A 72,089-nucleotide genomic window follows, 5' to 3' on the forward strand; every position below is an offset into this window, starting at 1 on the left:
CTAGATCGGATCTTCCGCGATTTGAATCGCCGCGAGTACGACTCCGTCAACCGCGTTCTTGTAACGCTTCCGCTTAGCGATCTTCAAGGGTATGAAGATGCACTCCCTCTCTCTTGTTGCTAGCATCTCCTAGATTGATCTTTGTGACACGTAGGGAAATTTTGAATTATTGCTACGTTCCCAACAGCATGGGGAAGCAGAGACGCCCACGTCCAATCAACCGCCACGCGTCGACCAAGGCCGCAGGCTGTTGGGGCCCACGGCGCTCCGCACTTGCCATTTGGCTTCGCCTCGAAGCCAAGCCCGAGCGCGCCTTGGGCCCGGGGGCTACTGTCGGTGTTCTGGGAATGGGGGTCCCCAGACTTGCCTGCCTGCGGCCCATGGCGTGGCTCTGCGAGCGGGCCCGTACGGCCCATCTTCACCAACAAGCTTTCAAGACCCTCGCGAGAGGCCAAGCCTCACAAGGCGGACGACACAGGACCTCCTCGGGAGTGGCCTCACCAGGCTGGCTCGCGAGGGGCAGAGAGATCAAGGCAAGGCAAACCTCACGAGGTTCTCGTGATGTGAGCCATGACGACCAAGACCAGGTGGGCGCCAGGCGGGCGCCAGCGCGCGCAGTGTCCTTGTTTCCACTTTGGTGCTAAGGAGGCAAGCACAGGCGAGGAGTTCCGAGGCATTAGGCAAAGGTTTCCCTATCGGTGCAACGAGACCAAGACCAGCAGGACGGCAAGACGGAGGTCACCGTGGAGCCCAAGACAGCGTCACCACCAGAGCCTTTGGCAGGCGAAGACTGCTTTTGTCAGGATAAGCCATACTAGCGGTCCCCTTTCAAATTGGCCGTTGTGGAATCCCTTCCTGCTCAATATTTGGGAAGAGGACCAGGGCCTCTATAAATAGGACTAGCCACCACCGTAGGAGGCAACTCATTCGGAGGTAACTCATTCAGAGGCAGATCGATCTCACCTTGAGGGATCCTCTCCTCAGGAGGCTGTTCTTCCCCTTGTACTATTCATCCCTAGCCCAAGAGGCAATCCACCACCACCACACGGGAGTAGGGTATTACACCACAACGGTGGCCCGAACCAGTATAAATCATGTGTCCCTTGTGTTGCGAGTTCGTCGAGCTAGCCTAGAGGTCGCGAAGCGTGCGAGGGCGTGATCTGTGAGGGAGAGATCTTCGCGCGCACCCCAGAGTTCGAACCTTAAGGGTTTTGCCGGAACCCGAGATCCGACATGTGCAGCGAGCGGCCTCACTGATCTCATCGGCAGGATCCGCCTCTCCGATGAGCCCGCGCCCGACGTGGGAGCAGCCAGCTCAGAGAGCTGCCTCGTCGACCTCCTTGGCAAGCTCCACATCGCCAACGAGCCCTCCTCCGACCTAGAGTCGGTCGGCTCCACCGACCCGATGCTTGTCGACTCCGACGCGGCATCCCTTGACGCCTTCCCCATCCAACGTGGTGATCATCGACGACCCGCTCCCTCGAGCGGACAGCGGCGGCAGCACCGTAACGGAGGTGCTCGTCATCAGCCACGATGGAGCATCTGGCGGAGCCGCTCAGGACCCGCTGCAGGCGGCATTGCGGGACCTGTCCGCGCCCATCGTGGGCGGCGCCAACACCGAGACGCTAGAAGCCTGCCGCGTCTCCCTCGTCGAGAGTGCCAAGAAGTTGGCTACCATGGGACGCCTCTCCGAGGCCTACTAGCGCGAGATCGACCGCGCCGTCGGCGGCACGCCGATTGCTGGCGAGCCCAGCCGCATGGGCACGGTCCGACAATGCGGCGCCGCCATCGCCAGCATATTCGGGGTGGACCGCCTTGTCTATGCCACGCCCATGGATGACATACGTGTTGCCCAGGCGGCAGCAGACGAGTTGGACCACCTGCAGGGTGACGAGCGTCGCTGCATGACAGAGCGCGTTCAACAGCTCATCGACGCGGTTGCCGCGCAGCAAGAAGCCAGCGGCCGCGTGGTGGAACCCGACGCACATGCCGAGAATCCTCCCCCCCCCCCCCCCGACCGAGACCAAGGCGCGACCTCCCGGATGCCGACAGGTGGCGCCCGCGACAGACGAGACCGGGAGCCGGCGGCTAGCTGTAGCCACACACGCCTCACCATCGAGCGCGACCGAGATGGCCGCCCACGACCAATGGAATGACGGGACGATCGTCCGCCTCCTCCTCCTCCTCGTAGGCAGAGGCGTGCCTCCTCGCCGCCTGTTGAGCACCCGACTCGGTGACCGACTAGGCCGCCGTCAAGGAGTCGGAGAGAATGATGCCCGCCATCAGATCGACCGCCTAGCTCGATCCCTGGCGCTAGAAGAAGAAGATGCGATCGGCCCGCCTTGTTTCGGCCCCCACATTCGCGACAAGCCCTTCCCCAAAGGGTTCTCGCTCCCATGAGATACGCCCAAGTACAACGGCTCCATGAAGCCGGAAGATTGGCTGGTTGACTACTCCACCGCGGTTAACATAGCAAACGGCAACAAGCGCATTGCCATGAAGTACGTGCCCCTCATGCTTCAGGGCACGGCCCCGACATGGCTGAATAGCCTCAAGCCCCACAGCGTCAATAGTTGGATAGACTTCACCGAAGTTTTCATCCGCAACTTCACCAGCACCTACAAGCGGCCGCCCAAGCCCCGCCAGCTTTCTCCATGCATCCAAGGTCCCACCTGTAAGTGCATCTAGTGCCCCTTAGTGATTTTGGTGTATTGAAGACTTATAGGTTAAGGGAGTGATGCATTTGTGAGTGTACACAGGTCTATAAGTCTATGAGGATTTTGATATTTACAGAGAAAGTTGACCCCTAAAAATGAAGTTCTTCGACTGAAGACTTTGGATTTCTGTCTGAAGACTTTGAAAGTGAAGAAATTGATGTAACCTTGAAGACTTGGTATTCATTCGAGGAACATGAAGCGTGAAGACTTTTGTTTTCGTAGTTTCATTTTCTCTTTCTTGAGTCATAGGAAACACCGTACTGTTAAAGGGGGTCAAGGAAATACTAAGGAAAAATTTCCATGTGATGCTCAACTCAAAATCCTACAGCTACCAATATCTTAGAGTGAAGCCATTGGAAATCATATACAGTTCAGTCATATTCTTCAGTGACAGAGACGAAGTTCTTCTGGTCTCTGAGGAATTTGTTCTGACTGAGGAGTTAGGAATTCGCCAGTGCGGATTGCCTACACAGTGAGGAACATGATAGCCCTGAGGAATTAGACACTCAAAATTCCGACCGTTGCTGTGCTACGTGCCAGCTGTCCCAGAATATCTACCCACCTAACGGTCATATGATTGAAGGGCATTTATGTCTTATCATGTCGGGCTGCTCCATAGGCTATAAATAGCCGCCCCCTACAACCACTAGCTGGTTGGCTGCTCCGAGAGAAACTGACACTTGTCATTTGAGAGCATCCCATCCTCCGAGGACTTTGAGTGAAAATCATCGAGTGAGGAAAAACCCAAACCCAAAACACCTACAAATCCAAAGTGATTGAGCATCACTGAAGATATTGATCCTGCATGGATCCGACACTTGTTACCTTTGAAGACTGTGCTTCCTCCAGACGGTTGGGCGTCATGGTCTAGAGCATCAAAGAGGAAATTGTGGATCGCTGAGTGACTGAGTTTGTGAAGGTTCGGAAGTCACCTGAAGACTTACCACGAGTGATTGGGCGAGGTCTATGTGACCTTAGATCAAGGGGAATATGGTGAGGACTAAGTGTCCTGGACTGCGTGTTCAGGACTGGGTGTCCGGGACTGTGTGTCCTCAGGTTTATATACCTAGCCGCCCTAACCAGACGTACAACTGAGACAGCAGTTGGAACTGGTCTACCAAATCATTGTCTTCACCAAGCCAACTGGTTCTATTTCCTCAACTCTTTCATTTCCTCATAACTGTGTTGTGCATTTGTTCATATCTGTGTTTGAAGACTTTGACTGAAGACTTTCTCAATTTCCTCAGTTCAATTTCTTTAGTCTGTTTGTCATCATCCTGTGCTATCCTGTGTTTATGCTTTCTGTACTCTGTGCTTGTCTTCATTTCATCATGATGACCATGCTTGTGTCATGTTATGTTTACTTCTGAGTACTTATTCCGCTGCTAGTAGTTCTTCGCTAAGGAATTTAGTCACCCACAAATTCCTCAGTGAAGAATTCATAAAAATCGCCTATTCACCCCCCTCTAGTCGATATAACGCACTTTCACCACCGAGTCCACCCGCGACTACTTGACGCGGTGGGCCGAGCTGTGCAACTCCTGCGAAGAGGTGCACGAGGTGCAAGCCATAGAGTACTTCACAACCGGGTGCAGAGAAGGCACCTTGCTCAAGCATCGACTCCTCTGCGACGAGCCGACCACACTCGACAAACTGCTGATCATAGCAGACAAATACGCCACTGCCGACTCCTCCGTGAAGTCGGAGCTCCACGTGGACGCATCCGGGAAGGTGCTCCCTCCGGCTCCTCGGACGCCGGCTGGTGACAACAGTCGGCGCCAGCAATAGAACGACAACAAGCGCAAGGCCCCGCAGCCGGCTTCCCCCAGCCGGCAGGTGGCGACAGTTGAGGATCAACAGTCGGAGGGACAACCCGGCCCCAAGCATCAGAAGGGCGGCAAGCCTGCTTGGCTGCCCGCCTTCTCCTATGAGCAAAACCTCGATGCTCCCTACAAGTTCCACAGCGGCGCGAAGCCGTCCAACCACACTACCCGGAAGTGCCACTGGCTCACCTGAATCTCCAAGGGAGAAGGACTGCTGCCTCCTCCGCCTGCTGTCCCATCACTGCCTCCTCCTTAGCAGCCGGCGGCCCGTCCAGCAGTCGGCACCATCCAGGACGAGTTCCCTAAAGAACATGGAGCCTACGTCGTCTTCACCAGTGTGGCCGACGACAAGCATAGCCGGCGTCAGCATCACCGCGAGGTGAATGCCGTCGCTTCAGATGCCCCAGAGTTCATGCACTGGTCCGAGAAGCCCATCGGCTGGAGCCGAGCTGACCACCCGGAGGTGATGCCTTCTCCGGGTTCCTATGCCTTGGTGTTGGATGCCACCTTTGCAACAAAGAGGCGAGCTGCTCGTTTCTCCCGGGTTCTGATAGACGGCGGTAGCAGCATCAACATCCTTTACCGTGACACCATGGAGAAGTTGTGCATCAAAGAGAAGCAGCTGCAGCCTAGTCGGACTGTCTTCCTTGGCACTGTACCTGGCCTTTCCTGCTCACCAATCGGCAAGATCAAGATAGATGTTCTCTTCGGAGACAAAGATCATTTCTGCTGAGAGGCGATTTGGTTTGAGGTGGTTGATCTAGAAAGCCCTTATCACGCACTGCTTGGCCGGCCTGCCCTGGCCAAGTTCATGGCGGTGCCACATTATGCCTACCTCAAGATGAAGATGCCGGGAACCAAGGGCATGATCACTGTAGCTGGAGACTACAAGAAATCGGCCGTCTGTGCCGTAGCTAGCAGTCGGTTGGCCGAGTCCCTTGTGATTGCTGCCGAGAAGAGGCTCCTTGACCGGATTGTGGCCATGGCCAGCAAGCAGCCGGACCTGTCACCAGATCCCAAGGAGTCGGAGACCCAGGGCTCCTTCCAGCCGGCCAAAGAAACCAAGAAGATTACCTTGGACCCGAACCACCCACAGAAGTTTGCTGTCATAGGTGCTCACCTCGACAGAAAATAGGAAGGCGAGCTCGTCGATTTCCTCCGTGAGAATCGGGACATTTTCGCATGCTCTCCCAAAGACATGCCGGGTGTTTCGACGGATTTCGCCGAGCACAAGCTACACGTCAGAGCAGATGCAAAACCAGTCAAGCGACCCCTCTGCCGCCTGTCAGAGGAGAAGAGAAGAATTGTTGGTGAAGAGATAGCCCGGCTTCTAGCAGCCGGCTTCATTATGGAAGTGTTCTTGCCAGAGTGGCTTGCCAACCCAGTCCTTGTACTGAAGAAGAACAACAAATGGCGCATGTGAATTGACTATACCAGCCTCAACAAAGCTTGCCCCAAAGATCCGTTTGCCTTGCCTCAGATTGACCAAGTGATAGACTCCACAGCTGGATGCGAGCTGCTGAGTTTTTTGGATGCTTACTCTGGGTACCACCAGATCAAGTTGAACCCGGCCGACCGCCTGAAGACCGCCTTCATCACACCATTCGGAGCCTTCTGCTACCTGACCATGACATTCGGCTTGAGAAATGCCGGTGCCACATTTCAGCGTTGCATGCAGAAGTGCCTCCTCAAGCAGCTCGGCAGAAATGCCCACGTCTATGTAGACGATGTCGTGGTGAAGACGGAGAAGCACATTATCCTCTTGGGAGATCTCAAGGAAACTTTTGATAATATGCGCCGTGTCCAAATCCAGCTCAACCCAGAGAAATGTGTATTTGGAGTACCAGCCGGCCAGCTCCTTGGCTTCCTGGTCTAAGAGCGCGGCATTGAGTGCAACCCCATGAAGATCAAAGCCATCGAGAGGATGGAGAGACCCACCCGACTGCGAGACGTCCACAAATTTACCGGCTGCTTCGCATCCATCAGCCGCTTCATCAGTCGGTTGGGCGAGAAGGCTCTTCCCCTATACCAGCTCATGAAGAAAACCAGTCACTTTGAGTGGAATGACAAGGCGGATGAGGCTTTTCTCCGGCTCAAGAAGATGTTGACCACGCCGCCTGTTCTGGCCGCTCCGACTGCTAGGGAGCCCATGCATCTCTACATCGCCGCCACCAGTTGGGTGGTCAGCACAGTCATCGTGGTAGAGCGCCAAGAAAACGGCAAACTGCTGCCGGTCCAGAGGCCTGTGTATTACTTGAGGCGGTGCTGTCAGCCTCCAAGCAGAACTACCCCCATTACCAGAAGATGTGCTACGGCGTGCACTTCACCGCCAAGAAACTCAAGCCATACTTTCAAGAGCACCCCATCATGGTTGTCTGCACGGCCCCCCTTGCCGAGATCATAGGCAGCAGAGATGCATTAGGCCGAGTGGCCAAATGGGCCATCGAGTTGCCCCCTACACCATCTTCTACCAGCCACGTACTGCATCAAATCCCAAGCACTGGCTGACTTCCTCGTTGACTCGGCCGAGACCCAGTGCCTGCCGCCAGCTCCGGACTCCACTCATTGGCGGATGCACTTTGATGGCTCGAAGATGAGAACCGGTTTGGGAGCCGACGTCGTCCTCACCTCTCCCAAAGGCGACAAGCTCAGATACACATTGCAAATTCATTTTTCCGCGTCCAACAACATGGCCGAGTACGAGGTGCTAGTACACGGGCTCCGGCTGGCCAAACAGATCGGCATCCGCCAAATCCTGTGCTACGGCGACTCAGACTTGGTGGTCCAACAGTCGTCTGGCGACTGGGATGCCAAGGATGCAAATATGGCGAGCTACCGCTTCCTCGTCTAGCAGATCAACGAATATTTTGAAGGGTGCGAGTTGCTTCACGTCCACGGAATGACAACGAGCAAGCTGATGCCCTGACACGGATCGGCTCCACCCCCAAGCAATACCAGCCGGCATCTCCCTTTAGTGCCTCCTAAAGCCATCTATCAAACATTCACATGAATCAGAGTCCATCTTCGTGCCGGCTGCTCCTGAAACAGTCGGATCTGATTCGGGGGCTTGAGCAGTCGGCTCGGGGACTTCGGCAGGCGGCTCAGGGACTGCCGCAGTCACACCCGGCCCAGGGACTTCAGAACCCGGCCCGGGGGCTTCGACAGTCGGCCCGGGGAATTCGGCAGGCAGCTCGGGAACTGCAGCAGTCGCACCTGGCCCGAGGGCTACAGCAGTTGGCCCGGGGACTTCAACGACACAACGAGTGGCGGCCAACTCCACCCCGCCGCCTCCCAGCCCAGCTGCCCTAGTACCAGTGGCCGTGATGATAGTGGAGGAAGTCGCTGCACCATCATGGGCGCAGCCCATCCTCAACTTCCTGGTGAGCGGAGAGCTACCAGCCGATGAGATCTCGGCCCGACAGGTGCAATGCCGGGCAGGAGCATACACGATAGTAAACAGAGAACTCGTCAGGCGCAGCGTCACTGGTGTGTTCCAGCGCTGCGTAGAGCCAGAGAAGGGCAAAGCAATCCTCAGAGACATCCACCAAGGCGAGTGCGGCCAGCACGCGGCCTCCAGATCCCTTGTCGCCAAAGCCTTCCACCACGGTTTCTTCTGGCCGGCTGCTCTAGAAGACGCCAAGGATCTGGTCAAGAAATGCAAGGGGTGCTAGAAATTCAGCTCCAAGCAACATCTGCCGGCTTCCGCACTCAAGACCACCCCCCTTGCCTGGCCTTGCACCGTCTGGGGGCTGGACATGGTGGGCCCATTCAAGACAGCACGCGGCGGCATGACTCATCTGCTTGTCGCCGTGGACAAATTCACCAAGTGGATTGAAGCAAACACTACAAAAAAAAGACACATCCGCGACATTTTGGGTCGAATGGATTTTTTTTGTCATACTTATGACACTTCTATGACAATAATTGTGACAAAACCCGGTATCATCATAGATGTGGTGGGGTCCTACTTCTATGACAGAAAATGGGCTTTTCGTCCTGGGCGGGCCGGAGACGCAGCTACATGACATTCTTTGTCCCGTCCATGACGGAAAAATCGTGGTAGAAGCTAGGGCGAGGAAAATATCGGGGAGTTCCCGGTTACGGTGGCTGGTCGGGGGTCGAGCGATGCGTGTTTCTCTCGTACGTACGCGCGTGTGTGTGAGGCATTGGGATCTAACTGAACCTGAGCGAGGCGTTGGGCTCTAACTGAACCCGAGCGATTGCATTGCAGGCTACGCGTTACTGAACCCGAGCAATCGATCGATCCCTTGCTGTTAACTGAACCCGAGTGATTCCTTCGCTACTGCTGCTAACTGAAGCCGATCGAACACTGCTACCTCCTTCCCTAGATGAACAGTGAGCATTGTTGACGGGGGTTGGATGAACAGTTCCCGGTGGGGGGTTGGATGAACAGGACCCGTGGTAGTAGAGGCCGTTGCCGCTGGATGAACAGTACCCCGATCGATCGAGCCGGTGGATGAACAGGACCCCGTGGAGGGCTGGATGAACAGGACCCCGTGGAGGGCTGGTTGAACAGTAGCCAGTGGAGGTCTGGTTGAACAGTAGCCGGTGGAGGGCTGGATGAACAGTAGCCCGTGGAGGGGTGGTTGAACAAGACCCCGTGGAGAGGGCTGGTTGAATAGTAGCCGGTGGAGGCTGGATGAACAGGAGCCCGTGGATGAACAGTCGCAGGTGGAGGCTGGAGGAGGTCGACGCTGGATGAACAGTACCCCGTGGAGGCAGTCGACGGTGGAGATGAACAATAGCCCGTGGAGTCCCGTTTTGCGGTACGCCACACCCCTCCCGATGAACAGGACCCCCATTTCGACCATAGCACTCCAACACAAGTCCGTTTCCTCCGTTTTGCGGTACGCCAGACCCCTCCTGATGAACAGGATTCCGTTTCCACCGTTGCCGGTCGAACACAAGGCCGTTCCTCCGTTCTGCGGTACGCCAGGCCTCGTTTCCATTGCCTGTTCCGTCCAAGCCAGTTGGCTCCCGATGAACACGACGACGACGCAGTTTCTCCGTTCCGACCCAGCCACAGCCATGTACACGAGCCCTGGCCGTACGTACGCGCGAGTAGGCGTTCGAGACCCCGCCCGTTTGTACGTACATGGTCGTATTTACTTTCTTGCAACATGGCTGTTGTACGTACGTGTACATGCTACGTGCGCGCCTCTACTACGACACGTGCCCTTCCTTACACGGCCACGGTTCATCGCTGCAGCCTGCAGACAGACCGATCATATGTACGTACACGTTCGTGACCAGAATGACAACGCGGCGTACGCTTCGACCAGGTGGGTCCCGACTGTCAGGCACTTCCTTGCGTGCGAAGATGTAGCTGGTGGGTCCCAGCAGTCAGGGGGAAACATTTTTTCACGAAATACGGTGGCCCGTCTGGTGGGTCCCTGCTGTCAGGTGGAGGAATCATTATTTTGCGCGTAATAAGGAGGCACTTCCTTGCTGCGGCCGTGGACCCAGCTGTGAGCCTCTCCACATACAGTACTCTTCCGATGGAAGTTGTTCCTTGACCATGTTAACCACGCCGCGCCGAGAGCACCATGGCGGTGGATGACGACGAGGCCTAAGAAGGGGACGACGAGGAGCCGGGGAAGACGCGGCGGTGGAAGCCCACGCGGAGAGGAGTACGAGGGTTCACTGGTTCGGCTGCGGTGTGAGGCTGCCATCGCCGCAGTGCCTGGCCAGCGGTGGGAGTAGTAGGGGGCGGTGAGGGCTCTGCGGCAGCATAGCCGGCCACGGGAGGCAGGAGCAGGCGGCACGACCGGCGCTGCTCCGGGCGGCTGGAGCAAGAAGACCAGAGGTTGAAGAAGCACTACAGCCGTTGGATGGAAATCATACGGTCACTGGAGCTAGAATCATTCATATTGACTAACTTGAGAAAGCCCTCCGTCCCCGTCAACTTAGTAGGCCCACAAGTCAGCCTCCCACTATGCTGGGTCCCAGCTAGTAGGGGGAGTATTCATTTTTTTGCGCGCAATAAGGAGGCACTTCCTTGCGTGCGAAGATATAGCTGGTGGGTCCGAGCTGTCAGCGGGGGGAACGTATTTTTCACGAAATACAGAGGCCCTTCCGGTGGGTCCCAGATGTCAGGTGGAGGAATCATTATTTTGCACGTAATAAGGAGGCATTTCCTTGTGTGCGGCCGTGGACCCAGCTGTCAGCCTCTCCACGTACAGTCCACTTCCGATGGATGTCGTTTGATGACCACGTTGACCACGCCGCGCCGAGAGCACCAGGGCGGTGGACGACGGCGAAGCCTACGAAGGGAACGACACAGAGTAGGGGGAAGACACGGCAGTGGCTGCCCACGCGGTGGGGAGTACACGGGTTGACTGGTTCGGCTACCGTCGCCGGAGAATAACAGCAGGTGTGGGTGAGTAGAGGGATGGCTAGGCCAGCGATGGGAGTATGGTGGGGCGGTGAGGCCTGCGTGGCAGCACAGCCGGCCATGGGAGGAGGGAGCAGGCAGTCCCGCCGGCGCTTGTTTGAGTGGCTGGAGCAGGAAGAACAAAGATTGAAGAAGCACGACGGCTGTTGGATGGACATCCAACAGTCACTGCTTGTGCGTCAACCTTTTTTTAGGAAAGCCTCAAATCTGTGGGAAACAGCATACAACCCATCTGCCATTATTTCTAATAATTTACAGCCCATTTGCTAATTCTTAAGGTTTTTTTAGAGCCCATATTCTTTTTGTTAGCATTACAGCCCATATTGTGGCCACGGTTAAAAATTATACGAAAATTTGCAAATTTCGGTGCGGTCCAAACCTTTTTAATCCCGAAATTTCGAGTCACATTCAAACTGATTTTAAAAATAAATGTATATCAATATAAAATCCAACAAATTGTCCACGCATAAAAATCAATGCAATTTAAAATCTCTAAATGAAAAAAAAGAAATTTGAAACTAATTGCCGGTTTGATGTGTTTTAAAAATGTACATCCCATTTCTCATTACTGATAGGCCATTTTCTCGGCCAGCCGAATGAAGCTCTCCTCGTCTTGAAAGTTTGCAGCCCAATAGGCCTGACAAAGTGACTTACTTGACAAATCACAAAAAACTACTAGGCTGGTCTGTGGTAAACATAAAAGAAAAGGCTGTCTAGACAGAACAGAGTGCCCCGCACAGCCCAGTTGACACCTTGCTTCCCTCTCAAAAACAAATTAGATAAATGCCACTCCAATTATGGCGATTCATAAAAATGCCACTGCAATTTTCAAACTTTAAAAAATGCCACTGCAATTTTTGCAAACTTTGAAAAACGCCACTGCAATTTGCAAACTTTGAAAAACGCCACTCCAGACTTCAAAAAATGCCACTGGAAATGGCATGAAATGGTATTTTTCAAAGTTTGGAAATTGCAGTGGCATTTCTCGGAATCGCCAGATTTGGAGTGGCATTTATCAAATTAACCCAAAACAAAAATAACTAGGCGAGCTGCTGGGTCCTTGGTGTCAGCCGCTCGTTGTGCAATTCTCCCGTTTATTGACTACATTGACAATGGCATGGGACCCAGATGTCAGAAATCCATTAGGAGGAGCCATTTTTTATTGGCTTGAAATAAGGAGGCACTTGCTTGCGTACTGCCATAACTTTGGTGGGTCCCCGCTGTCATCCTCTCCACGTACAATCATCTCCTGATTGTGTACGCGTCAACCTGGTAGGCCCACAAGTCAGCCTCTAAACCCGAGGCGGACAAATACAACCCATTTAAAAAAATAACAGCCCATTCCATACGTTCAAACGGAAAGTTCAACATTCAGAGCAAAGTAACAGGTCTGATCCAGATATAGAGTACTGAACTTCCACGTTGACAACCATCATAGCCAAGTTAACTCTCTACTCCCACTAATACAAAAGTCTGAAGGTAACTAGCATTATTAACTTATGACAGTATAAAAAATTGCAACCATGTACCTTCAAGGTAAATATCATTTCGAACTCGAGGGGACCTAAAAATTGCTATCCCAATCTTGATAAACGGTCAAACATAAAAACTTGATCGAACGAATCAAGAGAACAACCGGAGGAGGATGTGCCCACTCTTGACCTTTCCTCTTGACACTGTACAAAAAAATTGACTTATCTCATGAAAGTGAGGTATGTAATCTATAAGCATTAACAGTGCAAAAATCTGAAGGTAGTAACAAGATTCATCGTTGGTATACTGGCTGTGCAACAGCATTAGATTGCCTTAGCTGAAAAATCTTTAATACATCCACAATCAACAGCTAACCCTGAAATAATCCATTGACATTAAATGGCATTGCTTAAATTTATCGGTGGCATTAGACTGAGTGCGGCATTAGTTAAATGTGGCATCACTTTAGCAGTAGCATTGCTTGACTTGACTGCTGGCGTTATACTGACAGCAAAAAAGTGGCAATAAGAGCATGGGAGGCCCATTCAGACAGTGGGCGCACCCGTACGATGTACCTCCACGGACACATAGAGTGGTGAGGGAGGTATGGTTGCCCAGAGCAACAAATATCCAGGCAGCATACGTCCCATTTTTTCTCTTTAGCCACCTTTTTCCAATGTGAGAACAACAAACTGATCGACCTGGTCATTCTCTATTGTGTTGTCATGCCTTTCTACCCTTCTTCAACCAAGAGACACGAGACTCGTTCCTTAGCTACTGATTTTCCCCTTTCCAACCTAGATGCGGGTTCGATGCCTACTCTCTTGGACAGTAGAGTCTCCCTTCCTTTCCTTATTCAACCCAGACATGGATTAGTCTGGATGAAGTAGGGTTTCCTTTAATAGTGCAAACTAAGGTTTTCGTCTGCGTGACCAGCAGAGCAGAGGATAGCAAATTGGGAAGATGGTGGAGGAAAAAGATCCACATGCAGTGACGTGGCAGATGGGCCAATAGAACAAGGGTATGGTTCGAAAAGAGGTAGCATACCTGAGGGTCGGCGGGAAGTGGCTTTGCTCGTGGTCGTCGTCCTCCGCACACACTACGGCAGCAAGCTTGGGGACGAAGGCCATCCCGCGCGGGCGCTAGGTCTGAGAGGACAGCCTTATCGTCAGTGTGTGACCTCGCTCGCCGACGAGCAGTGTCTCAACGCTGCACGTCCTTTTCTTCCCCGGCGGATCTGTGACCACCGGTGAGGAGGGAGAGAGACGTCGTCTTTTTTAAATATGGAGAGAGGGATGATAGTGTGAGAAGCAAGTGGGCAGCCCTTAGCAAGAAAGCGCTGAAGCTCTAGCATATATATCTTTTTTATACTACTAGTACTAGAGGTGGAGTAGTGGTAGAGTAGTTTATATTTTCTCTGCATACAGTACCAGTTAGTCGTGCTTCAAAACTGAACGGCACGCCATTAAAAAAATAAAGTCGAGAAATAATGCGACACTTCAGACCAACGCGGCCAGATCGCATTTTGCACGACAAATGACACACCATGTTTTGTTGACATGTGGTCCCGTTCCAACATGTCAGTGAGACGACGGTGAGTCCTTTTGTACAATTTCCGAACAGACGTCTATGTAGGCCGGGGCGCCTCTTCGTGTATCGTGGCAACCGTCCACCGCCTCTTCGCCTTCCCCTCTCAATTTGGAACTGCTGTCGCACGCTCTTCCTCCCTCCTCCATTTTCCTTCACCCTTCCTTCTGCCATTGTTCAATCGTCTTCTCCATGGAGGGAACAAGACAGAAATGACCCCGTTATTCTTGCCCCGATATGAAAGATGACGTGGTGGAGGAACTCATCGATCGGTGCGACGTCATCACCTCGGCTAGCATGGTAGGTTCGTTCAAGACCATTCTCGACTCAACTAATAACATCATTACAAGGAACCCAAGGGTCCAGGAGCGGTTTGATCTCCCTTATCTTCTTCGCTATAAGCCTGTTCGCATGGCCGCAGATGACAGAGGCCTCGCCTTGTGCAAGTTGATGCCACTTGATAAGGATACGTGTGATGTCAAGATGCCATCCTTTAAGGGTAAGGCCTGGGCTGGCGCAAATGGAGATTGGGTTGTTTATATTGGGTACAATTGTGAGTGGGAACTTGTGAATGTGTACACCCGTCAGCGGATTCCACTTCCAAAAATCTCAGAGTGCCCTGAGGTTGAGCACATAGATGATCTGCGTACGTTCAAATACGATCATGGTGGCTGTCGTCTATGGAAGATAGCAATTTGTCGAGTTCCCAACCACTCTTGGAATTACAAGAACTATGAAGTTGTTGCTATCTTCGACAAGCTTGTTGCCATCGTTACTGATTCCATGGTTCGTCCATGGATATTGCTCAAAAATCAGTTTCTGTACATGGATGAGTACTGTGATGCAATTGAATACGAGGATCTTGTGTTTGCTGCCACCACTTGTGGCACTGTTTTTGCATGGGATCCTCAGAGTTTCGGTACGTTTGTCTTCCACCGTAATTATAATTGTTTCATCCACATGCATGCGGGTTAGCAAGTTTCCCTTTACTAATTAACCTTCTTGAGTTTCCAAGGTCCTGTGAACATTCCACCACCTATACTTGAAATTTTTTATAACCAAGGGGGAGATGATGATGGTGATGATCACGAGCATGAGGACGAGCAGAACTTATATACTCAGTGGCGCATGGCAACTAATTCCAATGGATCACCTCCTCTTGTCTGTATACAGTGCACTGAGATTGTTACTACTGAGGGAGCACGTGTTGTCTCCCACGGTCGCCCTCTCCGGACCTATTCCAACACCTGTTGCAGGGTATTCGGGATGGATACTAGTGTGCTAGCACCAACACCTTCTCCCTGGTTCAGTATTGATAGTCTTGGAGAAAACTCGCTCTTCCTTGGACCAAACTATCCAATGATGGTGAAAGGCGATCCAGCTGCTGTTGACACAATGTTACTACCATTTATGAGAAGCAACTATATCTATACCTCGGACATTGCGGTGGTTCCCTACCCTGGTCCTGATATATGCCACTTCAGCCTGGATGATCAGTCCTGCGTTGCTCTCGATATTGACAATAGCTGGCCCTTCCCAGAGCACCTATGGTTCAAAGCAAGTGTTTCCAACACCGAGGATTGGTTGAGTTGAACTTCATTTTATTGCTTGTTATTTGTTGTGTGATGAAAACTTCAGTTTTTACTAGAATGTTTTGTTGGAAATAATCTATATTCCGACATGTATCCTCGTTGTCGTTGTGTGTTGATGACTTTTTGTAAGTAATGAATGGTACATTTGCAAATGCATGTCATAGACTCAATTTATGAATGGTTTTCGAGTCACTTCTTGGAGTGTGAGTACCGTAGTAGTATATCTAGCATCCGGTTAGTATATGAAGTTGCCACATCACATAGAGCCAACCTAATATTGGAGTATGCTAGCCCTCCACCGGCGCGCCGCTTCAAATGGCGGACGAAGTGAGAGGTCGCGCCACCATGTGTCCAGATCTGAGATGCCACGTGTACGAGATGAATGACTCCAAGTTCGACCACCGTCATGCTAGGTGCGAGCCGAGGAACACTGTTGGAGAGACCCCCCTCATAATTTTCCTACATTGGTCGTTTGATTCATAGGATAGAATGGTATAGGATTTTTTTCCTATGTAATCATGTTTTAATTGGCAATCTATCATCCACTCCAACTTTTGTTTCACTTCCTTTGTTCCTACGAAGAGAGTACTTGCTCTAAATGATCTGCCGCTGCAAGAGCCGCCTATATTAATTAACCATGCTTTAAAAAGGTGGACCAGATTTGGCTATAGTAGTACTGTACTAGGTTAGTAGGTGACCTTGCGCTTGGCTCTTCTCCTCTTCCAGAAGTCAAACAATAATGATGGTACTACAGTAGTACTTCTGGCAATCTGACACCAAATGAACTGCTGCATGTCCACTGCTTGTAAGCAAAAGTTTCTCCTCGTGCTGCGAGCCACCACGCACGCGTTGGCAAGGGAGGAGGCATAGTAAGCAAGCTTCTCATCGTTCTGCGAGTTGACGGGACACATCAAAGTTACGTATTTATTAGTACTCTCTTCAAAAAGGACCGACCATGTCCATGGCTACCATCCCGTGCTCTGTCATTGAGTACGTGCACTATTCACGTGCCATCGAGGAGAAAAAATATTGCATAGTACTAGGTACCATCGAAGTGCACGACTCACTTACGCACTGCATATCTCCATTTTCTTGCATGACACGCCACCTTGATGCTAGATGTCCCGTGTGTCATGGAGGCATATAGTATGATTTTTAAAATGGAGGCATATAGATGTCCCGCGTGTCAGCAAAAGGATGAACAAAGCTCATGTGTTAAATGAAAGAGTGGAAGAACATAGATTCCCGACAACCGAGAAGGAGCAACAACCTCACGGTGGAGCGTCTGCACTCATAATTTTTTATATTGTTCAGCGATATAAAATCAACCAAATCTCTCCAGGTTCCTATACCATTCTATAGTATGAGAATAACTTTGAACGTAAGCCATTGATTCACTCTATCCAATGGTCATAGTTGGAAAATACAAACAAAACCAAGCATTGGATCAACACTTTTAGCACTTAGATTGTTGTCGCCCGCCCACCTAGCCCACCTATATATCCGCTCACGTGTGATGACCACAGGAGCTATCGACTCAGATTGTATGTTAAAAAAATAAAAGGTCGATAACTAATGCGGCACCTCGGGCCAACACGGCCATATCGCATTTTGCATGAGAAATTACACACCATGTTTCGTTGACATGTGGTCCCGTTCAAACATGGCAGTGAGACGACGGCGAGTCCTTTTGTACAATTTCCGAACGGACGTGTAGGCCGGGGCGCCTCTTCATGTACCGTGGCAAACTGGCAACCGTCCACCGACTCTTCGCCTTTCCCTCTCGATTTGGAACTGCTGTCGCACGCTCTTCCTCCCTCCTCCATTTACCTTCACCCTTCCTTCTGCCATTGTTCGATCGTCTTCTCCATGGAGGGAACAGGCCGGAAACGACCACGTTATTCTTGGCCCAATCTGAAAGATGACGTGGTGGAGGAACTCATTGATCGGTGCGACGTCATCACCTCGGCTAGCATGGCAGGTTCGCTCAAGACCATTCTCGACTCAACTAATAACATCATTACAAGGAACCCAAGGGTCCAGGAGCGGTTTGATCTCCCCTATCTTCTTCGCCGTGACCCTGCTGACTGGCGCGGGGACGATGGAAGCCTCACCTTGTGCAAGTTGATGCCGCTTGATAATGATACGTATGATGTTAAGATGCCATCGCTTGAGGGCAAGGCTTGGGCAGGGGCAAATGGAGATTGGGTTGTTTATATTGGGTACAACTGCGAGTGGGAACTTGTGAATGTGTGCACTCGTCACTGGGTTCCACTTCCAAAAATCTCAGACTGCCCAGAGGTTCAGCACACCGGTATTCTACGCACGTTCAAATACGATCATAGTGACTGTCTTCTATGGAAGATAGCAATTTGTCGAGTTCCCAACCGCTCTTGGCATTACAGGAACTATGGAGGTGTTTCTATCTTCGACAAGCTTGTTGCCGTCCTTCATGGTTCGACTGGATGGATATTGCTCAAAAATCAGTTTTCTATACACGGATGTGTACTATGATGCAATTCAATACGAGGGTCTTGTGTTTGCTGCCACCACTCGTGGCACTGTTTTTGCATGGGATCCTCGTAGTTTCGGTACATTTGTCTGCCACCGTAATTATAATTGTTTCATACACATGCATGCGAGTTAGCAAGTTTCCCTTTACTAGTTAACCTTCTTCTTGTGTTTCCAAGGTCCTGTGAACATTCCACCACCTATACCTGAAAATTTTTATAACCAAGGTGGAGATGACGATGGTGATGATCTCGAGCATGAGGACGAGGAGGGCCCATATACTCAGTGGCGCCTGGCAACTTATTTCGATGGATCACCCCTTCTTGTCTGTATACAGCCCACTGCTGATGTTACTAATAAGGAAGCAGGTGTTGTATCCCATGGTCACACTCTCCGGACCTATTCCAACACCCGTTGCATGGTATTCGGGATGGATACTAGTGTGCTAGCGCCAACACCTTCTCCCTGGTACAGTATTGATAGTCTTGAAGAAAACTCGCTCTTCCTTGGACAAAACTATCCAATGATGGTGAAAGGCGATCCAACTGCTGTTGACACAACGTTACTAGCATTTATGAGAAGCAACTGTATCTATACCTCGGACATTGCGGTGGTTCCCTACCCTGGTCGTGATATAGTAGTCCGCTTCAGCCTAGATGATCAGTCCTGCGTTGGTTTCGAGATTGACAGTAGCTGGCCCTTCCCAGAGAATCACTTGTGGTTCAAAGCAAGCATTTCCAACGCCGAGGATTGGTTGAGTTGAAGTTCATTTCATTGCTTGTTATTTGTTGTGTGATGAAAACTTTAGTATTTATAATGTATCCTCGTTGTCGTTGTGGGTTGATGACCTGTTGTATGTAATAAAATGATATGCCTGTGATAAACTAATTAAATTTATGAATGGCTTTCGAGTCGCTTCTCTGAGTGGGTGCTGCGACGAGGCAAAAAATATTTTCCGAATACATAATTGTACGTGCATTGCAACAGGTTATCGGGTGAGGCCAATCAACAATAGTACACTATCTGTACTAGCTTCACATGCTGCACTATCTCTACATCTATGTACGTAATACAACAAGTTTTAAACTTGAGACCAGCCACCCACCCTCACAAAGAACACTTTTTAACCTAGCACAGACTCCAGAAAATTTGGCCACAGTGTGAGTTGCGCCATATGTTAATGTGTTCGCTGTACGTAACCAGTACCTCAAATCCTCGATACTACTAGTATTATATACTACGACTTGGAGTACTAGTAGGGTGACATGGGCCAGAACAAGCATTCACGTCCAGGAGTACGGCACACGCCACCAGCATGACTTCCATCTGACACCATATTTCTTGGAGTCCGTGCTACAACTATCTCTTCAACCTCGTCGTTTCTCTAACTCAGCCATCGCGCGGCGGGCGAGGTAGGGGTCCGATAGTCGGTTCCTCAACTGCGGTCCCACTTGTAAGGCCAACTCCAACGCACGACCCCAAACGGACCTTCGTTTTGCCCGGATTCTGTCCGTTTGGGTAGGGCAATGGGGTCGTGTCCAGGACATTTCTCGGATGCGGTGGCCGTGCGCCCAACGCATGGACGCATCCCGGCCGCGTACATTTTTCTTTGCAAACACATATCTTTTTTCATCATTGATTTTTGGTACATGGAAATACATCACCAAAATTTTACTAGAAAAGCAAGACCAAAGAAAATAAGAACCACAAGAATACATTTTAGAAGATATCCAACTTCCATAACTCCTCCTGTAAGTTGGATTAGTGCCTTCTCGATGCATTCATTGTTGATCCGCGGAGGCTCGTTCTTGCGTGCTTCTTTCTTCTTCGAGTGTAAAGAAGTAGACGTTGCTTCCTCGCATCTAGTCTCATGTCTAGCCTCTATTCTATCAACAAGTGCACTAGTCTCATCTCTAGCCTCTATGCTAGCTAAAAGTGCTACAACATCTACTAAATTACGCTCTATCAATATATCGATGTACTCTTCTTCCCAATACCAAAACTTGCATCCATTCTACACAATCAAATTTTACGTTAGCACAACAAGTCTAACCCGAGAGCACAACCGAAGCTAAAGTAGCACATACCCCATCGGTTGAGCACTTGATGAACACCCATCCGGGATGTTCCAGCCTTGTAGACACGCGGCGCAAGACCTTCTTTGGGCAGCCGTCGCACGTAATGAGTGGCAATGGTGCGCCGACGAGATTTTGGGCCAGCACCGAGCCCGGCCGACCGCCATTCATGTATCTGCCGGCAGACCGCTGACAGTGTAGATCCGAGCGGCTAGAGGAGGAGTCAGTACCTGCATGCGGCCTTGCCGGGGCCTTCTGGCCCGGTGCCCGGCCAATCCATGGCGCGGCGCGGCCTCCCACAACCAGGCGAGCTCAAGCCCGACCAGATCCGCTCCAAATCCGGCCGCCGGGTGCGCAAAACACGTAGCCGTGGTTGGGTAACTCCGGGGCATCGAGGGAAAGGGGGCTGAGCGAGCGCGTGTCCGAGCTGCACACGTTGGAGTTGGCCTAGTGGCGTGGCGGACCAACGGTGTGGGGGTGCCAAGTGGCTTCGCTCGTGTGGGGGACGGAAGCCATCCCGCGCGGGCGCTAGGTGTGACAGGACGGCCTTATCGTCAGTGTGTGACCTCTGTGGCAACCGTCCGCTCTCCACTAGCCTCTTCGTTGACATGTGGTCCCGTTCCCACAAGTCAGTGAGACGACGACTAGTCCTTCTGTACAATTTTCGAACGGATGTCTATGTAGGCCGGGGCGCCTCTTTGTGAACCGTGGCAACCGTCCACCAACTCTTCGCCTTTCCCTCTCGATTTGGAACTGCTGTCGCACGCTCTTCCTCCCTCCACCATTTGCCTTCACCCCTCCTTCTGCCATTGTTTGATCGTCTTCTCCATGGAGGGAACAGACCGGAAACGACCCCGTTATTCTTGCCCCGATCTGAATGTTGACGTGGTGGAGGAACTCATTGATCGGTGCGATGTCATCACCTCGGCTGGCATGGCAGGTTCGTTCAAGACCATTCTTGACTCAACTAATAACATCATTACAACGAACCCAAGGGTCCAGGAGCGGTTTGATCTCCCCTATCTTCTTCACCGTGACCCTGCTCAATGGCGCGCGGATGACGGAGGCCTCGCCTTGTGCAAGTTGGTGCCCCTTGATAATGATATGTGTGATGTTAAGATGCCATCGCTTGAGGGTAAAGCTTGGGCAGGCGCAAATGGAGATTGGGTTGTTTATATTGGGTCCAGCTGCGAGTGGGAACTTGTGAATGTGTACACTCGTCACCGGGTTCCACTTCCAAAAATCTCAGACTGCTCAGAGGTTGAGCACACCGGTTATGACCGTACTTTCAACTACGATCATGGTGACTATCGTCTATAGAAGATAGCAATTTGTCAAGTTCCCGACCGCTCTTGGGATTTAATGGAATATGTAGTTGTTGCTATCTTCGACAAGGTTGTTGTGTTCCTTCATAGTTCGATTGGATGGATATTGCTCAAAAATCAGTTTCTATACAAGGATGAGTACTGTGATGCAATTCAATACGAGGGTCTTGTGTTTGCTGCCACCACTCATGGCACTGTTTTTGCATGGAATCCTTATGCTTTCGGTACTTTTGTCTTCCACCGTAATTATAATTGTTTCATCCACATGCATGCGGGTTAGCTAGTTTCCATTTACAAATTAACCTTCTTGTGTTTCCAAGGTCCTGTGAACATTCCACCACCTATACTTGAAATTTTTATAACCAAGGGGGAGATGACGATGATGATGATCACGAGCATGAGGACCCATATACTCAGTGGTGCCTGGCAACTTATTCCGATGGATCACCTCTTCTTGTCTATATACAGGGCACCGCTAATGTGACTAAGGAAGCATGTGTTGTCTCCCATGGTCGCACTCTCCGGACCCATATACTCAGTGGCGCCTGGCAACTTTAGTATTTACTAGAATGTTTTGTTGGAAGTAATCTATAATCCAACATGTATCCTCGTTGTCGTTGTGTGTTGATGACTTGTTGTATGTAATGAATGGTACATTTGCATATGCATGTCATATACTCAATTTATAAATGGTTTTCGACTCACTTCTTGGAGTGTTAGTGCCGTAGTAGTATAGCCAGCATCCGTAGTAGTATGAAGTTGCCACATCACATAGAGCCAACCAATAGTTAGGTGTCGCACGGAGGCCGAGAAATATGGTGATAGCGTGACTGCAAGAGGTGGGCTTGTACGTTGTATGATGTACACACAGGGCTTGCCGTGTTTCCTACTCCTTCGGTCTGCCTCCTTTTGCCGACACGTGGGACATCCAGCATCCAGGTCGTGGCATGCAAGAAAATGGAGTGGTAGTTGAAGCCACGTGATATGCATCTTGGGTTAAACTATAAATAGAATCTTACTACTCTTGAGTAACTCCAAAAGCGGCCACCGAAGATCTTTATTGGATTTGTTTTTCATCACCAGCACGTCGAGGTGAAAGATGTGCAGGTTCAGTGGGTCCTCTTGCGTTTTCACTGACATGTGGGACCGCATGTGAGCAAACAGACAATGGGCTCCGTGCGTCTGCTTGCTGGCTGAGAAGAGAGATAGAGGAGGGCTGAGCATGGACTCCGGGAAATTTGTTGTACGTAACCAGCACCTCGATATAGGCTCGATATAGTGGGGTGGCATGGGCCATAACTAGCATACACGTCTAGCAGTACGACACACGCCACCCACACGAGTCCCATCCGACACCAATTTTCTTGGAGTCCGTGCTACAACCATCTCTTCTCCCTCCTATTTTCTCAGCCATAGCGCGCTGGGCGGGGTGGGGGTTTTCCGATAGTCGATTTGCTCAACTGCGGTCCCACTTGTAAGTGAAAATGCAACACAGCACGCATTCCCCCTTGAGCGGCGTGCCGGACCAACCGTGTGGGCAGCGGGGTGCGACGCAAACACGGCAACCTTTTCCTTTTGAACTTGTAACTTGTAAAATTTGGTTCTGCTCCCTGGCGCGACCGATAGATAGAAATAACGATTTCCCTAGAGTAATGAGAAGTTAGGTTTTGGCGCGGTTCATGCATGGAGTACGTACAAAAATTATGAAGTTGATGCGAAAGGTAAGATAATTACTAGTAGTACCATATACTACTACATGGATTTGACGGAAAGATAAAGATACATACGGATCCATCAACGACATCCTCACGCCCTAGTGTGCCGGGTCACCAACCGACGTGTGAGGAGCAGCGGCGTTGGCGGCGAGCTCAACGTGCTTCTGAACAATGCCGTCCAAGGTTGCCCTGCGGGTCAAGAAGGCCAGTGACCTATCGTCCTCCTCTGGCACGTAGTAGTCCTTGTGGACGATTTGCGCGTAGACATGGGTGATTATGTCGACGGTGTCTTGCTGCGCCAGGCACTGCGCGGCGAGCGCGACCTCGAGGTGGACATTCTCCGGCGCGACGGCGGGCAGTCGCAGGGCCACCAGTGCGTCGAAGAGGTTGTCACCATAGAGGTCGTTGAGGGTGGCGGGCATCGCAGAGCCTCGGCGCGTGGGCTGGAGGCATACGTCAAGGTCGTCCGCAAGCTTCTTAACGACGGTGAACTTGTCGGGGAAGCCGACGGGACCTTTTCGAAATAGGAGACGAAGCTGTCATACAAGCGGCCTCTAACCCTGGCGGCCTCAAGCACGACCTGGAGACGTTCCTCGGTGCCGGGCCACAGGCCGACGTCGTGGACCATCTGGCACAGCCGGCTGATGCTCGCGCTCATCGCCTCCATGGGTCTAGCTTCTAGTCAACTGATCTTGCGATTGGAGTGCTCACTCTTGCCCTTGGTTAGGGTGCGTAGGTGCGTAGGATTTCGTAGATTGGACTGGCAGGGAGCCTTTATATGAGAAGTGCAGACTGCGTTGAATTCACGTGCATGTTGGCCATCTACTCCTCAGCCCTCTACTGCACCTGCCTTTGGCTGTATGACAGGCGGGCCAGCCACCTGTTGGGCCCACGTGTCATACAACCAAAGGCAGGTGCAGTAAGTCAATGAAGTTGCGTCCCCCTCCATGCCGGTGCAGTATAGTCATCTCACCGGACCTCTATTTGGGGCCAAACGAGAGAACTTTGATGTTTACTGGTTTATTGGCCCCCTTTTCATTTTGCGCCAAGTTTTGACCTTCGATTTAACAAATAAAATGTTAATGCATGTAACCAAAAATGTTGTCTAATCCCAAAACACTTAGGCACGGTACATTAACTCCCTCCTCATTTCTTATTTCGTGACATATCAACCAATGAGAGATGTGGGCCGTGCATGCTTTCAATGACTTCAGACTACCAAACATGACATGCAGTGGTTAGTTCATTGCATGTAATCCTATTAATTAGCAAAAAGACATTAAGTTCTCTCGTCGATAGGAATAAAACAATACACCATGTATTTATTTACAGAGGGAGTAGTACATTTTTTGTGACATGCATTATTAGATATTGCTAGTCGAATACTAAATCCAGATGGACGTGGTAGTACTATTAAATCCAGACGGTGGTGCTAGTACTAGTAGTAGTACTACCAATGCACGAGTAGCACTGTACTACCCATTGGTCAAATTATTACGTGCTGCTCCTCACAGTGAAGTGACAAGACCCTGCGCCAGAGATGACACCTGAGTATAGGCGCCGTGTTCGGCATACCATAGCCAGCCTCACCGTCTGCAGTCACTATCATCATGGCTGTAGAGCTAGCCTACTTACAACTAGCCGTGTTCGACATAATTTCCCGTGCGTAGATGCCCGTGCATTGCACGGAATACCAAGATTGGGGGTGGACGGCACCGGCAGCGGCCATCACGCCAAATTTTTCCATGGCCTTCTAGATGTGGTTGGGAGGAGATAAGGCTGATTGTGAGAGACAAGGAGTTGTTTGGCAATAGGGAACAAGTGCGGGCATCTTTTTGCAAAACTGGAGAAGTTTGGTTTGTATGCGTCAGTCTAGATCCGACGGCTATTGGTGAAAGATGGCAGGCACAACATCATCACCAACTCAGGACCTCTTTGATTCGCAGGATTTTGAAAACGGAGGAATAGGACACGGCAATATTAGAAGTTTCAAACTGATATTACAAATGTTAGGAGTAATGATGCACCTACGAAGAGGGAATTACTAGGAAGTTTACATAAGAACTTTCGTTACTTTAGGTGGATGCAGCATTATCGTACAAACTAAAATCCACCGCCCTGACAACTCACTAATGGGCAAATAAATGTTCGAGTCTCTGGCCACTTGATGTTTCAAAAATTTAGCTTCTCGGAGACTTTGTCATTTAGGCTTAGACGCTTGCGGTGATCAGCACGCCATTCATTCTTGCGCCAGAGAACGCCAAACCTCATTACCTTGAGCACACTTGCCTCCAGAACAAAAAACCTAGCCAATATAATCTCAGATGTGCTGCCTCAGTAGTCGATCAAATCAATTTATGTAAGATGGAGATCAAGGCATTCGATGAGATTGTTATACTGCAGCACATTTTTCACTTTCGGGTCTTTTTTATCAGCAAAAGAAGAGACATATTAGAGCAGCTGGTTGTATAAGATTGCTGTGCCATCAAGAGGTACCAATGTCATTCGCTCATACGATAGGGTTGGCTGGCTAGTGATATTTTTTCACTCTCTCTCTCTCTCTCTCTCTCTCTCTCTCTTTCTCTTTCCTCTCATTTACCTAGGAGCACGTGAAGAGCTTGGGCATTTGTTGCCTTCCACTATGTGGCCGATGCCATATTTCTCAAAAGTATGCCACATAATATGCATCGATGTCAAATCAAAAGATTTTGGCACCGCTGTCGCGATGTAAGAGAGTTGGCACCGCTGTGTACACAGACCCACATGTATAAGACCTCCTTCAATGTAAAGGTGCTTAGATCAGGTGCTTAGTGCATTAAATATCTTAGCAACTCAACTCTCCAATGCATAGGTGCTTAACTTGTTGTTGCTAAGCACACTTTATTTAATGAGTTAACACCTAAAGCCTGCCATCCATTGGTCAAGTTGTTTCATTTAAGTGGTTTGCCTAGGTTCACGCGCTTGGCATTGGTTCTTCCTGGGGTTACCAAAGTGCTCTCTCTCCTCCTTAATTATTGTGCCATGTCATTTTTTTGCTTATGTGGCATGCTTAGCACCTGTATACTGTGGAGCACTGGGAAGGGCCTAAACAAATCAATCAAACCAGCGACACCAGCCTCTCACGCTCCCAAACAAATGTTTTTTATTGCCTCAGTCCTCTCTCTCTCTCCCACGCAAGTGTTTTTTCATTGCGTGAGTTAATTTGGCACCGGAGCAAAGTAGGTGATCCAGATTGGGGCACCAGGTGAGCACTGGAGGGGCATCGATGCCAAATGCATCACAAGTGAATTTGGCATGTGTTTTGGCCTACATAGTCGAGGGCCGTTATAGCCCACTTTTGTACTACCTCGTATTTAGTGTAAAATTTTGACCATAGATTTACCTAAGAAAATGCCAATGCATGTCACCAAAAATTATATCATTTGAAATTATGTTCAAATATGAAGCCAGCGATATAATTTTTAGTGACATGCATTAACATTTTGTCAGTTAAATCTATGGTCAAATTTTGATACTACAAAATAGGAAGAGTGAACCAGGACGGAGGTAGTACTTGCTCTTAGGGTAACCATAGAGTTACTAGTCTAAGTTACTTTCCACTATGACTAGCCTAGGCTACTATAGTAGTACAACAAAAAACGATGCAGGTGATCACGTGAGAAAAATACTAAAAACATTTCTTTTGGTGCAGTGCGTAGATGCAATTTTGAACACTACACTTGTCATCATAATTTGGGAAAATTATGAAAAATTGAGCTACGTTGTGATTACCGTTTACTAATAGGAAAGAAGTTTCACCTCGATGAGTAGCTTCTCCGTGCACGGAAAGCATTTAAGGAATCCAACAACTTGATCCAGATTGGGGCCAATAGATTTTATTGCCAAGATCTTCACTGTGCGCATAGACTGGGTCAAGCTTGTGGGAATCATTTCCTGGAAGACGGTTGTAAATACATCAAGAAGAAATTTAAAAATGTGAATTTCAAGAAGACGGAGAAGAAGATGAGTGTTGTACCTGAACGATTACGGATCCAATAAAGAGTTCAGAGAATTTGGCAGACGAGTACACCAACGCTGTCAATTTCGGTGCGTCAATGACCCAGATTTTTGTTGGACATTCTAGATCAAATACAAGCAATCTCTCAAGGAAAGGCGCATTCTCAATGACCATAACGTGGAACAGCTGGAGTGATCTCTTCCCAATTGATGTCTTGTTGCGGGGCCAGCAAGACTCAAAAATCCATCGGAGATTCGTCGAGGCGATGTGGAGGCTAATGAACCTGTGGATCTGCTCAAGACGAAGGTACTCGAGCGCAAAACAGTTGCGGAGCAGGTGCTCCATAGCCTACTTCGAGATTACAACGTCAAATAGGTCGAGCTGCTTGAGTTGAGGGAGAAGAAGGGCGGGCGCGGCATTAATCTGGGAAGATAGTAGGAGCTGAAGCTGGCGCGGCACAGCGTTGGCGTGAGGCGGAGCGCGGACGGTGGCAGAGAGCGACATCGTCCAGCTTCAAAGCTGAGCTCCTCGAGCTGATCGAGGGTGGGGGATAGGAACCACTCATCAAACTTGGCTTGGACCTTGCAGTTGGTACTGAACATGCGGATGTCAAGGCGTCTGGCTGGCCTAGGGTGCGATGAAAGGATCTTGGAGACTGCGGCCATGCGTTTGCAATCCCCGCCACAGAGGGAGCTGTCGACGGTGAAGTTGAGGGGGACGCGGCGCCAGAGGGGGCGCCACCGCTGGGAGAGCAGGGTGGTCCGCACGGCAGATTTGGTGGGGAGGAGGCCGATGATGACGAGCAGCATGTCGTCGGGGAGGCTGCTGATGAAGTCCAGGCTCGCCGGATGCAGTTTTGGCTCGAGCCGCCTCCGCTTGTTGGCTGCCTCGCCGTCCATACCGGTGGCGACGTCGGTGTACATGTGTGCTGGTTTGTGTTGTGTGCTGGCCTGCTGGGTGTGCGCGAGTGCGTCCTTCTGTGCTTCCCGCCGCGCAGTGGTGAATTGTGCGCGAGTGCGTCCTTCACGCGAAAGAAGTGTGTCCTCAATGCGCCCTCAATTTACTAGCGTGCGGGGTGCTACCCCGAGTGGTTTCAACTTTGTTTACTTCACCGCGTGTCAGATCGGCCTCTAGTTTACTTATTTTCACCCACTACCACATGGGCCAGCACACGAAGATAGAGAACACGAGCTGACAAGGCAGCATGTGGATTGGTTGACCGGTCAACTAAACAATATACGGAGCTATACGCTGACACGGTGAGCGTATAATCCGTCGGTATAGAGAGTTCGAGTGAGAGGGGAGGCCCGTGAGAGATACTCCCTCCGTTCCAAAATAGATGACTCAACTTTAGTATAACTATACTAAAGTTGAGTCATCTATTTTGGTACTAAAGTTGAGTCATCTATTTTGGAACGGAGGGAGTAGCAGAGAGAGAAAGAGCTACACCCTCCGTTCGATAATGTAGTGCCAACATTTTTCAAAAGTCAAACTTTTAAAACTTTGACCAAGTTTATAAAGAAATTACTTATATCTACAATACCAAAGATAAATGATAGTATGAAGTAAGTACATGTTGTGATGAATCTAATGATTGTTCCAGATGTAAATGTTTTTCTCCACATATACCTGGTCAAACTTTTTTGAGGTTTGACTTTTCAAAACATCCATATGCTTATGGACGTGAGAGAGTCCCTAACTAGAGAGAGAGAGTGAGAGTGTGTGTGTGAAATAGAAAGAGTGAGTGAAAAAAGTGTGTGTGCGTGTGTGAAAGAGACATGGACAACACACGATAAAAGTAGAGAAAAGGCGTGTGTGTCTTATGCAAACATATCACACATGCATCTTCGGCAACGGAAGCAAGGTGAGGAGATAGTGTGTGGTTGTTTGCAACCGAGAGAGAAGACCCCTAGCACGTGGCCAACAGGGGTCTGACAAGCAAGGGAGAGAGGTCGAGAGAGACGTACGGAGAAAATGCAGACATGGGGAGGAGAGAGTCTATGTTTGTGATAGAGAGATCCCCTGGAGATCGTGATGGGACTGCATGGGTGGGAGATCGAGTGACAAGGTGTGTGCGCGATAGAAGATACACTGAGAGATATCGAGATAGATGCATGGATGGAAGGAGACAATACGTGTGTTCCAGATGGCTAGTGAGAGATAATCATACTTAGGGGGGAGTGTGTGCGCCTATGATGGAGTGAGGGATTATGGTACTTAGGGGGGTGCGTGTCACATAGAGAGAGAACAAGGGCGGAGAGTGTTGGATGGGTCTATATGTAGCGCGAGCGAGACATGTCTATGTGTGAACCAGGGAGATATAAAGTTTGAGAGAGATAGAGGAGCCCCAATAAGGCTGAGTGGTGCGTCAGATAGCTGAGAGGGGGAAAGAGATATTCCATCCGCTCGATAATGCAGTGCATGTAAATTTTTTTAGAAGTCAAACTTTGGAAACATTGATCAGGTTTACGCAAATGTTATTTATATCTACAATACCAAAGATACATCATATGAAACTACATCTCATGATGAATCTAATGGTATATGTTTGCTGTTCTAGATGTAAATGTTTTTCTCCACGTACATGGTCAAACTGTGTGATGTTTGACTTTTCAATAAATCTATATGTTATGGACCGAAGAGAGTGCCTCAGTCGAGAGAGATCAAGTGCGTGTGAAGGAGAATGAGTGTGCAAAAAGAGTATGTGTGTGAAAGAGAAAGGGACAACAAACGATAAATTAGAGAGAGAGAGTGTTTTTTGTTTCTTATGCAAACATATCACGCATGCATCTCCGAGATAGAAAAGCGAGGTGAGGAGATACACGAAGATAGCTAGTGCGTGATTGTTTGCAACGGAGAGAGACACCCCTATAGCACATGTCCAATAGAGGTCTGGCCAACAAGGAACAAAGGTCGAGAGGGACACATGGAGAAAATGGACGCATGGGGAGGGAGAGAGGGTGTGTTTGTGATAGAGAGATCCCCTCGAGATCGTGAGGGGACTTATATGGGTGGGAGATCGAGGGAGGTGCGTGCGAGATAGAAAGATGCCCCAAGAGAAATCGAGATAGAACATGCACATGTTTGTGTTGGAGACTAAGATTAGCTAGTCATATACATATGGGGGGGACTGCGTGTGCCTACATTTGAGTGAGAGAGCATCATACTTGGGTAGGCATGAGATTGTGTGTGTGTGCGTGTGAGATGGAGAGAGAACGAGGGAGAGAGATAAACTTTTAGATGGGTCTATCGAGTGCGAGTGAGATATGCATGTTTATGTGTGACCTAGGTAGATGGAGAGTTTGAGAGAGAGAGGGAAGAGCTCCGAGACGACAAAGTGGTGCGCGAGAGAGTTACGGGCAATGAGCCAAGGAATTTGTGTGCGTACAATGAGTACACCCAAGATATTTAGCTTGGACTAGAGAATCATACATAGTGTGCGAGAGAGACCTATAGATGGAGTATATATGCATGCAAACTAGAAAGACCCCCCCCCCCCACACACACACACAAACAGAGAGAGAGAGAGAGCGAGAGACGGAGAGAGAGGGAGAGACCAACAAGGTTTGTGTGTTGGATGCGTGCGACATAATTGAAGATTGTCGGCGAGAGAGAGAGAGAGAGGGAGTACGAGAGAGGGGGAGGTCGCGTTTTATGCATCAAAGACTGATATAAACCATGTTCCGATATAAAATTGCATTCAAATATTTAAATTGGAGAACATGTTGTCTGCAATCCACACATGAACGGAGATATGCGTATATCAAACAAGTTCATTAATTTGACTCTCAACATGTTCATGGAGTACTATAATACTGTACAACATGCTACTCGATTGAGGTGTTTAATTTTGGATTTAGTTCACTATTTTGACCTGGTGAACGAGCTATTTCATTGAATCGAGATATTTCATTTTGGGTTTGATTCCCGTTTTTGAGTGGGTCAACTATTTGTCATATAGTAAATCGCTAGCAACGAGCATGTAAAAACACATTACTCCTGAGAATCATCTCTCCATCTAAAAAAGAAGTGGCAAGATGATATTTCAAAACTTGATTCGAATCGACTTGGTAAGGTAGACGTGGATGCTCGTTCTCCCAAAATTTGAACGAACCGTTAAACACCCTCTGCTCGGTGGAATTCGCCCGAGCAAATAAATGGGAGACACAAAATTACCAGCCTATGTGGGACACACATCAATTGGCCCATTGTACATCGAGGGTAGGTTCGTAACTTCATCCAAGCGCGCCTTCTCCTCGGCCGAAATGACATGTGCCGAATAATTCATAAACCATGGTCGGCAAAACACCCTCTCCTCGCCCGAAATAGCTCGTGCCCATTATTTCAAAACACGCTCTCCTCGCCCGAAATCGCTCACGCCCACTATATTTCAAAACACGCCCTCCTCACCCGAAATCGCTTGCGCCCACTATATTTCAAAACACGCCCTCCTCGCCCGAAATCGCTCGCGCCCAGTATATTTCACAGCACCCTCTCCTCGCCTGAAATAGCTTGCGCCCACTATTTCAAAACACACTCTCCTCGCCCAAAATCGCTCGTGCCCACTATATTTCAAAACACGCCCTCCTCGCCCGAAATCGCTCCCGCCCACTATTTGGGGAGAAGCAAAGTTACTCTACTATCCCCGACCCTCAGTACACAGACCCAAGCCGAGAAGCCTAAAGGCAGGGGTAGAACTGTAACCCCCCCCCCACACACACACACATTTCAGACAAATGCGTCTGCAAGACATGGTTCCCCCTCCCAATTCCCCATTCATACCTCGTGGGCGCCAAATCACCTTCTCCCCGGAAGCTCCCTTCTCCCGAGCCGCAAAACCTCAGCCCCTCCTCCATGGCGCCCCCACCGCACCAAATTCATAGCCGCCCTCCTCTCTAATCCCAGAGACGGTGTCCATTTGCCATCGTGCATGGGTTGTGTGCCTCTTACTCCGTGCTGCCGGAGCTGCCTCGATGACGGCCACTTGAACCGTACTGGAGCCGACGCACCCCCGCCGTTGTTCATGGCGCCGGAGCGGCTCCAACTTTGGACCCGTCCAGAGCCCCAGCACTGCTTCCCCATAGCCCTCGACCATCGCGACATCTCTACTTCCCTGCCGCCAGTAGCCACCGCAACTGCGCCGGCCTCACCCTCATCTCAAATCACTTTATTTAGGCGTTAGTTGTCTGAATTTTTATTCTGGGCCAATCGATTCCCAATGGGAAGCAGCACCCCTCGAGCCGGCGGAGCTCCTAGGCTGCCGGTTGGCTGGTGTCTAACGTAAGGGTGCGGGGGTGCAAGTTCGCCGCGGAAGCAGCGCTTAGATGGCTATCTTAGAGTTGCATGGGTTGAAGGTACTGCCACCGCTGGATCTGGATGACGGCAAGTCTTTGTGGATTGCCCCGGGGGCGGCGCAACCACGACAGTGCGGTGGGGCGGGGGGCGGGTGAGGGAGTCCTGGACTAAGGGGTCCTCGGGCGTTCAGCCTGTTAGCCATGGGCCGGACTGATGGGCCGTGAAGATACGAAGACCGAAGACTCCACCCGTGTCCGGATGGGACTCTCCTTGGCGTGGAAGGCAAGCTTGGCGATCAAATATGTAGATTCCCTTCTCTGTAACCAACTTTGTGTAACCCTAGATCCCTCCGGTGTCTATATAAACCGGAGGGTTAGGTCTATAGGATCAGAATACTCATTACCATAGTCATACAGGCTAGACCTCTAGGGTTTAGCCATTACGATCTCGTGGTAGATCAACTCTTGTAATCTCATATTCATCAAGATCAATCAAGCAGGAAGTAGGGTATTACCTCCATAGAGAGGGCCCGAACCTGGATAAACATCGTGTCCCCTGTCTCCTGTTACCATCGACCTTAGACGCACAGTTCGGGACCCCCTACTCGAGATCCGCCGGTTTTGACACTGACATTGGTGCTTTCATTGAGAGTTCCACTGTGCCGTCGTCAAAAGGACTGATGGCTCGCCTTGTCGTCAATGAAAATATCACCTCCGGAGGAGCCCTGGCCCCAGGCCAAACCCTTCGACTGGGCGGCTTCGTCATGACCGCCTGTTCGGCTCTTAAGCCGACGATGACCTCTCGGGTCATCGAAAATAGCCTCCGCGTTGATCCTGAATACTCCGAAGGGATGGATCCGATGGAGCTATCGTCTCTAAATGAACTCCTAGATCGCATCGCCGCCTTGGGAGTCACGATAGATTACGATTGGATTGGGCTTAAACCCGACCAGAGAGAGATTAAAACTCCACCGATCACCCACCAGATAGCGGTAGTCGAGGAGCAAGACAACTCTTCCTCTATGTTGAGGACGAACTATGTTCGGATCTCCGATGTCGAAGAGTCGGATACCCACCGGCAGAAAGACGCGCCTTGTTCTCCGGACATAGAATCGGATGGCAAGCCCAAAAAATCAGTTGATATCTCGGAGCCCGAACTGTTAAGTCCGGAAGATCTTCTGACTCTGGATCCAAAGTTGGGCCAGGGTTCGAATTTAAAGCCACCCACCCACCCAAACATAAACGCTCTCATGAGCATACAACAGCAGTCTCAGGAAATGGTCCATCACTTCTGGGCCAGATTCCTCCTTGTCAAAAACAAGAGTAAAGATTGTCGCGACGAAGACGTGATCTCAGCGTTCCGCAACAACTGCACGGACGAAGGAGTCCTTAACGCCATCAACCAACATTGCATATCACACTTCGCTGAATTGGCAACTATCGTACAAAAGTACAGCGCAATGGAAAGCGCTTGGAAAACTCAGGCGGCTCGCTAGGACTCATCGGTCCCCACTCCACCTCCCGTTCAGGCGAAAAGGGCGCACGCCCGGTCCAATAGTAAAGAAATATAAGCCCATTATGGGGCGTGGAACCGTTCTGGAAGGATGGCTCGATGGGCCATGCAAAATACACACAACACCAGATAACACGCCAACCCACAGCCTTAGAGCATGTTGGGTACTTCGGCAAGTGGCCAAGAGCGGCGAGGATATCCGCACCCAGAATACCCCAGAACAACACCCCCCAGAAGACAACAACCTTAAAGTATTGACGGTCTTCGAGACATTTGTTTCCAACAATAGGCGCAAAAGGGCAATCCGCAAACTCGCCGAAGTCTGCCAGATCGCAGCAATAAACCCTTGGAACGACACGGCTATAACTTTTAATGCCGGTGACGAACCAAAATACAGGACAGTCCGAGCACGAGCTGCCCTGGTCCTTAGTCCAATTGTGGACGGCTTTCGGCTCACCAAGGTCCTCATGGATGGCGGCAGCGGACTAAACCTCATTTATGAGGACACACTCCACAAAATGGAAATAGACAGGAGCAGCATCGAGCAAAGTGGCACGACCTTCCAAGGAATTATTCCCAGTCGGGAGACGCGGTGTGCGCGCAAAATCACACTTGACGTGGTATTCGGCACGCCGGAGAATTATCGGTCCGAAGAGATAACCTTCCAAGTGGCCCCTTTCAACAGTGGATATCACGCTCTCTTGGGGCGAGACGCATTCACACGCTTCCAAGCCATACCTCACTACGGGTATATGAAGCTTAAGATGCCCGGGCCCAACGGAATAATTACTCTTGCCAGTGATCCGTACATAGCACTCCGCGCCGAAAACAAAACCGCATCCCTAGCCCTTGAGGCATTATCTGAGGCCCTCACGGCCGAAGAATTAACCGCACTGCGCTCCACTGTGGACAGGGACGACATGATCCTAGACAAACGACCCAAATCCACCTCCTTCAAACAGGCAGAAGAAATAGTCAAATTCCAAGTCCATCCAATGGACCCCAAGAAGACATCACCCATTGGTGCACAACTAGACCCAACGATCGACACCGCGCTACGAGAGTTCCTGTGCGAGAACTGGGATATATTCGCCTGGCACCCCTCGGATATGCCAGGAATCCCGCGCGAGTTAGCTGAACACGACCTCAATATATTGAAGGGATACAAGCCGGTAAAGCAGACACTACGGCGTTTTTCCGAACCCAAACGTCAAGCTATGGGGGAAGAATTAGCCAAGCTAATTGAAGCCGGATTCATTAGAGAAATAAAACACCCGGACTGGCTGGCAAACCTGGTGATGGTGCCAAAGAAGGACAAATCTTGGCGCCTGTGCATCGATTTCAAAGACCCCAATAAGGCCTGCCCTAAAGATCCCTTCCCCCTCCCCCGCATTGACCAGATCATTGATGCTACCGCAGGGCACGACTCACTGTGCTTCCTCGACGCGTATTCCGGATACCATCAAATCAAAATGAAGGAGTCTGACCAAGCCGCAACGGCATTCATTACCCCATATGGGCCATTCTGCTTCAACACCATGCCCTTCGGGCTCAAAAACGCTGGCGCCACTTACCAACGCATGATTCAAACATGCTTAGAGAAACAGATCGGCAAAACAGCTAAAGCATATGTGGATGACGTCGTCATCAAAACCAAGCACGTCGAGTCGTTGATTGATGATCTACGTCTTACATTCGACAACCTCCGTACATATGACATTAAGCTGAATCCGGAAAAATGTGTTTTCGGCGTTCCCGCCGGAAAACTGATGGGCTTCATTGTAGGCTCGCCGCATTGTCCGACACTCCAAAGCCTACAAGGTTCACGAAGGAGAACTCTACATGAAAAGTGCTACCGGAGTACTTCAAAGATGTATCTCCGACGAGGAAGGGCGGCAGCTTTTGGCAGAAATTCACGCCGGCCTCGGTGGCCACCACGCTGTGGCTCGGGCCCTTGTAAGCAAGGCTTTTCGTACATGCTTCTATTGGCCCATGGTCCGAGCAGACGCACAGGACCTCATCCAACATTGCGTCGGATGCCAACTCTTCTCCAACCAAAGCCATATGCCCCCACTGCCCTCCAAACAATCCCCATCACCTGGCCTTTTGCGGTCTAGGGATTGGATATGGTTGGACCCCTTAAAGGTGGAAGCCATAAGAAGAAATATCTACTCGTCATGGTAGATAAATTCACTAAGTGGATAGAGGCCAAACCAATTAAAACGGCCGAGGCCGGACCAGTGATAGAATTTATATCCGGCGTTGTACACCGTTATGGTGTCCCACATAGCATCATCACCGATAATGGCTCCAACTTTACAGCCGATGAAGTGAAAAATTGGTGCGCCAATCTAGGCATTAAGCTCGACTACGCCTCCGTCTATCACCCACAAACAAATGGTCAAGTCGAACGAGCCAATGGTCTTATTATGAGCGGCATTAAACCCAAACTAGTGCGGTCTTTGAAAGAGTCAGACAAGCACTGGGTGGAGGAGCTCGACTCCGTGCTCTAGGGGCTGCGGACCATGCCCAATCGCACTACCGGATACACACCTTTCTTCATGGTGTACGGCGCAGAGGCAGTACTGCCCTGCGACATTATTCATGACTCACCTCGAGTGCGCATGTACGAAGAGAGAGAGAGGCCGAGCTCGATCGGCAGGACAGCTTAGATGCCCTGGAGGAGGAGTGTGATGTTGCAAAAGCCCGTTCCGCATTTTATCAATAGCAGGCTCGCAGGTATCAAAGTAGAGAGGTGCGGGCCAAAACTTACAACGTCGGTGAACTCGTTCTACGCCTGCCGGAGAAGAAAAAGGACAAACTCAAGCCCAAGTGGGAGGGTCCCTTCATCATCGACGAAGTTCTCACCGGAGGGGCATACCGCCTGCGTGATGCGTCAGACAATCGACTAGAGCCGAACCCCTGGAACGCGGCCAGACTCCGAAGATTCTATGCCTAGCGCCGAAATCTTTGTTCATCTCCTTCCCCCTATTGTTTTCGTTATTTTCTCTCTCTCTTTTCGTTTTTTCTCTTTAGCTTTAAAAGCTTTCGTGCGGTTAGACCGTGCACCCCCGACGCATACATCTCGAAGTATGTACGTCTATTATACCTGGGGGATTCTCGGACAGAAGCTTGCTATTATTATTTTCCGAGCATCAAGCTCTTCACATATGTGTTTTCTACCATATGTACCTTTTCTTCGCCATTATATGCATTGATATGACTTAAGTTTTGGCCAAGCTGGGTTGCCTGGCTCCTGTGCTTATGCCCTACGTTGCCGTTAGTTCGGCTAGGGATAAAGGGAGCACCTCTGCGATTGTTACTGCCGGGTCATCCGGATGTGTACCTCAGACTGGGTGAAGCCGAAAGCTAGCGTTCTGAAGAGAATATTCGGTCGGCAAACTAAAGATGGTTTTGCATTCGTCCCATCATTAACCCCCAGAAGCTATACACATTGTGATTTCTTCGTCACAGTTCGGACATGCACATCGATGCATGCACACCTAGGGAAAGGAACCCTTAACGGAACTATTCTCTCCGGAAGATGTTTCTTACACTCTTAATGTAATATAACATAACTAGCCGGATAATTGTCTGGTTTCCATGCATACCCGGTCTACTCGGCCGTTCTGGTATTCGGAAACACTCCGCACCTTCAGGTCAAGAGGTTGAAGCGAAAAGGTCCGCCGTGACAATTGTTTTACAATTCAGCTAGAGTTACATATGAAAAGGAAAGTACATAGTCATTTAAGACTCAAAAACTTCCTCTTCTATGCCGTCCAGCAGGCTATCTAATTTGCAATCCTATTGGGAATACTTGGTGGCTACTTCTACTTGGTTATATACCAAACTAATGGGAATTTCCTTCCCATCTGACCCTAGAGGCCCGACCCGAGCCATATGGTTTGGATCAAGCTTGGTATACCATGTTTTCACCATGGCCCAGGCTTCTCGCGGACCCTCTCGGGAGGCCGATATCTTCCATAATCGGATACGCCACAGGGCTCCCTTGTATAGCTCCACAAGCTCCTTCATACTTCCTGGAGGGGAGGCGGACGGCCATAAAGCCTTGGCAACACTCCGCATTGCCTGCCGCGCTTGCTCGTGCATCTGGGACAGCCCTTGTAGTAGATCGCTCGACGATCTAGATACCTCCTCCTCGGGACGACCAGTCAGCATACCTACAGACATAACTCTGTTAGTTCCTTTCCTCGCGGAATCACACGGTGGTAAGTACGAACACATACTAAATATGCCGCCTCGCAGCCTCTTATTCTCCTTCACGGAGTCGGCTAGCTGGGCCCGCACATCCTTCAGCTCTTCGCCCAGCTGGGTCTTGGAATCCTGGAGTTGGTTTTTCTCATCAACAGCCTGTTTCAGCACACGTTCGCCTGCAGCACATAGCCTTTTGGCCTCTCTTTCATTCGCTTGCGCAACTTCCAGTGCTTTCGTCAGTTCATCTGACGATCATGCCATGATACATGCAACATTGTTAGCATTACTAGCATATACTTATATTTTCTCGTTGGAGGGGAACATTACCAGGTGACGCCTTCTTGGATTTCTCCAGTTCGGCGGTAAAAGCATTTAGCTGTGTCCGGCACTTTTCCATCTCTTGAGACAACAGGTTGTTCTTCTCTGTTAACACCTGGGTATACAGCGATCCTTAAATCAGTTGTGCCAAACTGCTTCAAGTCTCGGGGGCTACTGGTATACAACTATTGCATTTGGAAAAAGTAAACTCACCTGCACATCTTTCAAATATTGGCCTGTGGCTCTGGCAAGCCCGTCTCTGGCGGTCCGGATGTATGCATCGGCCAAGCTGAAGGCATTGAATGCTTCCGTTGAAAAGCCGGAGTCACGAAGAACGGCCCTCCGGCGCCGATGATTCATGGCGCTCTGCACTTCCGAGTTCGGGACGGACATATTGTCCGAATCATCGGCCGGAGGACAATCCGGCATCACCCCCGCTCTAGCCCCTGCCTTTACGGCAGATTTGGATCCCGGCTGTGGGGAGTATGACCGGCCGAACCCCCGGATATAGTCTGGCTCACTTTTTTTTCCTAATACAGGACAAACATATAAAGCACAATTGGATGCAACTGCTGAAGCACATATTTGCAAGTCCATACCTCTTGGATGAAGGCCCGGCCGTATCCTTGTCGGCCTTCCTCTTCGAAGGTTCGCCCAGCGTGGGGACCGCTCTCTTTGGAGATGCCCTTGGTGCGGCATGGCGCGTCGTACGCCTCCCCTTTAGAGCACAGGATGGTGCGGTGGGTGAGGTGGAATGATGAAACTATTTCGGATGGAATATCTCTTGATTACTTACGTGTGAAGCAGGCAGGAGGCCAAGGTAATCAGCGATGATGGCCACTTCTGTGCCGTCGTAACTTGCCTGGTAAAACACCCCGCCCTCGAGCACCACGAATATGTCCGGATCCTCTTCGAATCCGGGGTCAAGCTCCCGACTATGGCCCTCGGGCTGCGGGGCGGGGCTGTAAAGCCCCTCGGAAACCTTTCGCCAGTGCTATAATAAACAGGCGAATTACAAATTCATCAAATATGGCTTGAGGGGGGAGTAAGTAGAGCAGAGGGGTTGAAATTTACCCAGCTAGGTGGATTGTACATGGAATATCCATCTCTGCGCTTGATATGAAGGAATTCCTCCTCCTCCCCTTTGTACAGTTCGGCCAATATTTTGGCCAGAGTGGCGGGGGTGTCCGGACCTTTCCTGCCGCAGCGGGAGGCGTCGTCTTCCCCATTATAGTACCACATGGGAAGCCCTCGACATTGGAGTGGCTGAACTCCCCGCACTATTGAGGTCACCATTACCTCGGCTATTGATAATCCATACTGGGCGAGCGTCTTTATCTTGCTCATGAGCTGGCGAACTTCCGCACTATCGTCTTCCTCTAGACTCCGAGGGCGCCAGCTGTGGTGTTTCTTTAACGGAACGCTTGTGAACTCGGGAAGGCCCCTCCGAACTGGATCTGGAAGTGGAGCGTCCTCAATATAGAACCATTCGGACGGCCACTCTTCAGATGCCTTCCTTGGTGTGCCGGACAGGTATCCGGTCTCGGCAATGCGCCATATTTCGGCTCCGCCCACTTCAAATATTGATCCCTCGTGGTTGCGCGGGACGAGGCAGAATAACTTTCTCCACAGTTCAAAATGGGGCTCACAACCCAGAAATAGCTCGCATAAAGCGACATAACCCGCGGTAGGCAGGATGGAGGCCGGCGTGAAGTTATGCAGTTGGAGGCCATAATACTCCAGAAGCCTGCGAAGGAATGGATGGATTGGAAATCCAACACCACTTAGCAGGTAGGGGACGAAGCACACTCGTTCCCCCTCGGATGGGTTGGGAAAATCTTCAGCCTCAGCCCCGCCATTGAAGACGGTCAATCCTGCTCGAACAGGGACCAAATCCGCGGGAGGAAGAAATCCCTGTGTTTGCAGCTTCTCCAGCTGACAATGGGATACAGAGAACCTCTCCCACTCGCCCTTTCTTGGGCCGCAGGGGCGGGAGGAGGAGCTGGGATCGCTGGCCATGTTGGAATGGTCTCTCCTAGCAATCTCTGAGGATTTTTTCGCGTGGTGCCGAATGGATCTGAGATCCAATCTCTTTAAATAGATTCTCTTTCTCATGGCTGGGGTGTTATGTGCAAAAAATGCCCTGACCTCTCATATTCTCCTGACACATGGAAGCCAAAGTCTTGGGTGCACATAAGACGAGGAGTGTAACATTAAATGGAACACTGAATACATCTCGTTGAAGTCATCGGAGGAGGAACCCGCCTTGCAATGCCGAAGACAATCTGCGCACCGAACACCTCGTCATTGAAGCCTGGTTTGGGGGCTACTGAGGGAGTCCTGGACTAAGGGGTCCTCGGGCGTCCGGCCTGTTAGCCATGGGCCGAACTGATGGGCCGTGAAGATACGAAGACCGAAGACTCCACCTGTTGGGGATATTACCACTGGGCATAAACCGGCCAGGAGAGGCCGGGTTAACCCCATAAGTGTTTCATCTGTATCTGAAGCCTATGAAGACAGACGGTGACGCTTCATGAAGGCCCAGGGCCCAAAGCCGGGTTAAGGCCCGTAGACACAGATCGGCATTGATATGTAAACTTGTGTTGTAAGATAGAGGTAGCAGAGACTGAGCCGGACACGATTATGAGCCGGCCTCGGAGTCTGTAAACCGACGGGCGTCAACCCATGTATATAAGGGGACAACCCGGCAGCGGTTCAGGGAGAACAGATAACACCCCGAGACTCAAGCAAAGCGTATTCGCTCCCTGGTCATCGAAACCCATCAATTCCATCACAACTAGACGTAGGCTTTTACCTTCATCGTAAGGGGCCGAACTAGTATAAAACTCTCTTGCGTCCTTTGTCCGCTTTAACCCCTTTAAGCTAACCCGTAGCGATGGCTCCACGACTAAGTCCTTTCTCTAGGACATCTCGTGACAAAACCACGACAGTTGGCGCCCACCGTGGGGCTATCGCATGATGGTTTCAAGTTCTTGGAGGGCAACTTCGAAGGACTCAAGGGTTACGCTGTGGGCCGGATGTTCCAAAAGTCGTCGCGGCAAGCTCTACATCGATGATGCAGGCTGGGGCCCCGAGGCCGGCTCAATTGAGTACGGGTACCGGGTCCCCTTTGGTGGCATACACGTCTTCATTGGCAAGATTGGCGAAACGGGCCCTGTGCCGGACATCTGCACCGACCTAGTCGAGACGGCTCAGCGTGCGAGATCTGCCCGGGTCAAGCCTATCATGAAGTGTGCCTTCGTGGGAGTTATCCATGGAGGGGAATCTGAGGATAGATTGGAATCTAGTGGTCAGACCGTCATTTATTCCGGCGACGAGTCATCGACCGGAGAGACCGAGTCGTTATATCAGTTACAAGAAGGCCGGATTGGGGGTTGTTCCGATGGCGACAGTATTCCGGACCCCTTTGATCTGCCAAACCGGGTTGCGATCTTCATGGTCGGCATGCACCCGGCGCTCCACTCTTCGACCACAGCGGCGATGATTTCCGGATCCGCAGCGGCGGCAGCGGTCGGGGCAGGAGGCCCTGTGCGACCACCAGCTCAGGTTCTATCTGATTTGTTTGACGCATTGGCAACGCTGATGGCGGAGGTTAACCCGGCAGATCAGGATGCACGCAATGCAGAAATCGCAAAAGTGAAGATCAGATCACCCAGGCCAAAGCCGACTTAGCAGCTGAGGATACCAGGATAGCTGCGGAGCGGGCCGCTTTGGATGCACAAGCTTACCAGATTATGCTGGATCAGAGTGCGTCGAACGAAGTCCTGAAGAGGAGGCACCGATCTTGCCTGCCGCCGGTTTATGACGCTAGAAATCTCATTAATACCCCAGGAGCAGGGACTAGTAATCCGCCGGTGGTAAACCGGACGGAGGCATCGGGGGCAGGAGCGCCGGTTCAGCCACGTTTGGTGGATCCGCCTCGTCAGGACAATATTGTGGCACCACATGTCCCAACACCACCGGGTCATTATTCTAACCCGATGGACAACATTGTCGCTGCCGCTTCACGGCTGGCGGCCATCCCGATCGAAGGTGATTCTCCAGCGGCAGTCGAGATGCGTCGGGTTAAGGAGCTTCTTCAGACAGCCTTGATTCAATAGGAGGCTTATTCGTATAGTCGCGATCGGATTCATTGCACTCCCCGTCCAAGCAGGAGGCACAGCAGGCGTATGGATGAACCTGCAGTGTCAAGCAAAGCGCGGAACCGTGATCGGCCCCGTGGGAATAACCCGGCGGGTGGTGCTGGTTATGCTCAGGAGGTGGTGAACCAGGCTCGGGCACGCAGAGAGGCCGAGTTAGCGGCGCAACATGAAGCCCGTCAGCTTACTCCGGTTCGTCCGTGTCCGGAAGGGACTCTCCTTGGCGTGGAAGGGAAGCTTGGCGATCAAATATGTAGATTCCCTTCTCTGTAACCGACTTTGTGTAACCCTAGATCCCTCCGGTGTCTATATAAACCGGAGGGTTAGATCTATAGGATCAGAATACTCATTACCATAGTCATACAGGCTAGACTTCTAGGGTTTAGCCATTACGATCTCGTGGTAGATCAACTCTTGTAATACTCATATTCATCAAGATCAATCAAGCAGGAAGTAGGGTATTACCTCCATAGAGAGGGCCTGAACCTGGGTAAACATCGTGTCCCCTGTCTCCTGTTACCATCGATCTTAGACGCACAGTTCAGGACCCCCTACCCGAGATCCGCCGGTTTTGACACCGACAGCGGGGTTTTGGTCAGGGCCACGGACGGCGGAGGCAGGCTGCTCTGCCGGTGGTCGCTGGCTCTTCGGGGAAGATTCCGAACAGTGTCAGCCGGGAGGCACAAGACGGCCATCAAGCCATCCGGCGTAGATCGGGCAGTACCAAAATAAAATAAAACTGTGTGACCCCAATTTAGTCTTCAGCCAACAGACGTGTGACCACTCTCGTACCTTGTTGTTGATCTCATAGGGTATTTCTTCATATCAGAGAGATGTGTCGTTCTTAACATTATGCGTTTTCTGCATCTTCAGCCACACCGTCTTCCGACTCACCGCAGCTGCTCCAACAAGGGAAGCATGCACCAGAAGGGAGCTATAGTCCCCACTCAACAGTTCCCTGCATCGAATGCACGTGCCCGACATGGACAGCCACAACAACTGCAGGGCCATCGACAAGTCAGCACATGATGCTCACTCCTATGGATGGCGGCCAGATAGGTTGGACCCTCATCTTACTTGTGTGCAATATTTATGGCTTTGCTATTCATCTAAGCATTGAAAATAGATTATCACATTTCACTGTATATTCATGCTGATCTCTTACGGGTCTTGTTCAGGAGTTAACGCTATTCCGTAGTTCAGCTAAGAGACTTGTTCTTTAGGTAACATTGTTCCATAGTTATCATCCATCAGCCAATGCTATCCCACAGGCTGGTGATTATGGTATTATACCACTTCTAGTATAACCTATGTTGCTCCTTAATACTTTTGTGTGCCATCTAGTTAATCTCGAGTACAAACGATACATATTCTGTAGCTTTCATCTGTGTTCTCCCTTTAGTTTTTGAGACCTGTTGCTGCTAGTTAACCCCAGTCCTACTATTTATGTCGTCTCCTACAGGCACTCGTTACATAAATCTAACTACTAGTTGTCTTCCATGCATGTCAGATATAATTGCATACATTGATTTATCCACAAGAACCTCACGGAGCAATGTAACGGCCAACAAACTTGACGTCAATGATACCCAATATGATGGAACATGTAAAGCCAGTTCTTCACAAGACTTGCAAAAAGATGATCAATCCTATTCACCCCATAAGGTCCTTGCTCTAACTTGGCCCTCGATATGGGTACATCATGCATATAATGTCCTGGAGTGCATCTACTCTGTTGCAATGCCTTGTGCTTCGCCTGCTGATCATGCATGTAAATATGGCATGCTTTCCTGTTTTTTAGTACCTATTCCATTAATGATAACATGTTTTCAAATTCAAGTATTGTCATTCTACTCTATCGCAATGCCATCTGCTTAGTTTGGACATCATGCTTCTCAATATCTTATGCATTGTTATTCATCAGTATGTACTTCATCTATCTACCATACCATGTTCTTTTTTTACATTGAAGTGGTGTTCTAGTGGTCTCTTGCAATGCCATCTTAGTTTCCCAATCATACACGCATATGTTGCCTTAGTGTTTTTCTGTAATGTATTCCGCTAGCATACAATTTTACATTCAAGTAGTGTTTTTACACTGTTGTCCTGTCGTATCCCTAGCTCTTACATCATACTCCCTCCGTCCGGATTACATGTCGCAGAAATGGATAAAACAGGATGTGTCTAGAATTGAAATACGCCTAGACCCATCCATTTATTTCTGGATGGAGGGAATACATGTCAATATGTCATGCCTTTCTATTCTTCAGTACCTATTCCATCTCTGCTGTAGCATGTTTTATAATTGAAGCACCATTCTTGTATATAAGGCATGCAAGGGGAAGACGCCTATGTTAGAATCTGAAGGGTTACAAACCAGGTCTTTGCAAAAGATCCAAACGCCAGGAGATAATAAACCAACTCCAGTTTTCATAGATACTACTCCAGCGCAGAGAAACCCAACTCCCACTGATAATAAGTAGATTCCAGTGGCCAAAGAACTAGTCCGCTCCAGTCCAGCAAAAATATGTCAACTCCATTCTAAGAAGCGTGTGTGTATCCTTGCATCATGAAATTTCATAGCATTCTGATCATATTTTCTACATGTTTCTTACCCATCTCTCTTTTAGAAAAGGTTAAATGATAGAAGATTCCCTCCATTGGGATCGTATTCGAGGAAAGTATCTTGCGGGAATTCTCTGTGCTCCAATGCTGATGTAAGTACCTGCTGTATATCACTATATTTTTAGATCAGCATGTATTTTGTTAATTGGTGTGAATCCAACCTTTATCTGATCTAGATTCAGTTGTAGCAAAATGTTAAAGGCGGCAATGTTGATTTTTGTAAGGAAAACTGCCTAGTAGTTTTGCATACTGAGCTGCATGAGTGTACTATCTCATATCATGCACATTACTGAATTGTAGTGCTGCTCGGGTTGCCCATCCATTCATTGTGTCAATGTTGCTTTCGTATTACCTTACCTCGCTGATGATAGATGTGCCATATTGTGTTAATTTGGTGTAGGCTGGTGTGGTCTGGTTGCCCAAACGTTCGTTGTGTCAATGTTGCTTTCCTATTATCTGACCTGGCCAATGATAGCAATGCTAGTGTGTTAATTTGGTGCAGGCTGCTGAAGATAAGAAGACAAACTCTGAAAATAGCAAGGCAACCCCATTGTTTCTTTCCATTAAATCTAGGCCAGGTAATATGGCAATAACTCATGATTAATCTATTTGGTTCCCCTCCTAATTTATGTTATGATGCAGTGGTCGAGAAACTCTCCACTATCAATAATACAAGCCTGCCAAAATCGCCATCTGAATCTGTTCAGTTTCCTCTGTCTCGAATGCAACAGAAAAAATGTATGTTTGTGAACCAATTAATGGCTGAAGCAATGATGGAAATAGTGGAGGAATCAGAGCTGCACATTCGTGCGCAACAACAACTGATCAATGTTTTCAGAGACAGTGTAGCAAAGCAGCAAGAACTTGCCCACATGCTTATGGGCGTCATCCGCGCTAAGGTTGCAGATTGTGACGTTGTAGATCGTTAGGTTCTGTTCATTTATTTGCACAGGCATCAATCTTTGATTGCCAAGTGGATGTAATTTCCTGTAATATATGCTGGATGTGCAACGTTTTTCCCTGTATGTCGTACCTTTGCTTGATCGGTTTTGGTCCTGTGCATAATTGCTCATTGTAATGAGCTCAAATTATCTAATTGGGCCTAAAGACATGTACGAACTTTAGTGGGCCCATTAAGTTAATGGGCCGTTACCAGGCCGAAAGATAGTGGTCAGCCCTCTTACCTCCCGGGTCGTTAACAGGCCGACATCGAAGTGGGCAACAGGTGGGCACATTTGATTTCACGGGCCATTAACAGGCCGTTACTAAGGTCAGGCTACATATGGCCCAACTATACTGTGGGCCTTTAGCAGGCCGAAAGAGACAGCGGGCTCATACTGCACCATGAAGAGCATGGGCCGCTAAGAAGCCGAAAGTCAGGTCATACTGTAAATGGCCCAACTATGTTGTGGGCCTTTAGCAGGCCGAAAGAGAAACCGGGCTGGTATTGGACCATGAAGAGCATGGGCCGTTAAAAGGTCAAAACTCAGGTCCGACTACAAATGGTCCAAATCATTTATGGGCTGTCAACAGGCTAAAAGACACACCGGACCGGGAATTGGCCCAACACTTAAATGGGTCGCTAAAAGGCCAAAACTAAGGACCGACTACAAATGGCCCAACTCATTTATGGGCCGTCAACAGGCTGAAAGACACATCGAGCCGGAAATTGGCCCAACACTTAAATGGGTCGCTAAAAGGCCGAAAGATGTACATCCTGAAAATTGGCACATCCCTTGAATGGGCCGTTAACAGGCCGAAATTATATCGGGCCGATATCGAGCCCAAATATATAGCGGGCTGTTAACGGGCTGGAACCGACAATGCGCTGCAATGGTGTCAAATCTTTAACGGGCCGTTGACAGGCCGAATTGGCACATCTCGTATGGGCTGTGGGCTTAAATGGACCTGACACAACTAGTCCTTATATGGGCCAGCCTGCTAATTTTTACTGGGCCGACCTTTTTCACCGGAATGGGCCACTGTTGGGCCGTGCCATGTGTCGACCTATCATAGGCACCTCCTATCCAATGAATGGATGACATCTGTCCCAACGGTTAGCCAACACATGTTTCCTCCAGCCAATGAGAATTTTACACGTGGAAAATCCTCATTGGTCCGAGCTGTTAGCGGGTTATCGGATCCAAAACCGGACCCGATAGCTTAACGTCGTTCCGTTACGGTGGATGCCATGTGTTGGTCAACCTTGACGAAAGCACTTCCATGACGCGCGATTTATCGTCATGGAAGTGGACACTTCCATGACGATAATTTTGGTAATGTCATGGAACACTTGTACGATAGCACAGGTATGGCTATCTTGATTCTGTCATAAAATTGTCATGGATGTACATGCATGACAAAAAACGTGACCTACTGTGACAAGCACGTATCATCACGGAAGTGTCTTTTTTTGTAGTGAAAGCCAATCAAGAAGCTGAATGGGCCGACTGCTGTGACCTTCATTGCAGATATAACCGTCCAGTACAGCGTAACACACAGCATCATCACCGACAATGGCACAAACTTTGCCAAAGGTGCCTTGGCCCGTTTCTGCGCGACGCAGGGCATCCGATTGGACTTATCGTCCATTGCCCATCCGTAGTCAAACGGCCAAGTCGAGCGAGCAAACGGCCTCATCCTCTCCGGCATCAAGCCCCGACTGGTCGAGCCACTAGAGCGCTCGGCCGGCTACTGGATCGACGAGCTGCCGGCCGTCCTCTAGAGTCTCCGCACCACTCCGAACAAGTCAAATGGTTTCACTCCTTTCTTCCTCGTGTACGGGGCCGAGGCCGTCATTCCAACTGACATCGAGTTCGACTCACCTCGCGTCACCATGTACACGGAGGCGGAGGCGAAGGAAGCACGAGAAGACGGCGTCGATCTGCTGGAAGAGGGCCGGCTGTTAGCACTCAGCTGGTCCGTCATCTACCAGCAGAGTTTGCGCCGCTACCATAGTCGGAAGGTCAAGCCAAGATCCTTCCAAGAGGGGGACCTTGTGCTCCAGCTGATCCCGTGAACAGCCGGCCAGCACAAGCTCTCGGCCCCTTGGGAAGGCCCCTTCATCATCAGCAAAGCCTTGGGCAACGACTCCTACTACCTGATCGACGCACAGAAGCCCAGGGCACGCAAGAGGGACGACTCCGGCAAGGAAACAGAGCGCCCATGGAATGCAAATCACCTTCGAAGATTTTACAGTTGATGCAGTATGTACCACGCTACCTTTTGTATTAAGCGCAAAGACATCGAGTCCCTCGAGGAGCACTCGGGGCCTACCCTTTTTATCTATATGATAAGTTGTATGCATATGAATGCGTTATTTCATATTTCTGCCTGGCACCGGGTTCGACCAGTCGGCCTGGGGGCTTGCCGCCTTGTACTATGTTCGTGCTACCTGCAGTCGGACAAGTAGTGTGCCAGCACCTAAGCCCTCTCTTGCCAGAAGCTGCAGCTCGCAGAGCGACTGTCCGGTCGGCAATAGTTGAAGGTAGGAAATGGTGCCCACATGAAAAATGGCTAAGGACAAAAGTACTCACATTGGCCAAGCCGGCTCCTCGCCTCACCGACCTGCTGCTGAGCAGCCGGCCGGCCGGCTTCTTACTTAACTTGCTACGTTCTAAAATGGCCAAAGTACTTGTCCTCTGAAATGGCTAAGTACTTGACCCAGCCACAGCCTGCAGAGCGGCTGTCTGGCTGGCAAGGCGGCAGCCAAGGGAGGACGGCAAAGGGAAAAAATCCAAAAGAACAGAAAAGCCAGACAAGTCGGAACTCGGGAAAGCACCACTCGTGTGAGAGTTAATTTACATAGCAAAAGGCCCTCGGCCAGCATTTAACAAAGTTTGAATACACCCCCTGCGGGTGGAACTATGCAAATTTAACAAGTCTGTTCGAAACATTACAAAAACAGGTAAAGATAAAACTGGTCGCCTAGGCCAGAGGAGCAGCGGGCGGGCCCGGCAGGTAGGTGGAGTCGGCGGTGCCGGCTGGCGGAGTGGCCGTCTGGCGAGTCTTGGCTTGGTCAGCCTCAGGAGCAGTCGGCGGACTTGCACGCGGCTCGTTGCTTGAGGCTCGATCGGGCTGGGCTGGCCGTCCGCTCTGCCCTCCGGTGCGTCGTCTGCACCATCCTCGCCCTCTTCGTCCTCGCCCTCATTGCTGGAGGCGATGTCCTCCACCGAATCTTCCCCGTAGTCCGGGTCCAGCCCAAACCAGTTGGGTGGCACCTCAGTGCCCTCCTCGTTTACTCGATGATGAACTCAGTGGTGTCGGTGTAGTCGGCGATCGCGGCTGCACGTTGGGTAAGGTCGCGGCTCGCCGCCGCCAGCTCTGGTGCGGCCTCCTGCCGGAAAGTGGCCAGCTGGGCCAAGTTCAGGCCCGGATACCACGCCATGACAAACTCCAGGGCCCTCCAAGCACCGGCATGAGTTGTGGAGCCCTTTCAAGCCTCGAAGCGGCCGACCGCCATCTCCAGCCACTCGGCAGTCCAGCTGGGGGTGCGTGGGATCTGAGCAACCGGTCAGAGGGCGGCTAACACCTGGGCCCGACGCATTGAAGGCGGCGGAGCATCCGATGAGCCGGCTGGAGGCGAGCATGGATAGCGACGAGCTGCTCGCTGAGGGTCCGAGGCGCGTTGGGCACGATTTCTGAACCAGCCTGCCTTCGCTCGGCACGCCGAGGCTCGATGGCCTGGCTGGCGACAACGGCATAGCCAGGAAAGAAGTCTACGCAAAGGAAAAAGAAGTCTGAAGTCAGAAGCCGGCTCTTATAAACGGTCGGCGGACGAAAGAAAGGGAAGATAACTTACCATCGACCATATCTTTAATCGCTCCATAGCCGTCGGTCAGCCCCTTCTCCTTCTCGGCCTAGGCAGAGCATTCGGTCTCGAACTCGGCCTGGAGGGCGGCCTCGTCGTCCTTCTCCTTCTTGAGCGCCGCCTTGTGTTGATCCGCCTGGGCTGCCAGCTCCTTGGCCAGGTGGTCGCACTCCTCAACCGCCTTGCGGCGCTCCTCCTCCTTGGTGCACAGCTCAGTTTGGGCTTCGCCCAGGCGCTGCTGTAGGTCAGTGGCCGCTCCTGCAAAAGTCAAGAAAAAGAAGTCAGTCAACAAATCAACAAAGGGGAAAGTAGTTGCCGGGAGATCCGGCCCGACTGCTCAGCAGTCGGCCCGAATCTCGGGGGCTACACCCAGCGGGTGCGTTGACGCGCCCCCGCGAGAAAGACGATGGAGTTCTTACTCCGGCTTCGTCCAAATCAGTGGTCCGGTTGGCCAACTCCCGGACATGGGAGTTGAAGGCAGCCGCGCGGATGTTGTGGTAGTCCTGCAACAAAGACAACAAAAGAAAAAAGTAAAGGTTAGCACTCGAAACTTACCTTTAAGTTCCGAGCCACCTGCTCAGCAGCTGGACGGAACTCAGGGGCTACACCCAGTGGGTGTGCCGGCACGCCTCCAGGGAAGATTACAAGAATTAAAAGCAAAGCACAAGAGACGTACCCGAATGGCCGCTTGCGTCGACAAGAACGACTTCGTGTACTGCTGGAGGTTTGGGCCTGAACGTCCTGCGCGGCCGTGTTCAGGATGCCCGTTCCGCCACCAGGAGTCCACTCCGGTGGGGCGGCACTGTTGGCCTCGGCGTCAGGGGCCGATGAGCTCGCGGTCCCGATCTCCACCGCCCGCGGTGCTGAAGCCGCCTTCGCCGCATGACGGCACCCCGGAGTGCGGACCGCGGGAGTCGGGCCCACCACCAGCTCGCCACCGACTGGCGGCACTTGCGGCGCCTCAGGCCGACTGGCTGAGCGCCGGCAGTCGGCATGGGCGGGGGCACTTCCGCCTCCACGATGACAGGGTCGCCCCCTCCCCTCTCCATGACTGGCTGGTCGTCACCGGCTCTTCCAGTCGGCACCTCGATCTCCGGCGCTGGTGGCACGGCACGCAACGGGACGGCGAGCAGTGGAGCCCGGCCGTGGGCCGCCTCCGCCTCCTGCGCCTTGGCGGCTGCGTCCGCCCGCTCCTTGGCCGTGGTGTCGGCCTGAGCCTTGGTAGCCGTGTCAGCTTCAGCCTGCGCGGCCTTGGCTGTGTCCGCCTTCTCACGCTCCTCGCGCGCCTCCCGCGCGTTCCGCTCCGTCGCCGTCTGGAGCTCGGCGCGCGGGTCCACATGACAGTGCTCCGCAGAACCGTCCGCCGCCCCAATCACCGAGGCGGCTGGGTCCCGCGCAAGAGAGAGTGGGGTCCTATGAAGGCACCGCGGCATGAACCATTAAGAAGACTAGAAGAAAGAAGAAAAGCAAACGCGAAAGCAACAATGGAAAAGTCGAAGTACTCACACGGATGCGAGCGGGAGCCGCTTCGGGGTCCTCTGGTACTGGGCCGCCTTTGCGGCAGCCTCCTCCCGCCTGGTCGTGGCGGCCGTGTTCTTGGGCTTCTTCGGCCGGCTGCCGAACAACAACGAGCCGGCCGCCGCCTAGTGCAGTCAGCGCGGCGGAAGAGCTCGCGCCCGCCTTGTCGGCACCGTGCTCACGGCGCGGATCGTTCTCCTCCTCGTCGTCGTCCGGCCAGTCCTCGATGCCGCCTCCTCCTCCGGAGCCACCTGCTCCACCACCGCCGCCCGTGGCATCGTCCTCCTCCATGGTGGCCGCCCCAAGTCGGGGTCATCTACGTCGCTCCTCGACCGGTTCGGCATGTATTCATGACCTGGCTCCAGGGCATCGGTGGCCGACTGGGTTGACAAGACCTGCGCCATTGCTGACTGGTCGGACGGCGAAGAAGAACTCGAACAAGCAAAGAAAAGAAAAGAACAATAAGACTCACCGCAGGCGGCGGGTGAGCGCGGTCGTACGCCCGCTTGCCGAACTGCCAGTCCTTCTCCGAGAGCTTGCAGTTGGAGAAGTAGTTGACCAGCCGAACCACCTCCATGTCCGGCAGCTCCTTCGAGCACATCCGGCATGGGTCCTGGTGCCCGCTCATACTGCTGATGATGTGCGGCCGGGCTTGGAGGGGGAGCACTCGGCGTGCCACGTAGGCGGCCAGTGAATCCGAGCCTTTGAGCCCCTCTGACTCCGTGATCACCTGAAGCCGGGCGAGGGAAGCGTTGGAGGCCGCCGCCAGAGTGGTCGGGTTATATCGCCAGTTGGCGCGCGGCTCAACAGGAGGGCCGGCCACATAGGCCGGCAAGTTGATGTAGTCCAGTGTCGGGTGGAGGTTCTTGATGTAGAAATATGACTTCTGCCACAGCAGCAGACAGATGGTCGGGAAGCGGTTCTCGGCACCCGGGTGCCGCACCGCCACGCAAGCTCCGCACTGAGCCGCCGTGCCCTTGGCGGCGGTGCTGAGATTGATGTAGAAGCACTCCCCCAAAGTTCGAGAGTGGGGAGAGTGCCAAGGTAGCCCTTGCAGAGGGTGACAAAAGCGGCCAGCAGCACCACTGTCGGTTCAATATCCGGCGTATCTCATAGTAGGGGTCCTAAGCTAGGCGTCTTGGAGCGATGGTAACATGGACACGAGGTTTTACCCAGCTTCGGGCTCTCTTGATGAGATAATACCCTACATGCTGCTTTTGATTGTATTCATATGGGTGTAGTACAGAGTACATGTATCTACCACGAGATTGTAGTACTGAATATGAGATTGTCTATTGACTAGCTTGGCCGCGGTTTATATATGCACCGTAGGCCTAGGGTTTAGAGGAGTCCTTGTCTTGGGCGCCAAGTCTTGTGGAATCCTCCTTGTATGCGGCATGGGCGGTCCGAACTGGCCCAATAGTGAACCGCCATGGGGGTCCTCGGCCCGGTCCAGCTGGTCGGGAGACGACGTGGTGAGTACCCCCTAGTCCAGGACACCGTCCGTAGCCCCCCTGAACCGGTCTTCAAGTTGGGGACGCTCCTCAATTCTTCCGAATTGTTCTTCATCTTCGGTCGTCGGTCTTGAAAACTGGTTCAACAAATCTTCTCATCTTCGATCTTGAGGATCGCAGAAGTGCATCCGAAGAGTTTACACGTCAGCTATCCGAGGAGCCCCTTTAAGTTTCTAGCCTTTATCAATGCCCTGTTATTTTTATGCCACACCACGGGTTTGTAGTTGTTCCCGGGCGGCAGTATCCTCTTGCGTCCGAGCTCCAACGCCGGACTGCATTCGAGGTAACTTTTGCAGCCGAGCACCAAAGCCGGACCGCTTCCGAGCTACAACGCCGGAATGTATCCGAGCTCCAACGCCGGAACACATCCGAGCTCCAGCGCCAGACTATGTCCAAGTTCCAACGCCGGACTGTATCCAAGCTCCAACGCCGGACAATATCCGAGGTGTCATAGATCACCTTGGTTCAAAAAAGTTGAAGGAGTTTAGCCGAGCTTAATGCCGGAAATGCCCTCTATGGAGCCAGCCACTTGCATCCGAGCTATATCCCAAAATTCTTTCGAGGTGGTTCAGCACCTCGGTCATGGGCTGATTGTTTGCAGATTTTATTTCCGATTGATGCAATCTATTTACTAACGAGATATATAGCCAGTAGCCCTCAAGGTGTGTGTCGGTCTAAAAACCCGAGATGCACCTGAAGGATGACATAAGACCGCTGATTCCAGTAGCCCCCGAGACTTAGGTTGATTTGCAAAATCAGCCTAAGGATCAACTCCTAGCTCGGTAGAATACTTCGGGACACAAAAAGCGGTGTGAACAGTCCTCGAGACTCAGGCTGGGTGCGGCCGACCAACCTGAGGATCATAATCTCCTCGGAAACTATATTGCACTTAAATTTCCTGCATTGGATTATCAATGCAGTAGCCCCCGAGACACTGGTCGGGTGGCAACACCGGATCAGGGGATCGATGTGCCCCTTTAATAGTAGTAAATGATAAGCCCGAAGCCCAGTAGCCCCCGAGCCTTAATGCGGGCATGCGAGGCCGAATTAAGGATCGATGTCCATAGTAAAATCACAAATTATATGTAATGATTCTACGTATCCAAGTACTTTACATCATTAATGCTCGCATCCGCTTTGTACAAAACTTTGTTGACCGACCATCGGCTTCAACCTCCTCGGCCAGAAGCCGGGGAGTGTTTGTCCTACTTTATGAAGCCGTTATAAGGGCAAAGATTTATGGAAAACAAGGCAATCCGGCCATACGGTTTTATAAACAAAGGTACGCGGAGAGATATGTTATATTACTTAATGTAAGAACATGTTCCAAGGAAAATAGTTCCTCTATCGGTTCCTTTCTTTGGGTCATCATGCTTATCATGATCATGAAACCTCACCTCCGATCAATGTGGGAGAAAAATATTGAGGATTTAGTTCGGGGAAAGTTCCCGAACTCTGTGGTATTAATGAACCGAAATTTCTTACTTCCGTCATTGCCGACCAATGTGATCCTTTAAGATCGCTAGCTTTCGGCTTCACCCAGTCTGAGGTACTAACTCGGATGACCAGGTAGTAACAATCACAGAGGTGCTCCCTTTACCGCCAAGGCGAACAATCGGGAATGTAGGGGTAAGCACAGGAGCCAGGCAACCCAGCTTGGCAAAAATCTTAAGTCAAATTGATGCATATTTATGGCTTTATAACGATGATTACGGAAGGCACCCCATGTATATTAAATACAAATGACGATGATATGTTTATTTTGACTCCGTTGCGACCGTTTATCAGTTGAAAGTGGCCCATCGTCGGCTTCTACCCCTTTTGTAGATACTACGCAGGGTGCCTCCGCGATAACAAGACAACCCTTAGCCGACGTCTCGGTGCCCGAAGGCGGTTGTGTTAGCGGAAACGAGGCAATCAGATATGCGGGCTTTATAACTTTCACTTAGTCATAGAAGCTTTAAACTGGAGAAGCTAGCTGTGAGCCCCCGGTTAGGGTTCGGTGACATCCGAGGTCAAGCCGTAAACACTTCGGCCAATGTTATGAACGGCCCGTCATTTAACATAGTCATCGGATCGCTGACCAGTTTATGCGTATTGTGACAGTCGGTTTTCGGCTTTCTCCACTAAGGTGCTTAACCATGTGAGCTGGTAGCACAATCGTAGTGGTTCTCCCTTTGCACACCTAGCCGAACAAAGCGGAACGTAGGAGGCAACCCAACTATTGACCGAAGACACAGTTCCAAACTGATGCATATTTAGTAATATTCGAGAATGTTTTTGCCGAATCTCTAAAGGTGTCTGGCATTGCACTGCGAGACTTGTGCTGAAAACACACAAATAGTTTAAAGGTGCCATAAGCTTGGAAAACCAAAAACGTCAGTAAAAACTCGACGTCCGAACAAGATCAAGTGTTCGGTGCCAATCCGAAAATTGGAAAAAGAAAAAATTGTGCTTCTGCCGTGCTTTAACATGACACACCCGATCTCAACACTTCAAGCGGGCCAGCCTAAGGCTTCGAGCTCCTTATCCCAAAGGCGGAGTACTTCTTCGAGGCTAGTTTAGCGAGCTAAACTCGAGCGACTTTTTAGAGAGAAGACAGGCTATCTGGTTATTGACCATACACTCGAGTCGAAAAAGGAGTGGTAGAAGAAGACTCTGCAACGACCAAGAAGAAAACACATTTACTATAAAGCAGCTCATATAAATTTTAAGAGCCCACAAATGACTTGGGTAAAAGAATTTTATGTATAATGATTGTATGTACCGATGTACTTATATCATATCAGTGTTCACCCGAACTTTAAACGCGTCTTAACCGACCGTCGGCTTCTCCCTCTTCGGTCAAGGACCGAAAAGTGTCATGTAGTCCACCTGTCGAAAGCATCGACGGTGTTTCCGATAACTAGGCAATCAGGCCATAAGGCTGTAACAGACAAAGCGCGCTCAGGGAACTTATGCTATATTACTGACGAAGTGTAAGAAGCATCTTCGAAGAAAATAGTGCCTCCACCGATACCTTTCTTCGGTTGCTCATTGTTACTATGAGACTTGTGCAATAGATTTTTTGTACTCATGAGTTCCGTTGTGTGCCGACCATTATTGAAAACAATAAGAGCGCTAGTTTTTGGCTTCACCCAGTCTGAGGTACTAACTCGGATGACCCGGTAGTAACAATCGCAGAGGTGCTCCCTTTACCGCCTAGCCGAACAATCGGGAACATAGGGGTAAGCACAGGAGCCAGGCAACCCAGCTTGCGAAACACTTTAGTCAACATGGTGCATATTGTGGCATAATACACGAACAGGAAATGAAGCCGTACAAGTATAATCATATGCGAGAGGAAAGGCTTCATAAAGGAAGCCCCCAAGTAAATGGGGTATTTGAATTGCTTGCAACAAACAAGGTTTGGACAAAGAAAGTTTTTTGCAAATGACTTTTTGTCAAAAAAGCATAATGCTTGGTCGAACCGAACAAAATTTAAAACTAAAGGTTTTTAAGCATGGAAGCGACTCAGCTGGTTAATGTGCTTGGTGTCGATGCACCACCCAAGCTTACGGCAGGACAAGGTCCCAGCCCCCAAGCCGGTCCCGAGGTGGCGGAGCGAAGAGCTCGGCACTTCAAAGTGGCGACATAGTACGGCCAATGCAGGCCGGCAGTGTGACGCCGAAGTCCCCGGCGTGGCTTAATGAAGTAATGACGAAGCCTTCGGTCCAGCCGAGGTGACGTGGTACGTCAGTATGCCGAGGTGACAGCGCTGCCCGACCCGGATCCTTTACTTGTGCACAGAAAATAGTGCAAGCCGGAGATAACAGGAATAAAAAAATGTTGCATAATTAATAATTTACGCAAAGTGAGTAATAAAAGAAATATGGCCCGTGTGCCGAACACTCGATGAGGTAGATCTCTCTCAGCGATGCCGAATTCCCCGAGGCAACCGAACATGTCGGTATGGCGATTCGACAAACAAGGTGATCACGCAAGCCGATTGGGACAACGACGTCGGTTGCCAAAGGGACCGCGTGATGCAGTCGAAGTGGATCACCTACACACATAAAATAGTGCGGTCCAAAAAGGATAATTGCTTTTCGCAAAAATAATTTATTGAAAGAGATGTGGCCTGGCGCCGAAGTCATGTCGATGTAGGGCGTCGGCGTGATGCGGTGAAGGCGTGGCCAAGCCTGAATTCACAGGCCGGTCTGAGTTCCGGATGCGGCATTCGCCGAACTGTATACGGAAACTGACCGAACCACCACGCGACCGTTGTTAATGCGGCCACCATTTGATAGACCTGTGTACAGATGATGAAACAGACTAGAGAACCCAAGCAACAAAAAATACTAGGATTAATAGCACCTGGTTTATCTGTTGTAGCAATCCGAAGAAAGGTTACTCCCAAGATTGGGACTCGATCCGCACACCCATTCCCTGATGGGCGATAAAGTGACGGCATGACGATGCTGGCGAAGGTGGGCTCGTCGAGGAAAAGCCCCCAGTCCAGCTAATGTGACGAAGCTGGTCGGCTGGTGACGCCGAAGTCACCAGAGTATGTTGATGAAGAAATAGCAAAGTCCCCGGTCTAGCCGAGGTGTCGAAGCGGGTCGGTAAGGAGATGTTGCAGCTGCCATGTTTGCCGAGGTGTTGAAGCAGTTCGGCGTGATGAACATCGGCTTGAAGAAGCAACAGTGCGGCCATGCCGACGCTGGTCATAACTTGTGACGCGGTCAATGCCGGATTGATGAAGCGACCGAGAGGCGATGTCGGCGCGCCTGACCCGTGCAATCCGCGGGGCGATGGTGTTGGTGATGATTTATCCTTGGCGATTCCGAACTCTTGTTTGGCTCGCCGAGATGGGGATCCAAAGAAGTTGAGCTCGGCTCAACAACGCAACGACGTGTCTAGTGTAGGTCGGCAGCCGTGGAGCAATATTACCGGACTGGTTTGACACCAGCGAGATGGTGAACATTACCTCAGAGGAGGCTTAAAATTTTATGGGCACGTGTTTAAAAACAACACACAATACCTTAGAAAAAATTCCGTCAAAGAGGTTGTCCAATATCCCGTTCATGAAGAAACATGAACTCGGGCCGGATTCGTATTCGCGCAGTAAACAGATCCGAAAATTGGTCCACTCATCGGAAGGTTCCTGGAGTTTGAACCATCGGATCAAGCTAAAATTTTGAGGGGTGGTAGATATGGGAATTCCGCAGGAGATGGACGGTTGGGTCTTCCAAAGGACCTCCGAGCTGGGCTATGGAGATCACGCCCTAAACTCGTCCAGATTCCCGTCCAGATTTGACAGGGCTCCGGTATATCGTAGATTGCCAGAGATTCCTCTATCGGAACTCGATGAAATTTGGCGTGGTTGTTGTACACTTAATTCCGCACAATTCCACCGAAGGAATCGTCAAAGCGATGCTCGAGGAGGTGGTGGCAGCGGATACAAGTTTGCTGTTCGGAAAAAAAACAGCACGGTCGCCCGAGGGCAATGTTGACGTTGAGCCCCCGAGCTCCATGGATGATTCTTTCATGATCATGGTAAAGATCGTAGTTGATGTTAACAAAGGCCCTCGTCTGAACATGATGATTGGAGGTAGGGCACAGTCCTTGGTTAAGCCAAGGTGACCAGTCGAGCCGGCGACAAAAGATGCCGACGTCGACCATAAAGCTCGGCTCCGATGCGTAGATCACGCCGGAGACGATCCGAATTCCCATCGCCCCGTGGCGACCGCCAGCAGGCTCTCAATGAAAGCACCAATGTCGGTTCAATATACAGCGTATCTCGTAGTAGGGGTCCTAAGCTAGGCGTCTTGGAGCAATGGTAACATGGACACGGGGTTTTACCCAACTTTGGGCTCTCTTGATGAGATAATACCCTACATGCTGCTTTTGATTGTATTCATATGGGTGTAGTACAAAGTACATGTATCTACCACGAGATTGTAGTAATGAATATGAGATTGTCTATTGACTAGCTTGGCCGCGGTTTATATATGCACCGTAGGCCTAGGGTTTAGAGGAGTCCTTGTCTTGGGCGCCAAGTCTTGTGGAATCCTCCTTGTATGCGGCATGGGCTGTCCGAACTGGCCCAATAGTGAACCACCATGGGGGTCCTCGGCCTGGTCCAGCTGGTCGGGAGACGACGTGGTGAGTACCCCCTAGTCCAGGACACCGTCAGTAGCCCCTGAAACGGTCTTCAAGTTGGGGACGCTCCTCGATTCTTCCGAACTGTTCTTCATCTTCGGTCGTCGGTCTTGAAAACTGGTTCAACAAATCTTCTCATCTTCGATCTTGAGGATCGCAGAAGTGCATCCGAAGAGTTTACACGTCAGGTATCCGAGGAGCCCCTTTAAGTTTCCGGCCTTTATCAATGCCCTGTTATTTTTATGGCACACCACGGGTTTGAAGTTGTTCCCGGGCGGCAGTATCCTCTTGCGTCCGAGCTCCAACGCCGGACTGCATTTGAGGTATCTTTTGCAGCCGAGCACCAATGCCGGACCGCTTCCGAGCTACAACGCCAGAATGTATCCGAGTTCCAACGCCGGAACGCATCCGAGCTCCAATGCCAGACTATGTCCAAGCTCCAACGCCGGACTGTATCCGAGCTCTAACGCCGGACTATATCCGAGGTGTCATAGATCACCTTGGTTCAAAAAAGTTGAAGGAGTTTAGCCGAGCTTAATGCCGGAAATGCCCTCTATGGAGCCAGCCACTTGCATCCGAGCTATATCCCGAAATGCTTTCGAGGTGGTTCAGCACCTCGGTCATGGGCTGATTGTTTGCAGATTTTATTTCCGATTGATGCAATCTATTTACTGACGAGATATATAGCCAGTAGCCCTCAAGGTGTGTGTCGGTCTAAAAACCCGAGATGCACCTGAAGGATGACATAAGACCGCTGATTCCAGTAGCCCCCGAGACTCAGGTTGATTTGCATGCAAAATCAGCCTAAGGATCAACTCCTAGCTCGGTAGAATACTTCAGGACACAAAAAGCGGTGTGAACAGTCCTCGAGACTCAGGCTGGGTGCGGCCGACCAACCTGTGGATCATAATCTCCTCGAAAACTATATTGCACTTAAATTTCCTGCATTGGATTATCAATGCAGTAGCCCCAGAGACACTGGTCGGGTGGCAACGCCGGATCAGGGGATAGATGTGCCCCTTTAATAGTAGTAAATGATAAGCCCGAAGCCCAGTAGCCCCCGTGCCTTAATGCGGGCATGCGAGGCCGAATTAAGGATCGATGTCCATAGTAAAATCACAAATTATATGTAATGATTCTACATATCCAAGTACTTTACATCATTAATGCTCGCATCCGCTTTGTACAAAACTTTGTTGACCGACCATCGGCTTCAACCTACTCGGCCAGAAGCCGGGGAGTGTTTGTCCTACTTTATGAAGCCGTTATAAGGGCAAAGATTTATGGAAAACAAGGCAATCCGGCCATACGGTTTTAAAACAAAGGTACGCGGAGAGATATGTTATATTACTTAATGTAAGAACATGTTCCAATGAAAATAGTTCCTCTATCAGTTCCTTTCTTTGGGTCATCATGCTTATCATGATCATGAAACCTCACCTCCGGTCAATGTGGGAGAAAAATATTGAGGATTTAGTTCGGGGAAAGTTCCCAAACTCTGTGGTATTAATGAACCGAAATTTCTTACTTCCGTCGTTGCCGACTAATGTGATCCTTTAAGATCGCTAGCTTTCGGCTTCACCCAGTCTGAGGTACTAACTCGGATGACCAGGTAGTAACAATCACAGAGGTGCTCCCTTTACCACCTAGCCGAACAATCGGGAATGTAGGGGTAAGCACAGGAGCCAGGCAACCCAGCTTGGCAAAAATCTTAAGTCAAATTGATGCATATTTATGGCTTTATAACGATGATTACAGAAGGCAGCCCTTGTATATTAAATACAAATGACGATGATATGTTTATTTTGACTCCGTTGCGACCGTTTATCAGTTGAAAGTGGCCCATCGTCGGCTTCTACCCCTTCTGTAGATACTACGCAGGGTGCCTCCGCGATAACAAGACAACCCTTAGCCGACGTCTCGGTGCCCGAAGGCGGTTGTGTTAGCGGAAACGAGGCAATCAGATATGCGGGCTTTATAACTTTCACTTAGTCATAGGAGCTTTAAACTGGGGAAGCTAGCTGTGACCCCGGTTAGTGTTCGGCGACATCCGAGGTCAAGCCGTAAACACTTCGGCCAATGTTATGAACGGCCCGTCATTTAACATAGTCATCGGATCGCTGACCAGTTTATGCGTATTGTGACAGTCAGTTTTCGGCTTTCTCCACTAAGGTGCTTAACCATGTGAGCTGGAAGCACAATCGCAGTGGTTCTCCCTTTGCACACCTAGCCGAACAAAGCGGAACATAGGAGGCAACCCAACTATTAACCGAAGACACAATTCGAAACTGATGCATATTTTGTAATATCTGAGAATGTTTTTGCCGAATCTCTAAAGGTGTCCGGCATTGCACTGCGAGACTTGTGCTGAAAACACACAAATAGTTTAAAGGTGCCATAAGCTTGGAAAACCAAAAACGTCAGTAAAAACTCGACGTCCGAACAAGATCAAGTGTTCGGTGCCAATCCAAAAATTGGACAAAAGAAAAAATTGTGCTTCTGCCGTGCTTCAACATGACACACCCGATCTCAACACTTCAAGCGGGCCAGCCTACGGCTTCGAGCTCCTTATCCCAAAGCCGGAGTACTTTTTCGAGGCCAGTTTAGCAGCGGAGAGGAGAAGAAGAAGAACGGTGAAGCAAAAGGAAGAGGAGGGCGCGCGTGCATCTGCCGCCCCCCCTCTTCCCCCCTACTTATAGCCCAAGCGGCGAAGCCGGGGGGGCGAGAACGTGGGGGTCGTGGGATTAACTGTGCCCACTCCCCCCACGATCCCACGATTATTGCGCCCGTTATGGCGTGTATTAATGGCAGCGGAAGCCCAACTGCTCGCTGAGACGTCTGTTTTGCATCATGCTTTTATATCGATATTTATTGCATTATGGGCTATTATTACACGTTATGTCACAATACTTATGCCTATTCTCTCTTATTTTACAAGGTTTACATGAAGAGGGAGAATGCCGGCAGCTGGAATTCTGGGCTGGAAAAGGAGCAAATATTAGAGACCTATTCTGCACAGCTCCAACAGTCCTGAAACTCTACGGAGGCACTTTTTGGAATTAATAAAAAATACTAGCAAAAGAATCAACCAGAGGGGCCCCACACCATGGCCACGAGGGTGGGGGGCGCGCCCTACCCCCCTGGGCGCGCCCCCCTATCTCGTGGGCCCCCTGGCAGGCCTCCGGTGCCCATCTTTTGCTATATGAAGTCTTTCGCCCTAGAAAAAATCAGAAGGAAGCTTTCGGGACGAAGCGCCGGCGTCTCGAGGCGGAACCTTGGCGGAACCAATCTAGGGCTCCGGCAGAGCTGTTCTGCCGGGGAAACATCCCTCCGGGAGGGGGAAATCATCACCATTGTCATCATCATCGATCCTCTCATCGGGAGGGCATCAATCTCCAACATCTTCACCAGCACCATCTCATCTCAAACCCTAGTTCATCCCTTGTATCCAATCTTTGTCTCAAAACCTCATATTGGTACCTGTGGGTTGCTAGTAGTGTTGATTACTCCTTGTAGTTGATGCTAGTTGGTTTACTTGGTGGAAGATCATATGTTCAGATCCTTTATGCATATTAATACCCTTCTGATTATGAACATGAATATGATTTGTGAGTAGTTACATCTGTTCTTGAGGACATGGGAGAAATCTTGCTATAAGTAGTCATGTGAATTTGGTACTCATTCGATATTTTGATGAGATGTATGTTGTGTCTCCTCTAGTGGTGTTATGTGAACGTCGACTACATGACACTTCACAATTATTTGGGCCTAGAGGAAGGCATTGGGAAGTAATAAGTAGATGATGGGTTGCGAGAGTGACAGAATCTTAAACCCTAGTTTATGCGTTGCTTCGTAAGGGGCTGATTTGGATCCATATGTTTCATGCTATGGTTAGGTTTACCTTAATACTTCTTTTGTAGTTGCTGATGCTTGCAATAGGGGTTAATCATAAGTGGGATGCTTTTCCAAGGAAGGGCAGTACCCAAGCACCGGTCCACCCACATATCAAATTATCAAAGTAATGAACGTGAATCATATGAACGTGATGAAAACTGGCTTGACGATAATCCCCATGTGTCCTCGGGAGCGCTTTCCTTCATATAAGAGTTTGTTCAGGCTTGTCCTTTGCTACAAAAAGGATTGGGCCACCTTGCTGCACTTTATTTACTCTTGTTACTTGTTACCCATTATGAATTACCTTATCACAAAACTATCTGTTACTGATAATTTCAGTGCTTGCAGAGAATACCTTACTGAAAACCGCTTGTCATTTCCTTCTGCTCCGTGTTGGGTTCGACACTCTTACTTGTCGAAAGGACTACAATAGATCCCCTATACTTGTGGGTCATCAAGACTCTTTTCTGGCGCCGTTGCCGGGGAGTGAAGCGCCTTTGGTAAGTGGAATTTGGTTAGGAAAAATTTATATAGTGTGCTGAAATTCACCGTCACTTGTTACTATGGAAAGTAATCCTTTGAAGGGATTGTTCGGGGTATCTTCACCCCGACCAGTAGAGCAAAGAGTTGCACCTCAACCTACTGAACCTACTGAAAATGTTTACTTTCAAATTCCTTCGGGTATGATAGAGAAACTGCTAGCTAATCCTTTTACAGGAGATGGAACATTGCATCCCGATTTGCACCCAATCTATGTGGATGAAGTTTGTGGATTATTTAAGCTTGCAGGTGTGCCCGAGGATGCTATCAAGAAGAAGGTCTTCCCTTTATCTTTGAAGGGAAAGGCATTGACATGGTATAGGCTATGTGATGATATGGGATCATGGAACTACAACCGATTGAAATTGGAATTTCATCAGAAGTTTTATCCTATGCATCTTGTTCATCGTGATCATAATTATATATATAATTTTTGGCCTCGTGAAGGAGAAAGCATCACTCAAGCTTGGGGGAGGCTTAAGTCAATGTTATATTCATGCCTCAATCATGAGCTCTCAAGAGAAATTATTATGAAAAAAATTATGCTCGGCTTTCTCTCAATAATCGCTCCATGCTCGATACTTCTTGTACTGGCTCTTTTATGATGAAGACTATTGAATTCAGATGGGATTTATTGGAAAGAATTAAATGCAACACTGAATATTGGGATCTCGATGAAGGTAAGGAGTCGGGTATAACACCTAAGTTTGATTGTGTTAAATCTTTTATGGATACCGATGTTTTCCATGAATTTAGCACTAAATATGGACTTGACTCTGAGATAGTAGCTTCTTTCTGTGAATCATTTGCTACTCATCTTGATCTCCCTAAGGAGAAGTGGTTTAAATATCATCCTCCCATTGAAGTAAAAGTAGCTGAACCTATTAAAATTGAAGAAAAGACTATCACTTATAATGTTGATCCTGTTGTTCCTACCGCTTATATTGAGAAACCACCTTTCCCTGTTAGAATAAAGGATCATGCTAAAGCTTTAACTGTGGTTCGTAAGAGTAACACTAGAACACCTACAACCCCTGAGCAAATTAAAGTTGAACCTAGTATTGTTGTGGTTAATGATCTCTTGGTCGATAATATTGATGGGCATGTTATTTACTTCTGTAATGAAGCTGCTAGAATTGCTAGACCCGATACTAAGGGTAAACATAGACATGTTGTTGGCATGCCTGTTGTTTCTGTTAAAATAGGAGATCATTGTTATCATGGCTTGTGTGATATGGGTGCTAGTGCAAGTGCAATACCTCATTCCTTATACAAAGAAATTATGCATGATATTGCACCTGCTAAGATAGAAGAAATTGATGTTACAATTAAGCTTGCCAATAGAGATACTATTTCACCAGTTGGGGTTGTTAGAGATGTTGAAGTCCTATGTGGGAAGGTTAAATATCCTACTGATTTTCTTATTCTTGGTTCCCCACAAGATGACTTTTGTCCCATTATATTCGGTAGGCCCTTCTTGAATACTATTAATGCTAAGATAGACTGTGAAAAAGACATTGTTACTGTTGGTCTAGGGGATATGTCTCATGTGTTTAATTTTGCTAAATTTCGTAGACAACCCCATAATAAAGAATTTCCTAGTCAAGATGAAATTATTGGTTTTGCTTCTATTGTCGTGCCTCCTAATGATCCTTTAGAACAATATTTGCTAGACCATGAAAATGATATGTTTATGTATGAAAGATGGGAAATAGATGAAGTATTCTTTAAGCAAGGACCTATTTTGAAACACAACTTGCCTATTGAAATCCTAGGGGATCCTCCTCCACCCAAGGGTGATCCCATGTTTGAGCTTAAACCATTACCAGATACTCTTAAATATGCATATCTTGATGAAAGAAGATATATCCTGTTATTATTAGTGCTAAACTTTCAGAGAAGGAAGAAGAGAAATTATTGAAAACTCTAAAGAAGAACCGTGCTGCTATTGGATATACTCTTCATGATCTTAAGGGCATTAGTCCCACTCTATGCCAACACAAAATAAAATTTGAGAAAGACACTAAACCGGTTGTTGATCACCAACGATGGTTAAATCCTAAGATGAAAGAAGTGGTAAGAAAAGAAATACTAAAGCTTCTGGAGGCAGGTATAATTTATCCTGTTGCTGATAGTCAGTGGGTAAGTCATGTCCATTGTGTCCCTAAGTAGAGAGGTATTACTGTTGTTCCTAATGATAAAGATGAATTGATCCCACAAAGAATTTTTACAGGTTATAGAATGGTAATTGATTTCCACAAATTAAACAAAGCTACTAAAAAGGATCATTACCCTTTACCTTTTATTGATCAAATGCTAGAAAGAATATCCAAACATACACATTTTTGCTTTCTAGATGGTTATTCTGTTTTTTCTCAAATACCTGTGTCAAAAGAGGATCAAGAAAAGACCACTTTTACTTGCCCTTTTGGTACCTTTGCTTATAGACATATGCCTTTTGGTTTATGCAATGCACCTGCTACCTTTCAAAGATGTATGATGGCTATATTCTCCGACTTTTGTGAAAAGATTGTTGAGGTTTTCATGGATGATTTCTCCGTTTATGGATCTTCTTTTGATGATTGCTTAAGCAACCTTGAACGAGTTCTGCAGAGATGTGAAGAACCTAATCTTGTCTTGAATTGGGAGAAGTGCCACCTTATGGTTAATGAAGGTATTGTCTTGGGGCATAAAATTTCTGAAAGAGGTATTGAAGTTGATAAAGCTAAAGTTGATGCTATTGAAAAGATGCCGTGTCCTAAGGACATCAAAGGTATAAGAAGTTTCCTTGGTCATGCCGTTTTTTATAGGAGGTTCATTAAAGACTTCTCAAAAATTTCTAGGCCTCTCACTAATCTCTTACAAAAAGATGTTCCTTTTGTCTTTGATGATGATTGTGTAGAAGCATTTGAAATACTTAAGAAAGCTTTGATTTCTACACCTATTGTTCAGCCACCTGATCGGAATTTACCCTTTGAAATTATGTGTGATGCTAGTGATTATGCTGTAGGTGATGTTCTAGAACAAAGAGTTGATAAGAAATAAAATGTTATCCAATATGCTAGTAAAACTCTGGACAGTGCCCAGAGAAATTATGCTACTACTAAAAAAGAATTTTAGCAGTTGTATTTGCTTGTGATAAGTTCAGACCTTATATTGTTGATTCTAAAGTAACTGTTCACACTGATCATGCTGCTATTAAATATCTTATGGAAAAGAAAGATGCTAAACCTAGACTTATTAGATGGGTTCTCTTGCTAAAAGAATTTGATTTGCATATTATTGATAGAAAGGGAGCTAAGAAACCCGTTGCAGACAACTTGTCTAGGTTAGAATGTTCTTGATGACCCACTGCCTATTGATGATAGCTTTCCTGATGAACAATTAGCTGTCATAAATGCTTCTCGTACTGCTCCATGATATGCTGATTATGCTAATTACATTGTTGCTAAATTTATACCACCTAGTTTCACATACCAGCAAAAGAAAAAGTTTTTCTATGATTTAAGACATTACTTCTGGGATGACCCACACCTTTATAAAGAAGGAGTAGATGGTGTTATTAGACATTGTGTACCTGAGCATGAACAAGAATAGATCCTACGCAAGTGTCACTCCGAGGCTTATGGAGGACACCACGCTGGAGATAGAACTGCACATAAGGTATTGCAATCCGGTTTTTATTGGCCTACTCTCTTCAAAGATGCCCATAAGTTTGTCTTGTCTTGTGATCAATGTCAAAGAATTGGTAATATTAGTAGACGTCAAGAAATGCCTATGAACTATTCACTTGTTATTGAACCATTTGATGTTTGGGGCTTTGATTATATGGGACCGTTTCCTTCCTCTAATGGGTATACACATATTTTAGTTGTTGTTGATTACGTTACTAAGTGGGTAGAAGCTATTCCAACTAGTAGTGTTGATCATAACACCTCTATTAAGATGCTTAAAGAAGTTATTTTTCCGAGGTTTGGAGTCCCTAGATACTTAATGACTGATGGTGGTTCACATTTATTCATGGTGCTTTTCGTAAGATGCTCGCTAAGTATGACGTTAATCATAGAATTCCATCTCCTTACCACCCACAGTCTAGTGGTCAAGTAGAATTGAGTAATAGAGAGATCAAATTAATTTTACAAAAGACTGTTAATAGATCTAGAAAGAATTGGTCCAAGAAACTTGATGATGCATTATGGGCATATATAACCGCATATAAAAATCCTATGGGTATGTCTCCGTATAAAATGGTTTATAGAAAAGCATGTCACTTACCTCTCGAACTACAACATAAGGCATATTGGGCCATTAAAGAGCTCAATTATGATTTCAAACTTGCCGGTGAGAAGAGGCCATTTGACATTAGCTCACTTGATGAATGGAGAACCCAGGCCTATGAGAATGCCAAACTGTTTAAAGAAAAAGTTAAATGATGGCATGACAAAAGGATACAAAAGTGTGAGTTTAATGTAGGTGATTATGTTTTGCTATAAAACTCCCGTTTAAGATTTTTTGCAGGAAAACTCCTCTCTAAATGGGAAGGTCCTTACGTTATCGAGGAGGTCTCTCATTCTGGTGCCATAAAAATCAACAACTTCAAAGGCACAAATCCGAAGGCGGTGAACGGTCAAAGAATCAAACATTATATCTCAGGTAATCCCATAAATGTTGAAACTAATGTTATTGAAACCGTAACCCCGGAGGAATACATAAGGGACACTTTCCAAAACGTTTCAGACTTCAAAAAGGAATAGGTATGTGGTACGGTAAGTAAACCGACTCCAAAATAGTTCTAATAGCAATTTTTCTCTGTTTTGGAATATTTAAGAAAATAGGAAAATAAGAAGTAGTCCGGGAAGGACACGAGGCATCCACAAGGATGGAGGGCGCGCCCCCCTGCCTCGTGGGCACCTCGTGTGCTCTCCGGACTCCGTTTTCTTGAGTGATACTTCCTTTGGTCGGTAAAAATTCATTATATAATCTCCCAAAGGTTTTGACCCCCGTACCACGCAAATATCTCCTGTTTTTGTTTCGAGCTATTTTACTGACAGATCTGGATCACCATGACGTCTTCGAGCGCACCCAAGGACAAGTTTTTTGAGAAGGTCATCAACCCCTACCTCGCGGAGGTGCTGCAACACCCTCAAACCACTGAGATGCATGAGGGGGTGCTGCACATCCGCGATGTTGAGGGACCAAGGAGGACCGCAAGCGTGGAGACAAGACTCGAAGCAATGGAGCAGCAAGTTTTCAAGTTCCAAGGGATGGTGGAACTCGAACTCGACGCCAACCACATGATGATCGCGGAGTTCACCACCAACCACAAGCTGGATGCCAAGAACATTGGGGAGGCCATCTTCAAGCTTCACGAGAAAATCGAGCACCTCCAAGCCCAGATCTATGACCTGCAAAACCAAAACTATGAGTATGAATATAGATTCAAGAGGATGAGTTTGGCTGCAGATTTGAGGATCCCGGAGACTTGACCATCTTTCTATGATGGTGAGCCTATGCCTTGGAAGAGGGACGACAAGCCTACATCATCAACAACTCCATCATCACCACCTCCTAGGAAAGAGACATAAACACATGGGTATGGGCACTCCCCTTGGCAACTGCCAAGCTTGGGGGAGGGCCCCGGTATCGTATGACCATCACAATCCTATCTTTACCGTTTTTCTTAGTTCGATCCTTTTGGTAATATCTTGATCTAGTAGAATAAAGTTTTAGTATGATTTAGTTTTGAGTTTTGCTTTATGATCCTTCTATGTAATTGAGTCTGTGAGCTATATATAATAAAGATTAGTCTTGAGTCGAGGGCTTGATTATCTTGCTATGATCTTGAGGGAATAATAGTAAAAGAAAGAATAAAAAGAATTAAAGAGATCATATTGATCTTATGGAGAGTAATGACTTCACATATAAAAGAGTATGATGAATAAAAGTTATTGAGAGTTGACAAACATAGTTTTGGTCATCGTTGCAATTAATAGGAAGTAATAAAGAAAGAGAGGTTTTCACATATAAATATACTATCTTGGACATCTTTTATGATTGTGAGCACTCACTAAAATATGACATGCTAAAAAGTTGATGTTGGACAAGGAAGACAATGTAATGGGTAATGTTTTCTTATATCCGAAATAAAGTATATTGTCATGGATCATCCAACATGTTGAGCTTGCCTTTCCCCCCTCATGCTAGCCAAATTCTTTGCACCAAGTAGAGATACTACTTGTGCTTCCAAATATCCTTAAACCCAGTTTTGCCATGAGAGTCCACCATATCTACCTATGGTTTGAGTAAGATCCTTCAAGTAAGTTGTCATTGTTGCATGCAATAAAAAATGCTTTCTAAATATGTACTCCCTCCGTCCCATAATATAAGAACGTTTTTCAAGCTATGTTAGCTTGAAGAATGTTCTTATATTATGGGACGGAGGGAGTATGATTTATTAGTGTGGAGAAAATAAGCTTTATACGATCTTGTGATGTGGAAGAAATAAAAGCGACGAACTGCATAATAAAGGTCCATATCACAAGTGGCAATATAAAGTGACGTTCTTCGCATTAAGATTTTGTGCATCCAACCATAAAAGCACATGACAACCTCTGCTTCCCTCTGCGAAGGGCCTATCTTTTATTCTTGTCTTATACCTTATACAAGAGTCATGGTGATCTTCACCTTTCCTTTTTACATTTTATACTTTGGAAAGCACATTGTGTTGGAAAGATCCTGATATATATATATCCAATTGGATGTAAGTTATCATGAACTATTATTGTTGACATTACCCTTGAGGTAAAAGGTTGGGAGGCAAACTATAAGCCCCTATCTTTCTCTGTGTCCGATTAAAACTTCATACCCATAAGTATTGCGTGAGTGTTAGCAATTGTGAAAGACTAAATGATGGTTGAGTATGTGGACTTGCTGAAAAGCTCTTATATTGACTCCTCCGATGTTATGATAAATTGCAATTGCTTTAATGACCGAGATGATAGTTTGTTAGTTCTCAATGAAGTTTCTGATTCATACTTGACATTGTGAATAGATTGTTACTTTAGCATAAGAAATCATATGACAATATATATATATATATATATGTTGCTGTTATAAGAATGATCATGATGCCCTCATGTCCGTATTTTATTTTATCGACACCTCTACCTCTAAACATGTGGACATATTTTTCGTTATCGGCTTCCGCTTGAGGACAAGCGAGGTCTAAGCTTGGGGGAGTTGATACGTCCATTTTGCATCATGCTTTTATATCAATATTTATTGATTATGGGCTGTTATTACACGTTATGTCACAATACCTATGCCTATTCTCTCTTATTTTACAAGGTTTACATGAAGAGGGAGAATGCCGGCAGCTGGAATTCTGGGCTGGAAAAGGAGCAAATATTATAGACCTATTCTGCACAACTCCAAAAGTTCTGAAACTCCACGGAGGCACTTTTTGGAATTAATAAAAAATACTAGGGAAAGAATCAACAGGAGGGGGCCCACACCCTGGCCACGAGGGTGGGGGGCGTGCCCTACCCCCTGGGCGCACCCCCTGTCTCATGGGCCCCCTGGCAGGCCTTCGGTGCCCATCTTTTGCTATATGAAGTCTTTCTCCCTGGAAAAATCAGAAGGAACCTTTCGGGACGAAGCGCCGCCATCTCGAGGCGGAACCAATCTAGGGCTCCGGCGGAGCTGTTTTGCCGGGGAAACATCCCTCCGGGAGGGGGAAATCATCACCATCGTCGTCATCATCGATCCTCTCATCAGGAGGGGGTCAATCTCCATCAACATCTTCACCAGCACCGTCTCATCGCAAACCCTAGTTCATCTCTTGTATCCAATCTTTGTCTCAAAACCTCATATTGGTACATGTGGGTTGCTAGTAGTGTTGATTACTCCTTGTAGTTGATGCTAGTTGGTTTATTTGGTGGAAGATCATATGTTCAGATCCTTTATGCATATTAATACCCCTCTGATTATGAACATGAATATGATTTGTGAGTAGTTATGTTTGTTCCTGAGGACATGGGAGAAGTCTTGCTATAATAGTCATGTGAATTTGGTATTCGTTCGATATTTTGATGAGATGTATGTTGTCTCTCCTCTAGTGGTGTTATGTGAACGTCGAATACATGACACTTCACCATTATTTGGGCCTAGAGGAAGGCATTGGGAAGTAATAAGTAGATGATGGGTTGCTAGAGTGACAGAAGCTTAAACCCTAGTTTATGCGTTTCTTCGTAAGGGGCTGATTTGGATCCATATGTTTCATGCTATGGTTAGGTTTACCTTAATACTTCTTTTG

This window comes from Aegilops tauschii, chromosome 4 (genome assembly GCF_002575655.3).
Source record: "Aegilops tauschii subsp. strangulata cultivar AL8/78 chromosome 4, Aet v6.0, whole genome shotgun sequence".
NCBI lineage: Eukaryota > Viridiplantae > Streptophyta > Magnoliopsida > Poales > Poaceae > Aegilops > Aegilops tauschii.